This window comes from Pseudophryne corroboree, chromosome 9 (genome assembly GCF_028390025.1).
Source record: "Pseudophryne corroboree isolate aPseCor3 chromosome 9, aPseCor3.hap2, whole genome shotgun sequence".
Taxonomy (NCBI): Eukaryota; Metazoa; Chordata; class Amphibia; order Anura; family Myobatrachidae; genus Pseudophryne; species Pseudophryne corroboree.
Window position 1 is genome coordinate 437,059,849 of NC_086452.1, and position 72,089 is coordinate 437,131,937.

At 48.4% G+C, this 72,089-nt stretch overlaps 1 protein-coding gene across 1 annotated transcript; it reads right to left on the reverse strand.

Moving 5' to 3' along the window:
- Window positions 1-2,038: 2,038 nt before the first annotated feature.
- LOC134957118 (uncharacterized) lies at window positions 2,039-5,745 on the reverse strand. Its single transcript, XM_063938845.1, has 6 exons — window positions 5,569-5,745; window positions 4,881-5,400; window positions 4,265-4,804; window positions 4,040-4,168; window positions 2,880-3,964; window positions 2,039-2,129 (listed from the first exon to the last, which is right to left on the reverse strand). The coding sequence occupies exons 1-5, from the start codon at window positions 5,743-5,745 to the stop codon at window positions 3,333-3,335; spliced, it is 1,998 nt and encodes a 665-aa protein (XP_063794915.1). The 3' UTR covers window positions 2,039-2,129; window positions 2,880-3,332.
- Window positions 5,746-72,089: the final 66,344 nt, after the last annotated feature.

Consider the following 72,089-nt stretch of genomic DNA (forward strand, 5'->3'; position numbering starts at 1 on the left):
TTTCTGCAGAGATGTGACTTAGGGTAAAAACGGTGGATTTTCCAGCAGTTGCCGTGGCCACCAGGTCCGATGGACCGACCCCAAATAACTCCTCTTCCTTTATACGGCAATACACCTTTGTGCCGTTTGGAATCTGCATCACCTGACCACTGTCGTGTCCATAAACATCTTCTGGCAGATATGGACATCGCACTTACTCTTGATGCCAGAGTGCAAATATCCCTCTGTGCATCTCGCATATATAGAAATACATCCTTTAAATGCTCTATAGTCAATAAAATACTGTCCCTGTCAAGGGTATCAATATTTTTAGTCAGGGAATCCGACCAAGCCACCCCAGCTCTGCACATCCAGGCTGAGGCGATCGCTGGTCGCAGTATAACACCAGTATGTGTGTATATACTTTTTATGATATTTTTCCAGCCTCCTGTCAGCTGGCTCCTTGAGGACGGCCCTATCTATAGACGGTACCGCCCATTGTTCTGATAAGCGTGTGAGCGCCTTATCCACCCTAAGGGGTGTTTCCCAACGCGCCCTAACTTCTGGCGGGAAAGGGTATACCGCCCATATTTTCTATCGGGGGGAACCCACGCATCATCACACACTTCATTTAATTTATCTGATTCAGGAAAAACTACGGTAGTTTTTTCACATCCCACATAATACCCTCTTTTGTGGTACTTGTAGTATCAGAAATATGTAACACCTCCTTCATTGCCCTTAACGTGTGGCCCTAATAAGGAATACGTTTGTTTATTCACCGTCGACACTGGATTCAGTGTCCCTGTCTGTGTCTGTGTCGACCGACTAAAGTAAACGGGCGTTTTAAAACCCCTGACGGTGTTTTTGAGACGTCTGGACCGGTACTAATTGTTTGTCGGCCGTCTCATGTCGTCAACCGACCTTGGCGCGTGTTGACATTATCACGTAATTCCCTAAATAAGCCATCCATTCCGGTGTCGACTCCCTAGAGAGTGACATCACCATTACAGGCAATTGCTCCGCCTCCTCACCAACATCGTCCTCATACATGTCGACACACACGTACCGACACACAGCACACACACAGGGAATGCTCTGATAGAGGACAGGACCTACTAGCCCTTTGGAGAGACAGAGGGAGAGTTTGCCAGCACACACCAAAAACGCTATAATTATATAGGGACAACCTTATATAAGTGTTTTCCCTTATAGCATCTTTTTTATATATTTCTAATACCAAATTAGTGCCCCCCCTCTCTGTTTTAACCCTGTTTCTGTAGTGCAGTGCAGGGGAGAGCCTGGGAGCCTTCCCTCCAGCCTTTCTGTGAGGGAAAATGGCGCTGTGTGCTGAGGAGATAGGCCCCGCCCCTTTTTTGGCGGCCTCGTCTCCCGCTCTTAACGGATTCTGGCAGGGGTTAAATATCTCCATATAGCCCCCGGAGGCTATATGTGAGGTATTTTTAGCCAAAAAAGGTTTTCATTTGCCTCCCAGGGCGCCCCCCTCCCAGCGCCCTGCACCCTCAGTGACTGCCGTGTGAAGTGTGCTGAGAGGAAAATGGCGCACAGCTGCAGTGCTGTGCGCTACCTTAAGAAGACTGAGGAGTCTTCTGCCGCCGATTCTGGACCTCTTCTCGTTTCAGCATCTGCAAGGGGGCCGGCGGCGAGGCTCCGGTGACCATCCAGGCTGTACCTGTGATCGTCCCTCTGGAGCTAATGTCCAGTAGCCAAGAAGCCAATCCATCCTGCACGCAGGTGAGCTCACTTCTTCTCCCCTAAGTCCCTCGTTGCAGTGATCCTGTTGCCAGCAGGACTCACTGTAAAATAAAAAACCTAAGCTAAACTTTTCTAAGCAGCTCTTTAGGAGAGCCACCTAGATTGCACCCTTCTCGGCCGGGCACAAAAATCTAACTGAGGCTTGGAGGAGGGTCATAGGGGGAGGAGCCAGTGCACACCACCTGATCCTAAAGCTTTACTTTTTGTGCCCTGTCTCCTGCGGAGCCGCTATTCCCCATGGTCCTTTCAGGAACCCCAGCATCCACTAGGACGATAGAGAAATTGTATTTGATTATTGAAATAAAAATTGAAAGGTAATATAACAAAAAAGTAGTTTGTTATTCTTTATATTCTTTTCTTGTGTAGATAGATATCTGTGGGGAAAAGAAAAAAAGTATATTAAGTAAAGACACTAAAGTCATGTTCATTTCTTTCCCAAGAACATTTGTGGAACCACACAGCCCAGCATGACCCATTGCTGGGCTGTGTGGTTCCACAAAGGCAGGCGGTCCAAAGTGGAATAGTGGCGTGAGTGGTCAGCACTTTGACACGCTAACATTTGTGGAACCACACAGCCCAGCATGACCCATTGCTGGGCTGTGTGGTTCCACAAAGGCAGGCGGTCCAAAGTGGAATAGTGGCGTGAGTGGTCAGCACTTTGACACGCTAACATTTGTGGAACCACACAGCCCAGCATGACCCATTGCTGGGCTGTGTGGTTCCACAAAGGCAGGCGGTCCAAAGTGGAATAGTGGCGTGAGTGGTCAGCACTTTGACACGCTAACATTTGTGGAACCACACAGGCCAGCATGACCCACTGCTGGGCTGTGTGGTTCCACAAAGGCAGGCGGTCCAAAGTGGAATAGTGGCGTGAGTGGTCAGCACTTTGATACGCTAACATTTGTGGAACCACACAGCCCAGCATGACCCATTGCTGGGCTGTGTGGTTCCACAAAGGCAGGCGGTCCAAAGTGGAATAGTGGCGTGAGTGGTCAGCACTTTGACACGCTAACATTTGTGGAACCACACAGCCCAGCATGACCCATTGCTGGGATGTGTGGTTTCACAAAGGTAGGCGGTCCAAAGTTTCTAGAATATATACATTGAAACATTGCTCTACTCACCTTGGTACGCACAACACGAACTTATGCCGTCCACTTCAATTTTCCACCCAATCCTATGAATAAGCCAAAAACACACTAGTGAATAGTAAATTCACACAATAGTGAAAGCCTATTGTACAACATTACAAAAAGGATTTTTTGGGTAAAAGAGTGGTATCAGAATTGCTCTTTGGCCCATCATACATGTAGCCACAAGGAGCTTTCATCCGTTACCACACGCGCCCGCATACATGCCCGCGCATGTATGCCTACACAAAGCTCCTTGGTAGTACCCGGTCACGGGAGGGGAAGCCCAACAAAGAAAAAACAATAGTAAGAAAAAAAAAAAACTAATTAGAGGGGAAGAAAGGGATACATGAAAAACATATGAAATAAATAAAACAATACGACCGGGCTTATGGTGGAAGTCTGTCCGGATCCTGGTGTTCCTCCTGAGTGTGGGGTGTCGATGTCCTATGAGGCATGGTAGTACGTTGACTGGGCCTCTGTGGGCCATGCGGCTGTAGATGTGGCGGCCGGTGGTGGAGGCATCTGGTGGGTGGGGTACATCCCTGTATATCCCTGGTACATCTGTGACTGTCTGTACTGGGATGGTACTTGCGGAAGGGTACGAGGCGTCCTTGTGGCTTGTGACGGCGGAAATGGTGGATCACCAGCGTGTTGATGATCTGGTTCTGGGAGCTTGTCATAGATCATCTGCAGTGTGGTTGCGATGAGCTGTTGGCTGGATGAGGATTGTCGATGGCTCTCCGACATGTTGGTATTGCTGTGTGCCAGACATGTTGTGTTCTCCACGAGCCGGCTCATGGATTCGGCCAGAATGTGAAGGACGTCCATAGTCTTCCTATGATCGTTCATTCTGACCTGTAGCATTGTGGCCGTGCTGTCGGCAAGAGCCTTCTGCATTTCAAGCAGACTGTTTGACATCTTCTCCATTGTCCTCTCAATGTTGTCCAGTCTGCTTCCAACAACATTTGTGTAGGTATCCTGGCGGGAAGTAATCTCCGATGCCAGGGTGTTCACCCTCTGAACAGTTGAGGGATTCTGCCCTTCCTGGGCGTCTGCCACCACTTGCATTTGGGCAGCTGAAAATAAAATTAGAAAATTTAATACACATTCATCATACATTTGTTTGAAGGCTCACAATTCTATTTACTCACACAGGGATGTAGCAACTGCAGCCTGCTGCACTTCCACCTCGTCATCCTCTGACGACTCCTGTAGGAGGAGATCCGGCCTGTAGTAGGAACCAATTCCCGAAGCTAGTCCGCTGCTGGTCCGTGGCACCACTGTTTGCAAAAAATTTTTTTGTTTAAGTTAATAAACTATACAAAACTGCTGCAACCCCCCCCCCCCCCCCCCCCAAAAAAAATTTAAATACAAACCTTCTCCATCCTGTGGTGCCGCTGCTCCAGGAGCTTCACTTGTCCTCGTATCTGAAGACTTTTCAAGGGTCTGGCTGGATACGTCTGCACGGCTGTCCTCAAACCCAAGAAAAGTCTCATCTGTTAACCCTGTAGACTCAAACAGATCGGGTGATGGGTCCACAAGGGTTGTGTCTTGAGGCTCTTCAGTCACAGTCCCTGAGCTCCTGGAGATACGACGATCTGGTGATGACCTGCGCGCAGGAGCTGTAGTTTGGCGCCCATCTTGTGGTGTGGTCGCCGACGGTGTATGGCGCACAGGTGAAGTTCTGTGCGCTGATGTCTGGCGCACAGGTGATAGTCTGCGCGCCGACTTCGTCTGGTGCACAGGTGACAAACTGTGCGATGACGATCTGTGGCGCACAGGTGAAGATCTGCGCGCTCCTGATGCTTGCTGCGCAGGTGTCGGTCCGCGCGCTGCTGTCGATGCCTGCTGCGCAGGTGTCGGTCCGCGCGCTGGCGATGTCCTGCGCGCAGGTGATGTCCTCTGGGCAGGCCTGTCTGAAAAAAAAAAAATCACATTAGCAAGTACAAAACAATTATTTCGTTAATACAGCTCATCTGAATTTATTCTTACCATCAGGCCTCCTTTTGGACAGCTTATCTCCCGCCTTCTTCCGTCTTCTGGGCGGTTCTTCCTCCTCGGGAAAGCCAGCAGGACGGCTAGAGTCCACACCTCCGCGAACTCCTTCGACCATGGCAGGGTTCATGCGCCTTCTAATAACATTCTCCCAGGGTAGCCACTTCAGGTTGAGAGCCGGTCCACCTCCCGTAGCGGTCTCATGTCGGCGCTGAATCCCCATCTTCTTTTTGGTCTGTCTGCGGCAATCACTGTACCGCTTCATGCAGTTTCTGGTGCTCCGGCGGTTTCCAGATACTGCAGTGACTTGGCTCGCGATGGCATCCCAGATGCTTTGCTTTGTCCTAGCTGCTGTGGTCTGTGCCCTTGGTCCATACAGAACGTCGTAGTACCTATCGACGCCATCCACTAGAGCACAGTTTTCCGCCTCAGTGTATCTGGGGCCACGCGGCTTTTTCGGTCCTGCATCTTCACCAGAGGCTTCCTCCTCCGACTGCTCCTCTGGCTGGCTTCTTGCCTTTAGGGATTGAAAAAACAAAAAACATGCATTTAATAAGATCGGTATGTACCTGTGAGTGTCAGTATCCCTGGCATTGCGCACATATACATGTAGGTGTGCATGGCAGTGCGCAAACTAGGGTGGGTCAAGTTGGATGCTATTTGTGTCTGCAGGTGTTGTCAGTACCTTTCTACTAGGCTTTTTCTTAGTCTTCTCATGGGTCCTTGACGACCGCGGCTGGTCACTGCATGCCTGGTCGGTCGTATCCCCCTCCTGGGTCGGCTCCCACTCCTCGTTGCTATGCAGGGATAGATCCGAGTGGGTGGGGGAAAGGGGGGATCGGGGCTGCTTGTCCCTTGACATCTCTGTTTTAAAAAGACATAAAAAAATTTTTTATATATATTTAAAAATTTAACACATTACATAATTAAATGCAATCACATCATGCTGCTGGGACCCCAGTTCTCAAGCAGGACCAAAGCACAAAAGCAAAAAATAAAAAATAAAAAAAAACCCTGTACAAGCATCCCTGCACATACTGGAAATCAACCATGGCTGACACACCCAAAATGGCTGACACACCCAAAATGGCTGACACCCCCAAAATGGCTGACACCCCCAAAATGGCTGACACCCCCTAGCCAAAAAGCATCCCTGCACACTCAGGAGGTACACCAGAGCTAAAAGGGGAGGTAGAAAACATGTTTGGCATACAACCGACACCACATGTCGGCCGCATGGCCGCCCAAACTTGCTCAAAATCACCCCAAACTAACCGAAAAGCATCCCTGCACACTCAGGAGGTACACCAGAGCTAAAAGGGGAGGTAGAAAACATGTTTGGCATACAACCGACACCACATGTCGGCCGCATGGCCGACCAAACTTGCTCAAAATCACCCCAAACTAACCGAAAAGCATCCCTGCACACTCAGGAGGTACACCAGAGCTAAAAGAGGAGGTAGAAAACATGTTTGGCATACAACCGACACCACATGTCGGCCGCATGGCCGACCAAACTTGCTCAAAATCACCCCAAACTAACCGAAAAGCATCCCTGCACACTCAGGAGGTACACCAGAGCTAAAAGAGGAGGTAGAAAACATGTTTGGCATACATCCGACACCACATGTCGGCCGCATGGCCGACCAAACTTGCTCAAAATCACTCCAAACTAACCGAAAACCATCCCTGCACACAAAAGGAGGTACACCAGAGCTAAAATAGGAGGGAAGAAACATGTTTGACAAACAAACACCACAACATATCGACCGCATTGCTACCGACACACACTAAAATCAGCCCAAACTAGCCAAAAATCAATCCTGCACATGCTGGAGGTACACCAATGTAAAAGCAAGACCCAAAAAGTCGTTTTAAGAAGAAAAGAAAAAAAAAAAAAAGAAAAACTACCCCAAAACACAAAAATCCACAAAAAATATGCAGCAAAACAAGCAGGAGCTATACACATACCCAAACACCCCATGTACACCTCATGGCAACCCCCACTACACAAACACATACATGCAACACCAGACCCACATGTGGTACTTACCTACAAATGCTGTAAAAGCTCCGAAAAAGGCTCTCCTCCGGGGTAACAAGTATCCTCCTGTCTGTCCTGGAATAAAGCCTGCTGGGGTGTCCAAACAATACCACAGCAAACAACCAATTTGTTAGCTCTGCACCTCCTCACACCTCTCTGCAGGTTCACAAAATGGCTGCAGAGCACGCAGCAAACAAGCCCTAATAAAGGGCTGCTTTCGGCGGAAAGTCGAATTCGGGACGCCCACTAATCGCCGATTGGGCCGTTATCCGCCAAGGGGTGTGTCGAATCCATTATGCATTGCATATGGTGAATTCATGGTCCCGGCGGCAGGCTGCGGCTGTCGAGTGCTGCCGAATTTTTAAACGGGCGGAAATAAGGCGCGATTCGCCCGGGATTGCATATACCCCTATACCTCTTAAATTCCCTGTTTGTGCTGATAAACTGCACAGGGGGTTCTTGTCAGGTATTGTGCTGCTGATATTGTACTAGGTTGCCTTGCATTGAGCTTTCGGATATGTCAGCTACAAAGGGCAATGGTGCTGGGGCTGATCCCACATTGTGTGGTTGTGACGCTGCAGACACATTTGATGAAAACATAGCAGCTGACGGTTCAGGTTCTGGGGGATCCTTACCCCCATGTGGGACTGTAGCAATGGGGGTTCAAAATGACCCACCTTGGGCTACCTACTCCACGCTTTTGAATACGCTGGTAACTAGACTAACGCCCCCTATGGGACCTCCTGTGCCGGTACAACCGCTTATGGTTCCTGTGGTTAACCCGCCATGGGCAGATCAACTGTCCGCTCAGTTACAGCAATTGAACCAATCTCTGACTACTCAGAAGTCTAACACTCGCCCGCCTAAGACCAAGGGATCCTCTAAGCGGGCCATTACTTACTCACAATCCACCAACGTCCCGGACACCTCGTCTGATGAGGATGGCGTTTATACTGACCCCACAGATTCTGATTCCGACTCTTCTGATGGGGAAGCTGTTTCACAGGTGGATGTCCCTGACTTGTTGGAGGCTATCAGGCTCATTCTTCAGGTTTAAACATCAGAAAGTGGTTAAACAAGTTTTACCTCATTCTGACCATTTAGTTGACATACGTCAGGAGTCCTGGGAAAATCCCGAAAAGAAATTCACGCCTCACAAGAAGATGCTGGCTCGCTACCCCCATGCAGCGGAGCTAAGTAAAAATTGGGAAACACCCCCGCCAGTGGATTCGCAGGTGGCGCGGCTGGTGGTATCCTCGGCTCTGCCTGTAACTACCGTCACGTCTCTGAAAGAACCGATGGATAAGCGTGTGGAGGGTTGTTTAAAGGCAATTTACACCCTAACTGGTGCTGCACATAGACCCACCATTGCAGCGACATGGGCTGCAGAGGCTGTTGAAGCGTGGGCTCAGGAGCTGGAGGAGGAGTTGCCTTCCAACGCTTCTGATCATGCTAGACAATGTCTTTCATATATTCTCACAGCGTCTCATTGATATTAAGGAGGCGGCGTATGATGCTGTATTCTGGCGGCCAAGGCTTCTACTACGTCCATTTTGTCTCGCTGGATTCTCTGGTTATGGTCCTGGTCTGTGGATCTGGACTCTTAGAAAACCCGGGAGGTACTCCCTTTTAAAGGAGACATTCTTTTCGGAGAAGACCTCAACAAGATAGTAGCTGACTTAGCATGTCTACCTAGTACTGCTCCTTCGGTGCCGAAGGCTAGGAGTACTCCCTTTCGCCCTTCAGGGAAAGCAAAAGGTCAGGCGTACCCGAAACAGGGTGTTTCAACTCCTCGTGGACAGGTGGGGCCTTCCAGATGTGGACCTGATGGAGTCTCGACACAGTCACAAGGTTCCGGTCTTCGGAGCAAGGACAAGGGATCCTCAAGCAGCGTTCGTGGATGCACTGGCAATTCCATGGAAATTTCGGCTGCAATACGTGTTCCCTCTGGTGTCACTCCTGCCCAGAGTAATAAGGAAGTTCAAGCAAGAAGGAGGAATCTTACTTCTGATCGCTCCCACGTGGCCCAGACGACATTGGTTCTCAGACCTTCAGGGTCTCTCGATAGAGCGTCCTCTTCTACTTCCACAGCGCCCAGATCTCCTCGTTCAGGGCCCCTGTGTATATCAGGATTTAGCCCAGTTGGCTTTGACGGCGTGGCTCTTGAAGCTTCCGTCTTGAGGGCCAAAGGATTTTCTGAGGCGGTCATTCAAACCCTGTTGAAGGCCCAGAAACTGGCTTCTGCTCGGATTTACCATAGGGGCTGGTATTCTTACTTTGCTTGGTGCGCATCTAACAATCATGACGCTTACAAGTTTATTACGGCCAAACTTTTGGCCTTTCTACAACAGGGTCTGGCCTTCGTCTGGCCTCCATCAAGGTTCATATTTCTGCTTTGTCGGTTTGGTTCAAGAGAAAAATTGCAACTTTACCTGATGTACATACATTCACTCAGGGTGTGTTGCGGAGTCAACCTCCCTATATCCCGCCTGTGGCCCCTTGGGACTTGTTGGTGGTTTTGGAGGCGTTGCAAGGGTCTCCGTTTGAGCCTCTTGAATCTGCAGACCTTAAGTGGCTTTCTCTTAAGGTATTGTTGCTGCTGGCTATTGCCTCTGCTAGAAGGGTGTCTGATCTGGGTGCCTTGTCTTGTAGGTCACCATATATGATTTTTTACCGAGATCGGGCGGTTCTTAGAACACTTTCCGGGTATTTACCTAAGGTGGTGTCTTCTTTCCACCTTAATCAGGAGATTGTGAATTGTCTTCCAAAGAGCGGTCTTTGGATGTGGTACGGGCTCTCCGTATCTACGTGAAGAGAACTGCCTCCATCAGGAAGTCGGATTCTCTCTTTGTTCTGTTTGGTTTTCACAAACGTGGCTGGCCTGCTCATAAGCAGACCCTGGCCAGATGGATTAGAATGGTGATTGCACATGCTTATGTACAGGCTGGCCTTCCAGCTCCTGCTACCACAAAGGCCCATACTACTTGGTCGGTTGGACCTTTTTGGGCGGGCTGCCGTGGTGCGACCCTTGAACAATTGTGCAAGGCGGCTACGTGGTCCTTAGTGAACATGTTCATAAGGTTCTATGCCTTCGATACTTCTGCCTCCCAGGATGCTTCCTTTGGATGCCGGGTTCTTGTGCCCGCTACAGTGCGTCCCCTCCCATAAGGAACTGCTTTAGGACATCCCCAATGTCATTCCCTGTGGAGCCCAGTGTACCCCACAGCAGAAAACGAGATTTATGGTAAGAACTTACCGTTGTTAAATCTCTTTCTGCGAGGTACACTGGGCTCCACAGGGCGCCCACCCTGACGCACTTAGCTTCCTTGGGTTGGTATGGCATTAGGCGCTGACACTTTCTCCTGTCGTGAGAATGTTGTGTATGTGGCTACTGACAGTTGTTGTCTCTTTTGCCTGCTGCTGCATTGGACTGATTAACAAAAACTGAGCTCCTGTGCACGGAGGCGGGGTTATAGAGGAGGCGGTGCTAGGCATTCTGGGAACAGTCAAAGCTTTGAGCCTGTTGGTGCCTCGGATCTGTGGAGCCCAGTGTACCTCGCAGAAAGAGATTTAACAACAGTAAGTTCTTACCATAAATCTCTTTTTCTGCTGTGGGGTACACTGGGCTCCACAGGGAATGACATTTTCAGCACTTTTTTAGTACCTTATCATGTTTTTTTTTTACTAATATAACACTTTTTAGCATTCGAATTAACACCTGTCACCTATGAAACACTCCTCAACACATAGAATATGCATCTTTCTTATTTAACACTTACTAACACCTAATCTCTAAGTAGTGTGGTGCCTTGCGGCAGCTGGGCTTTGTTATCTCGGTGGGGTCCCACCTCTTGGACATGTACCATAGTGTTAGTGTTAGGGATCCACTAGATGGGGTCACCTGGATACTGGCTGGTGGGCTCATATTTTTTGGCCAAAAAGTATGCCAAGCAGCTTGATTTTGCACCATGTTAGATTCATTATAATTATTATGATTAGCAGTGCTTGGTACTCTAGATGGTGCTTCTGCATTATTTTTTCTTCTGTGTGGAACTACAAGTCTCAACATGATAGCACCTTTCATTATGTTTGTAATTAGGGTGTGCAGTCCAAGATCCTGCTCCCCCCTTCCCATATACAAAATCATCTTTGTCAGACTGTGCCGGCAATGTTATAATCGTGATTCTGTAGTGATATGATCTTGTATCTGGTGATATCCCCAGTCTTCTCAAATTTCAACAATATTCACTCTGGAGATGTTTCGCTCAAATCTCCACTCTCGGAGGATTGAGTTGAATAAGTCTAACAATAAAGGTGAGAGAGCCAGAGCACATTTCCTACGGGTGTGGATCATCAAATTGACAGTGTCTAGGTCGACAATGTTTAGGTCGACCACTATAGGTTGACAGTCACTAGGTTGACAGGGTTGGAAGGTCGTCAGGGTTTCTAGGTCGACATGTGCTAGGTCGACAGGTCAAAAGGTCGACATGAGGTTTTGTGGGAGGGGGGGGAGGGGGTTGTTGTGTTTTCTGCGTACAGGGACCGGGAAGCCGAATTAGTGCACCGTGTCCCCTCGCTTTGCTCACCATGCTTCGGGCAAGGTTATCATTCCAATCGTAGTCCACTATGAAAAAGTAAAAAAAAGTAAAAAAATTTGAAAACCTCATGTCGACCTAGACAGTGTTGATCTTCAGACCGGATCCCTTTCCTACAGTATGATGCTGTAAAGCCAATACAGGGCCTGGTGTGGACGTATTCTTTATTGTTTTAGCTCTTCAATTAAAAAAAGCCACTTCTCAGTTAGATGAGTGCAGGAAGGTGGCAAGTTTTAAGGAAGTCCTTCATTCAGTTCTTGTGGTTGACCTTGAGGATCACCAGACTGCAAATCATAACGTTTAGAGTAGTAATCACGGCAGTGGTCTGCAATTTTTTGTGAATCATAGAGGAGATGATCTGAGCCAAACTATAAGTATATCATCCTGTTCCGCGTTTCTTGATACTCAGGTCCAGGGCTAGGGTAGAGTGCACCTTGTCACCCCTTTCATAGCACTTTATTACAAATCCATTGCTAGCTGCTTTGTTAGAGTACATTTTATTAAACTGGAACCTGAGCGCATGTAGTTTTAGTAGATATTCTGCTTGGTGCTTCTCTGTCACTGCTGCTATGGATGTCTCCAGTTTGGGCGTTAGTTCTCTATTGAGGCCTTGCTTATGAAAAGTGCCAACACAGTTGCCGTCTGGGCTTACCATTTTATAGAGTTCCTTGGACCCTCCTGAGTTAATTATGAGCTCTGTTTATTAAAAAGGAGAGTTATGGTAGGCTTACCATTGTTAACTCTCTTTCTGCGAAGTACATTGGGTTCCACAAGGAAACATTGTGGGGGGAGAGTGTAGAGTGGATCTTGATCCAGAGGCACCAACAGGCTAAAACTAGGCTGTCCCAGGATGTATTGGGGCCTCCTCTATAACCCCGCCTCCAGAGACTGTGAGCTCAGTTTCGTTAACCAGTCCAATGCAGGAGCAGGTAAATGAGAAGGTAGATGTTAGTCACATAGAACCACATTCTCACAGGAGAAAGGACCAGCGGCTAATGCCATACAAACCCACAGAAGCTAGGTGCGTCAGGGTGGGCACCCTGTGGAACCCACTGTACCTTGCAGAAAGAGAGCTAACAATGGTAAGTGCTACCATACTTTTCTGCAGCAGGTTACATTGGTTTCCACAGGGAAACATCAGGGATGTCCTAAAGCAGTTCCTCAAGGGAGGGGACGCGCCTTAGCGGGAATGAGAACCCGGCATCCAAAGGTAGCATACTGGGAGGCGGAAGTATCAAAGGCATAGAACCTAAAAAATGTGTTCAAAGAGGACCATGTAGCCGCCGTGCACAATCGTTCTGCGGACGCGCCACGGAAGTTCCAACAGACCGAGTAGAATGGGCATTAATAGCAGCAGGAGCTGGGTGACCAGCCTGCACATAAGCTTGTGCAATCACCATTTTAAACAAACTGGACAAGGTTTGCTTATTCGCAGGCCAGCCACGTTTGTGAAAACCAAACAGACAAAAAGGGAGTCTGACCTCCTGATAGAAGCAGTCCTCTCCACATATATTAGGAGAGCCCGTACCACATCCAAATACCGCTCTTTGGAGGACAAATCAGAAGAGATAAAGGCCGGAACCACAATCTCTTGGAGAAGGTGGAAAGATGACACCACCTTAGGTAAATAACCTGGGTGAGTTCTAAGAACTGCCCAGTCACGATGAAATATTAGAAAGGGTGGACGACAGGACAATGCGCATAAGTCCGACACCCTTCTAGCAGCCAATAAAAACAAGACCTTGGCCGTGAGCCATTTAAGGTCCACCGTCTCAAGAGGGTCAAATGGAAACTCTTGCAGGGCATTCAGGACAAGAGCAATGGAGTGACAGGAGCGACATAGGAAGGCTGAATCCGTAAGGCACCCTGAGTGAATGTATTAACGTCATGTATAGACACAATTTTTCTCTGAAACCATCCCGACAAGGCAGATATGTGAACCTTGAGGGAGGCCAGATGAAGGCCTAAGTCCAGGCCTCTTTTTAGAAAAGCCAGAATTCTGGAAGTTCTGAATCTGTATGCATCATAATTCTTATCAGCACACCAGGTGAAGTAAGAATTCCAGGCCCTGTAGTAAATTCGAGCTGAAGGAGGTTTACGGGTTTTTAACATAATTAGGATGACCACCTCAGAGAATCCTTTGGAGTGATGCTTCACGAGCCACGGCGTCAAAGCCAGCCTGGCCAGGTCCGGATAAAGACAAGGGCCTTGTACGAGGAAGTGTGGGCGCTGAGGAAGTAGAAGAGGACGCTCTGTCGATAGACCCTGCAGGTCTGAGAACCAATGCCCTCTGGGCCACGCTGGAGCGACTAAAAGTAGAAATCCTCCTTCTTGTTTGAACTTCCGCAGGACCCTGATACTGGAGGGAACACGTAGGGCTGCCGAAAGTTCCATGGAACTGCCAGTGCTTCCACGAACGCTGCTTGAGGATCCCTGGTCCTTGATCCAAAGACCAGAACCTTGTGATTGTGTCGAGACGCCATCAGGTCTACGTCTGGTAGGCCCCAATTGTCCACTAGGAGTTGAAAGACTTCTGGATGAAGACTCCACTCTTTTGGGATGCCTGGAATGAACACTGCCGATATTGCTGGCAGATGGCGCTCCGCCCAACGAAGGATTCTTAACACTTCCATCATAGCCATGTGGCTTCAAGTGCCACCTTGATGGTCTATGTATGCCACTGTAGTGGCATTGTCTGACCTTCATTGAACTGGCTTGTTCTGTACCAGAGGCAGGGTGAGAGTCAATGCATTGAACACTGCCCGCAACTCCAGAATGTTTATTGGAAGGAGTGACTCTTCCTTGGTCCAGCGACCCTGAAAAAAGTGTTGCTCCATAACCGCACCCTATCCCCTCAGACTGTCGTCCGTTATCAGCAGGACTCAGTCGGGAATCCAGAAGGGACGGCCCCTACTCAGTTGCTGGTCCTGTAGCCACCAGGTCAGTGACAGATGATCACATGATCAAAGTGATCATGTGAGATCTGATCCGATGATGTAGGCTGTCCCACTTGGAAAGGATTAACCTCTGCAAAGGGCGAGAATGAAATTGAGCGCACTCTACCATGTCGAATGCCGACACCATCAGGCCAAGTACTTGCATCGTCAAGTGTATCGATACTCTGGGGAGACAAAGGAAACATCTTATCCTGTCTTGAAGTCTCAGGACTTTTTCTGGAGACAGAAACAGTCATTGACTCTGTGTGTCCAGGAGTGCCCCCAGGTTCACCAAGCTCTGAACTGGGACCAGCAAGGATTTCTTCCAATTGATGAGCCACCCATGGGCTTGTAGGAAGCTTACCATCAGTTGCAGATGACTGAGGAGGACATCGTGGGAATTTGCCAGAATCAGCAACTTGTCCAGATATGGCAGGATCCTGACTCCCTGGTGACAGAGATGGGCCGTCATTACGGCCATGACCTTGGTGAAGATCCGAGGAGCCGTAACCAGCCCAAATAGTAGAGCCTGGAACTGATAGTGGAGGTTGCCAATAGCAAACTGCAGATACTGCTGATGCGACATGGCAATAGGTATATGCAGGTACGCATCCTGTGTATCCAGGGATACCATATAGTCTCCTGGTTCCATAGCCAGTACAATTGAGCGCAGTGTTTCCATACAGAACTTGGACACTCTCACAAACTTGTTCAGTGATTTGAGGTTGAGTATAGGCCAGAAAGACCCATTGGGTTTCAGAACTAGAAACAGGGTCGAGTAGTAACCTCTGCCTCTCTGGGCCAGAGGAACCAGCACTACCACTCCTGTATTCAGGAGGGAACCCACAACCTTTTGTAGAGCTTGCTCCTTTAACGGATCCGAAGGGATAACCATGGTGCAAAACTGGCGAGGGGGACTTCTCTTGAAGGAGACTGCGTACCCGTGAGAGACAACTTTCCGCACCCATGCATCTGGGTGAACAGACCTGGGTGAACTGCAGAAGTCGGCCTCCCACCCTGGGGTCCCCCAGGGGAAGGCCCATCCCGTCATGCGGCAGGCTTGTCTTGTTTAAAAGCACCCCTCCCATTCACCCTCAGATGTTTTAATTAGCTGGGTTCCTGCATTTCAGATCACACATTGATAAGGCCCTATTTAGAGGTAAGTCCTGAATAAATTTATAGAATGTGATAGTATTAGGAATGTTAGGGACCCATGTGATGAAATCACCTGGCCGCGGTACATGGGCCCGCATATTTGCGCAAATGTGTGCTAAGAACTTGAACTATACTCCATGTTAATCGTGAGGATTTATGTAAATTATTTTTACTATCAGTGTTGTTAGTGCTAGGAGTGTGCATCTGCATCTCTCTTCCTCCAGCATAGTATTAAAAGCCTCAGCATGATAGCACCTCTTGATATCTTTAGTAATAGGATGTGCAGTCCAGGTTCCCCCCTTTTTCTTGTTTAGAAGCAGGCTGACGGGCCGCCCAGGACTGCTTTGCCTTGGGTTTAGTGGTTTGGGGAGCATGAGATTGTCTCGGGTATGCCTGACCTTTTGCTTTCCCTTGAGGCCGAAAGGAACTAAAAGTGGTACCTTTAGCCTTCTGTGCAGAAGGATTAGTATTTGGGAAAAAGGCAGTCTTAGCAGCCGCCAATTCAGACACAATTTTATGGTCTTCCCCAAACAAAATGTCCCCCTTAAAGGGGAGTACCTCCAAGGTTTTCACCAGGGGAAAGCGACGGACCTTCAGCTCTTTTTCATGGTCGTCACCCATCCAGGACTTCCACGGTGTCTTCGGTCTTCAGGTTGTCTTCTCTACTCCTACTCCGCCGTCGGACTGACAGCCGCTGCCTCGCACTGACTTATAAGTCAGCCAGAGGGCGCGGGGCGATGACGCGGTGAGCCGTGATTGGCTCACGGAGGCCATCTTGACCAATGCCAAACACAAAATTCTGATTGGCAGGCAAGGACTGGATCCTCTCGGATCCAGACCTGCCGCTAACGCCCGCACCTCCATGCATGTCCTACGCCACCAACGCCCGCACCGCCGTCGCTATGCCCTCACCGCCGCCGCATATGCACGCACCCACCCAGTGATGGATCTGCTGGCCAATCACATCCTCCTCACTGACAGGGGAGTGCTTTCATGGATGAAAGCACGTACCTGTGTCACAGAGGCACTTTAGTAGGAGCCTCCCCTGACTGCATGTCCCTGGAGTACACAGTAGAATACATGTAATGGGCAAATACTGTGACGCACTATATATATGACCCTGACACACCTAAGGTCTAATTCAGACCTGATCGCTAGCAGGCGATTTTTGCACTGCTGCGATCAGATAGTCGCCGCCCATAGGGGAGTGTATTTTAGCTGTGCAAGTGTGCGATCGCATGTGTAGCAGAGCTGTACAAACAGATCTTGTGCAGTCTCTGCGCAGCCCAGGACTTACTCAGCCGCTGCGATCACATCAGCCTGTCCGGGACCAAAATTGACGCCAGGAACCCGACTGCGTTTTTTAAAACACTCCCAGAAAACGGTCAATTGCCACCTGCAAACGCCCACTTCCTGTCAATCTCCTTGCAAACGCCCGTGCGAATGGATCCTTCGCACAAACCCATCGCTGAGCGGTGATCCGCTTTGTACCCATGCGACGCACCTGTGCATTGCGGTGCATGCGCATGCACAGTTTAGACCTGATCGGCTGCTGTACGAAAATGCAGCCTAGCAATCAGGTCTGAATTAGCCCCCTAGTCCGCTAGGGTACAGAATATAGTGATACACAGCACGATCCTAGACCGGAGGTATATATCAGAATACTCATACAATATATCCTGTAATAGGTACACTTTTTCTTAACTAACGCTGTCTGTATAAAGACATGTAGAATACTCAAGTGTTTGTAAAGTCACAGCGCTGTATACAGGTGGCTTTACAAGGGAGACCTTGCCCTGAAGTCCCAGAGACTATGCCCAGAAGATGGCGCCCAACGTCTCTGTCAGGGAGTGAGGGAGAGCGTGAGGCAGCTCCAGGGCGGGAAAATCTGCAGTAGATGGCGCCCTGGGCCGGGGAGAGGCTACAGGTCAAGCACCGGCTCCCTTATGCTGGACTTCCACCCCAGGTACTAGCGAGCCTTATTAAATGGGGTGTTAGTACACCCGACCTGTGCTCTATTGCCCTGGTGGTCTAGTGGGGTCCCTGCTCGGTGACAGTGTCCACCCCAGCGCAGCGACCTGTCTCCCTAGGTCGCAGACAGAACGTGATTTAATGCCGGGTCCCGTCTGGAGCCCCTCTTACCTCCTCCCCGTAGCAGCCACGCAAACCAGGAGAGCGCCTATGACCGTGTGCCTAAAGCCGGAGCGTCTCTGCCGCAAGTCCCGGGAACAGGTCGCGGGAGTATGCAACATTACTTGGGAGGTGATGGAGCTGCAGCGCTGAAGTGTCACCATGACATACTGTGCTGACAGCCCAGTTCTGAAGAAATTTTCTGTCAGAAAAAGCTTTTTCAGGTGTTATGGTGACCTGCTGCTGCAGACACCAACTGAAACTGAGCTCACAGTGCCTGGTGGTGGGGTTATAGGGGAGGCTCCAATGCATTCTGGGACAGCTGAGCCTACTGCTTCAGCCTTTTGGTGCCTCTGGATCAAGGTCCACTCTACAACTCCCCCCCCCCCCCCCTCCCAGTACCTTTTTAGCAGGTACAGTATCTTTTTTTATGGTCTGTACCGATTTTTGGCTCTCCAAACTTCCATTGAAATTATAGGAAAAGGGGCGTGAACACACCCCTCTACCCGTGGCCATGCCCCCTTTTCTAATTTGTACCGATTTTTATGTGTAAAATGTTGGAGGATATGATGTTTCCCTGTGGAACCAATGTAACCTGCTGCAGAAATTTGCACTAATGCCGCGAAGATTCCTTATTCCTGCATATTGGGGCAGTTAATTTTGGTGTTTTTGTTCAGAGTAATTAATCAAGGGACAGACCATAAAGAGCTTGTCAAAAGTGATAACACTTTAGTTCTGGGGTCAGTTGATGCACGTGCAATTGTGGGAACACTGCAGTGGGCATCAGTTACAGCTTCAGGCCACCGAACATTGGCCCTCATTCCGAGTTGTTCGCTCTGTAATTTTCTTCGCATCGCAGCGATTTTCCGCTATTTGCGCATGCGCAATGTTCGCACTGCGACTGCGCCAAGTAAATTTGCTAAGAAGTTTGGTATTTTACTCACGGCATTACAAGGTTTTTTCCTCGTTCTGGTGATCGTAATGTGATTGACAGGAAGTGGGTGTTTCTGGGCGGAAACTGGCCGTTTTATGGGAGTGTGTGAAAAAACGCTGCCGTTTCTGGGAAAAACGCGGGAGTGGCTGGAGAAACGGGGGAGTGTCTGGGCGAACGCTGGGTGTGTTTGTGACGTCAAACCAGGAACGAAACTGACTGAACTGATCGCAGTGGCAGAGTAAGTCTCGAGCTGCTCAGAAACTGCTAAGAAATTTTTAATCGCAATTTTGAGAATTTTTCGTACGCAATTTTGCTAAGCTAAGATTCACTCCCAGTAGGCGGCGGCTTAGCGTGTGCAATGCTGCTAAAAGCAGCTTGCGAGCGAACAACTCGGAATGAGGGCCATTGATCAGAATATCCGTCTTCAAGAGGTTAAGGGGGTCATTCCGAGTTGATTGCTAGCAGAAAATGTTCGCTGTGCAGCGATGATGCCAAAAAACTGCACTTCTGTGCATGCGTATGCGGCGCAATGCGCACGTGCGACGTACTTTCACAAAGGCCGATGTAGTTTAACACAAGGTCTAGCGAAGCTTTTTAGTCGCACTGCTGGCCGCAGAGTGATTGACATGAAGTGGACGTTTCTGGGTGTCAACTGACCATTTTCAGGGAGTGTTCGAAAAAACACAGGCGTGCCAGGAAAAATGCAGGCGTGGCTGGGCGAACGCAGGGCGTGTTCGTGATGTCAAAACAGGAACTGAACAGTCTGAGGTGATCGCAAGCACTGAGTAGGTCTGAATCTACTCTGAAACTGAACAAAATTATTTTGTAGCCGCTGTGCGATCCTTTCGTTCGCACTTCTGCTAAGCTAACATACATTCCCAGTGGGCGGCGGCATAGCGTTTGCACGGCTGCTAAAAACAGCTAGCGAGCAATCAACTCGGAATTACCCCCTTAGTCCATTCACATTATGGGTAAGTGGCAGAATGCATCAACTAACATCCTGCCACTTACCGCATGCTGTATGTATTTAGATTTGCAATTGACAGTAAACGTAAAGGACAGGTCTTCCGATAACAACTGTCCCATGTGATATGAAGAAAGAAGGCAATAGGCAATTCCAGTGTTCTTCAAACGCTGTGCAGCGGCACAATAGTGTGCTGCAGAGTCAGAGCCACCTTCAGTTCAACTGCAAACCCAGGTAGCGCTGGGCTCTTCTGGGAGGCTCAAACGCGCCTGGGCCGTGACCTATAGCCAGTGCCAGATTAATGTGCACATGGGCCTGGAGCTGAATTATAGGAAAGGCCTATTGTGTAGCGCTGCAGCAGATTGGATTAAGGAGAGGGGAGCAGGGGATATGCCTCAGCGTCCGTTAGTTACATTACACCGCACAGCAGTGTCCGATAGTTAGATTACACCGCACAGTAGTGTCTGAGTCACATGACACCGCACGGCAGCATCTGATAGTTACATTACACCGCACGGTATCATCTGTAGTTACATTACACAGCACGGTAGTGTCCGAGACACGTTACACCGCACAGCAACGTCCGATAGTTACATTACACCGCACAGTAGTGTCCGAATCACATTACACGGCATAGTAGTGTCCGAGTTACAATACACCGCACAGCACCGTCCGATAGTTACATTACACCGCACAGCACCGTACGATAGTTACAATACACCGCACGGCAGTGTCCGATAGTTACAATACACCGCACAGTAGTGTCTGAGTCACATTACACCGCACGGCAGCGTCCGATAATTACATTACACCGAACTGCAGCGTCCGACAGTTACTGTACATTACACTGCTCAGTAGTGACCTAGTCACATTACACCGCATGGCAGCGTCCGATATTTACATTACACCGTACACTAGTGTCCGGGTCACATTACACTGCACGGCAGCGTCTGCTAGTCACATTACACTGCACAGTAGTGTCCGAGTCACATTACACCGCAAGGCAGCGCTGATAGTTACATTACACTGCACAGAAGCGTCCTATAGTTACATTACACCGCACTGCAGCCTCCAATAGTTACATTACACCACACGGCAGCGTCCGATAGTTACATTACACCACACGGCAGCGTCCTATAGTCACATTACACCGCACAGGAGCATCCGATAGTCACATTACACCGCATGGCAGCATCTGATAGATACATTACACCGCAAGGTAGTGTCCGTATACACACTGGCCGGAATGCAATTGATTATCATGCATGATAAATTAAAATGGCAGCGTCCGATAGTTACATTACACCACACGGCAGCGTCCTATAGTCACATTACACTGCATGGTAGCTTCCGATAGTCACATTACACCGCATGGCAGCGTCCGATAGTTACATTACACCGCACGGCAGCGTTCGATAGTTACATTACATCGCACGGCAGCGTCCGATAGTTACATTACACCGCACGGCAGCGTCCGATAGTCACATACCACCGCACGGCAGAGTCCGATAGTCACATTACACCGCACGGCAGTGTATGATAGTCACATTACACCGCACGGCAGCGTCCGATAGTTACATTACACTGCATGGCAGCGTCCGATAGTTACATTACACCACACGGCAGCATCCGATAGTTACATTACACCGCACGGCAGCGTACAATAGTTGCATTACACCGCACGGTAGCATCCGATAGTCACATTACACCATACATCAGCGTCCGACAGTTACATTACACCACTCAATAGTGTCTGTCCGAGTCACATTACACTACAAGGCAGTGTCCGATAGTTACATTACACCGCATGGCAGCGTCTGATAGTCACATTACACCGCAAGGTAGTGTCCGTATACACACTGGCCGGAATTCAATTGATTATCATGCATGATAAATTAAAACAGTATGCCATTAAGGTCACAGAACATGCACACATAACTTTAAGTGTGAGAAAGTCCTGGGCATAGGGCTACACAGCATATACTCCTTTGTACCTCAAACCTCAGCTGCAGAACACCTCACAGATCACACAGGCGGGGAGCACTGCACTGCAGCAGTGTACTGTACAGTGGGCGGGGCTTAGAACGGCCCAGGGGTGTGGCTTCAGGCAACAGGGGCCAGGGCTCAGCAGTGGAAGAACGGTTGGCTCCTCCCCCTGACGGAAAAGGTCCCTTAGGCCACTTGGATCTAGCCTCAACCGTGGAAGAACCAGGGGGCAGAGTAAGTTTATAAAGGTCCCACAGAGACACAGCTTGGGATGGCAAGTGAGAAGAACTTTGAGCAATCGTGGGCACAGCTATAGATGCACCAGGAGGCGGAGCTTAACGCGATCTGGGGGAGGAGCTTATTTCGATCCTGGGTATGTGCTTCATTGGGCAGTGACAGCTGCTGGCAGCTTCAGAGGGGATAGGCAGAGTTCTGTCTCTCCGTGACAGGAGTCGAGTGAGGGAATGCTATTGGTGATGACAGGAGAAAAGTTTTTTTTTCCTGTCAACACTATCTGAACTGCAGGGGATCTGTGGGCCTATTTCCAGTGGGGGGCCTGGAGCTGCAGCTCCATCCACCCCATTGTTAATCCGGCCCTGCCTATAGCAATACCGTGGTGTGACATAGGTCACGTATGCAACATAGCCATCCTGTCAGCCTACAAGAATGCCCGCCCTCTCACCCGTCTGCCTGTTTTCCAACTCATCGGCCAGCCAGCTAGCCAGCCTGCATGCATGCCTGTCTACGGGTGTGGTATGAGTTGCCGGGCGGACGGGTCCCCGTCGGCCAGCATACCGACGCCGGGATCCTGACCGCCGGCTTGCGCTCACCACGCTGCGGGCATGGTGGCGCTCTATGCGTGCCATGCTATCTATACTCCCTCCGGGGGGGTCGTGGACCCCCAAGAGGGAGAAAAGGTATCGGTATGCCAGTTGTCGGAATTCCGGCGCCAGTATACTGTGCGCCAGGATCCCAATAACCGGTATACTGAATACCACCCCTGTCTACTGCTCACAGCTTTGCACTGAGTGTGACTCAAGCCAATGAGGGACCTGGAAGACTGAGCTCCTTTCTCTGCTACCAGCAGGGAGCGACCAATGTGTTTTATTTATTTTCTCTTTCGTCCTAGAGGATGCTGGGGTCCACATTAGTACCATGGGGTATAGACGGGTCCACTAGGAGCCATTGGCACTTGAAGAGTTTGATAGTGTGGGCTGGCTCCTCCCTTTATGCCCCTCCTACCAGACTCAGTTTAGAAAATGTGCCCGGAGGAGCCGGTCACAGCTAGGGGGAGCTCTCCGGAGTTTCTCTAGTAAAAGTTTTTTTCAGAGTTTATTATTTTACAGGGAGGCTGCTGGCAACAGCCTCCCTGCTTCGAGGGACTAAGGGGGAGAGTAGTGTCCGCCCTACGGGGTCTGAGCCACTATCACCGCTGACAGGACACTGAGCTCCTGAGGGGATCGAACGTTCGCCGCCACAGGGGATCGCTCACCCCAGCAGCATGCCGCCACCCCTTTACAGAGCCAGAATATCAGTGGCGAGTTAGTCACCGCCCCCCCCCCCCCCCCCGGCAAGCGGGGAGCCGGTGTGAAGATGGCGGCAACAGGGTAGGGAGCGCAGTATTAGCTGCGCTCCGGGCCTCAGCCGTACATGGTGCAGCGCCTACACCCTACACTGTCCAGCAAGCCTTGTCAGGGTCCGAGGATCGCTGCCAGCACAATTCCTCAGGCCAGTATAATCTTCAGAAGAGCGGGAAGACAGCGCCATGAAAGGAGGCAGAGCTTCTCCTCAGCGCGGACCCAGCAGCGTTCAGCGCCATTTTCCTGCCTGCAGAAGCGCTGACAGAGAGAGCTGTCCCTCCAGATCAGCTCCAGCTAGGGCCGGTGTTAGGGTGTTCGGCGCCCCCCTGCAAACTATAAATTTGTGCCCTCCCATATTCAACAAAGGGTCAGCGCGCGCCAAAGAGTGTGGTCTCACAAGTAAGGGGCATGGCCACACAATAGTACCCCCATTTAAAATTACACCACACAGTAGCACAATCTTATTAATCTTATATGTAATGGGGGTAATTCCAAGTTGATCGCAGCAGGAAATTTTTTAGCAGTTGGGCAAAACCATGTGCAGTGCAGGGGGGGCAGATATAACATGTGCAGAAAGAGTTAGATTTGGGTGGGTTATTTTGTTTCTGTGCAGGGTAAATACTGGCTGCTTTATTTTTACACTGCAAATTAGATTGCAGATTGAACACACCACACCCAAATCTAACTCTTTCTGCACATGTTATATCTGCCTCCCCTGCAGTGCACATGGTTTTGCCCAATTGCTATCAAAAATCCTGCTGCGATCAACTTGGAATTATCCCCAATGTCCCATCCGTAGTAGTAGCGTCCTTATACGTAATGCACCCCAGTAGTAGTAACATCCTTATACATAATGCACCCACAGTAGTAGTAGCGTCCTTATACGTAGTGCACCCCCAGTAGTAGAAGCGTCCTTATACGTAATGCCCCCCCCCCCAGTAGTAGTAGCATCCTTATACGTAGTGCACCCCCAGTAGCAGAAGCGTCCTTATACGTAATTCCTCCCTAGTAGTAGTAACGTCCTTATACGTAATGCCCCCAAGTAGTAGTAGCTTCCTTATACGTAATGCGCCCCCCAGTAGTAGTAGCATCATAAGTAATGCCCCCCCAGTAATAGTAGCGTCCTTATACGTAATGCCCCCCAGTAGTAGTGTCCTTATATGTAATGCCCCCTACCCCAGTAGTAGCGTCCTTATACGTAATGCCCCCCAGTAGTAGTGTCCTTATATGTAATGCCCCCTACCCTAGTAGTAGCGTCCTTATACGTAATGCCCCCCAGTAGTAGTGTCCTTATATGTAATGCCCCCCAGTAGTAGCGTCCTTATACGTAATGCCCCCCCAGTAGTAGTAGCGTACTTACATGTAATGCCCCCCCAGTAGTAGCGTCGTTATATGTAATGCCCCCCCCCCCCGTAGTAGTAGCGTCCGTACATGTAATGCCCCCCAGTAGTAGCGTCGTTATACGTAATTCCCCCCCCCCCCAGTAGTAGTAGCATGCTTACATGTAATGGGCCCCCCAGTAGTAGCGTCCATAATGCATGCGCACACAGACGTACCTCACACACACAATTCACACATATATACACATACACACCCACCATACACACATACACCCCCACCATACACACACACATACATTTCTTTCTCACCCTGCACTTACCTAAGTCTGGCTGGCCACCACTGTAATTACTGTCCCTCTCTCTACAGCAGCCTGGCCCGTTTAGCTCCGCCCCCTTCTGGCCCATTTAGCTCCGCCCCTTCTATCATCCGTACACAGCTGCTGTCACACAGGTGGGGGGAGGGGAGTGGGCTTTTCATACTGCCAGCGTTGCTGCCTGTCATACAGTGACAGGCACAGCACCTGGCAGAGCAGCAGGGGGGACAGGATGGCGCAGCAGCAGGGAAGGGATGCAGAGCAGGGGGAGCGCCTCTCCATCCCAGCGCCTGCCTGCACTGCATCCCTTCGCTGAGCGGGTAGCGCCGGGCCTGACTCCAGCTGCCTTGTACAGTACCAGGGGGTTGTAGAAGGGGGGGGGGGGGGGGAGGCTGTGTAAAGCCTGTGTAGCCTGGAATAGAAAATTTACCATACAGGTCAAGGCGCTTTGATATTAAATAGACCAAGATCTTATGCAGATTTCATTGATCCAGGGTTTGCTTAAAACAATAAAAAAACACCATCATAGTGTAAAATGTTACATATATAACATAAAGCTAAAACTGAAGGTTTGGACTCGTACCCCAACTTGTGGTCTACTTGGTAGTAGACATATATCGCTTTACTCAGGGGATAGGTCAACAGGATGGTAATTCCCAATCTCTTTTCCAACCTTCCTTGAAGATGACAATCTCCCCCAAGCAGAGTGTTCACAATATATAAAATTGGAAAGAAACTCCAAATAGTGTAACACCATTTATTAAAACATCCAATAAAAACACTGTGGGTAGATAGTGGACTCTCACCAGATGTACAGAGTAAACAAGCATGTAATGATCCAGGCGTCCCCAGGAACCAGCATGCGAGCAGATGAGTGATCCACGTATCCTCCCGTCTCCTCCACCAACGCGTTTCGATAACACTAGGTTATCTTTTTCAAGGTATGGGAGACATTGATGTAGGGGAGGTATTTATACCCCTCTTAATGCACTCAAATCACAGTTTAAGAGTATTGCCTAATACCAGACACAGATCAACTAACATCTAACATTCCCTATATTTAATACTAAACTCCAGTCCAGCAGTAATCCATCTCCTAGTGCTTTATTATGTCTTGCCATTCAAATGTCCCGTTTTCCCGGGTAAAGTAATGTCCGCGTCTGCCGTGTAGTTCATTTCCGGCGGAAGAAGGTCATCGGCCAGTTCGTCATAGAGTTCCGTCCTATGCGTGCCCCACTTCCGGCGGAAGGAGGTTGTCACTGGATTTCCTGCCTTCGGCGGATAGCAACCGTCTCCAAGGCATCCCCCATATCAGCGGAAGTCTCCTATTTTATGGCGGAAGTGGCTTGCGTTTCAAAGTCGGCATTTGCGTGTCATATTGTCCGTCAATCAGGATGTAATAAGTTTTGTTTCATGTGAATGGAGACAAAAATAAAGCAATAAGTAAAACAATAAATAAACAGGAAAAGTTGTAATTAGTGCTGATAACGCATGCATCTACCTCTTATAAAAACCATTTCATTTCAAAGTCTTTATTTAGGCCGGTAGGTTCTAGAGCAGGCTTGTCCAACCCGCGGCCCGCGGGCCGCATGCGGCCCAAGTCAGCTAGTAATGCGGCCCAGGAGCAGCGCTGCAGCAGAGGTTTTTTTTTTTTTTTTTCGAGTATGGACACCACATGTGAGGCTGAGCCGGCCCCAGCAGGCTGTCAGCACATCCTGATTGGATTGCTGCTGCTGGGACCAGCACCAGCTCACGCCCTCTCCGCTGTCAGTCACAGTGTAGCCCTCCTCCGCTGCATAGCGGCACACGTGACTGAGCAGCGCGAGAGTAGAGGAGCCCAGCGGAGAAGTTGGTTGTACAAGAACACGTAAGTGAGCCGGGGGTGGGTGTCTGTCCGTGGCCGCGCCGCTGTACAGTGTCCCGGGGGGGGGGGAATCAAGATCTGAAGTCCGTGGCCGCGGCCTGCGCCGCTGTACAGTGTCCCGGGGGGGGGGGGGAAATCAAGATCTGAAGTCCTGCGCCGCTGTACAGTGTCCCGGGGGGGGAATCAAGATCTGAAGTCCTGCGCCGCTGTACAGTGTCCGGGGAAGGGGGGGGGGGGGAATCAAGATCTGAAGCCCTGCGCCGCTGTACAGTGTCCGGGGAAGGGGGGGGGGGGGGGGATCAAGATCTGAAGTCCGTGGCCGCGGCCTGCGCCGCTGTACAGTGTCCTGTACAGACGTCCCTCCCGTAGTACAGCAGAGGGGAGCGGCGGACGGAGACGGAGGCAGCGCTGCAGGAGCGGTAAGTATGTGTCTGTGTGTGTGTGTTTTTTTTTTACAGCCATAAGGGGCACAGTACAAGGGCGCAGCTACAAGGGGCACAGTACAAGGGGGCAGCTACAGGGCCACAACTACAAGGGGCACAGTACAAGGGGGCAGCTACAAGCGGCACAGTACAAGGGGGCAGCTACAGGGCCACAACTACAAGAGGCACAGTACAAGGGGGCAGCTACAGGGCCACAACTACAAGGGGCACAGTACAAGGGGGCAGCTACAGGGCCACAACTACAAGGGGCACAGTACAAGGGGGCAGCTAGTGCTACAGGGCCACAACTACAAGGGGCACAGTACAAGGGGGCAGCTACAGGGGCACAACTACAAGGGGCGCAGCTACAGGGGCACAACTACAAGGGACGCAGCTACAGGGGCACAGCTACAGGGGCACAACTACAAGGGGCGCAGCTACAGGGGCGCAGCTACAGGGGCACAACTACAAGGGGCGCAGCTACAGGGGCACAACTACAAGGGGCACAACTACAAGGGGCACAACTACAAGGGCACAACTACAAGGGGCACAGTACCAGGGGGAGCAGCTACAGGGGCACAACTACAAGGGGCGAACGTCTTCCAGCGTCAGTGAGGGCATAATATTCATTCATTCGTTTGTAAGTATAATTTTCATTTTTATAGGTACCGACCCTTTTGGATTCTACTGGACAAGTGGACGTGACCGGCGTGGGATGTAGGTAAGTAATCTGTCTCTCATTCAGGTATCGTTACTGTTATTTTATTTTATGTGCGGCCCAAACCAAATTTTCATCTTCTAATGTGGCCCAGGGAAGGTGAAAGGTTGGACACCCCTGTTCTAGAGTTTTACACATATGTATCAGCTGCATTTCATTCTTTGCCAGTTTCTTCTGTATATTACCACCCCTCACATCTGGAATAATTTTTCTTAAACCAAAAAATTTCTTTATGTGATTTGGGTCGCAATTATGTACTTTTTTGAAATGCAATGATAATGCATGTGTATCCAGGCAACTCTAATTTTCAGAGCCCGACCAGTTCTGCCTATATAGAATTTGTCACAACTGCACTCAATACAGTAGATAATGTTAACCGAGTGACAGGTGATAAAATCCCTTATAGAACACTTTTTCCCATTTATCAGTACCTCCAATTTCTTATTACCAAAGGAATTGGGAATATTCCTACATGGTAAGCAGGATCCACAACGAAAAAAACCTTGTGATAATACTTGTCCTGGTGTGGGTTTATTTAGGAAACTATGAACTAATTTAGACTGAAGATTCTGAGCTCTCCTGTATATACAAATAGGCTCATCTGGCAATTCCATTCCGATGACCGGATCCCTTTTTAATAATGGCCAATGTTTTTTTAGAATACTCTTTACTTTATTATGTTGAGTCGAATAATTTGTTACGAAGGCCCATTTAAACTTATCGTTTCCTTCTCTAGCAGTTTTATCTTTTTTTGTCATGAGGTCTGATCTCTCAATTTTAGTGACCTTATCTAGAGACTCCCTTATCTCCCTCTCATCATATCCACATTTGAGGAAACATTCTTCCATAGCCACTGCTTGAGTATTAAACACTTGGGGGTCTGTACAATTTCTTCTAAGTCTTTTAAATTGACTAGTAGGAATAGTTTTAAGCCAATTATCGTGATGACAGCTAAGTCTGTCAATATATGATCGAGAGTCCGTTGGCTTTACAAAAGTCTTAGTCTTGACTGTACTATTTTCAATATATATAGTTAGGTCTAGAAAGTTTACTTCCCTACCCCTGATATCAAATGTTAATTTGACATTATATTCGTTTTCATTCAGGTAGGCACAGAATGCTTCCAATAGTTCTCTCTCCCCCTTCCAGATGAACAATATGTCGTCGATAAACCTATGCCAGGTCACCAGGTTCGCCCCATAGGGACAATCAGTCCACACGAACTGATCCTCCCATGCGCCCATGAAAATGTTCGCATAACTAGGGGCGAACCTGGTGCCCCATAGCAGTGCCACATCTTTGGATGTAGAACTCTTCCTGAAAAATGAAATAATTGTTTTGTAAAATAAAATTAATCCCCTCTACAATGAAATCCTGATATCCGCTAGACAACTCAGATCCTGATATTGCTCGTCTCACTGCTTTGATACCCTGTTGATGATTTATAATTGTATATAAGGAATTGACGTCTGCCGTCACTAGTAGGTAATCATCTTCCCACTGAAAGTCCCGTAATATATTTAAGACATCACATGTGTCCCTCAAATGTGACCGGTTGTGCAACACAAACGGTTGGAGGCTATAATCTATCATTTGGGACAGGCTGGCCGTCAAGGAATCTATCCCAGAGACTATAGGCCGCCCCGGGGGACATGTTGGATTCTTATGTATTTTGGGTAATACACATATTGTGGGGATCACTGGATATTCCACAAACAAAAATTTACTTTCTTCCTCTGTTAAGACCCCTTTTTTATTGTACTTTTTAATAAATTCTTTGAGTTGTAGTTGGATCTTTTTTTGTGGGATCTCCCCGCATTTTTCTGTAGGTAGCCTTATCTTCCAGTTGACGGTATATTTCTGCTTCATATTCTTTTTTATTAAGGAGGACAATCCCTCCCCCCTTATCTGCAGGTTTGATAATGAGTTCCTTGTCAGAGGTGAGGGTTTTTATAGCCTTTCTTTCTTTCATAGTTAAATTATGCTTTATTTTCTGTGTATCTAATTTTTCAAGAGGATCTATGAAAGAAAAAAAAGGCTATAAAAACCCTCACCTCTGACAAGGAACTCATTATCAAACCTGCAGATAAGGGGGGAGGGATTGTCCTCCTTAATAAAAAAGAATATGAAGCAGAAATATACCGTCAACTGGAAGATAAGGCTACCTACAGAAAAATGCGGGGAGATCCCACAAAAAAGATCCAACTACAACTCAAAGAATTTATTGAAAAGTACAATAAAAAAAGGGGTCTTAACAGAGGAAGAAAGTACATTTTTGTTTGTGGAATATCCAGTGATCCCCACAATATGTGTATTACCCAAAATACATAAGAATCCAACATGTCCCCCCAGGGCGGCCTATAGTCTCTGGGATAGATTCCTTGACGGCCAACCTGTCCCAAATGATAGATTATAGCCTCCAACCGTTTGTGTTGCACAACCGGTCACATTTGAGGGACACATGTGATGTCTTAAATATATTACGGGACTTTCAGTGGGAAGATGATTACCTACTAGTGACGGCAGACGTCAATTCCTTATATACAATTATAAATCATCAACAGGGTATCAAAGCAGTGAGACGAGCAATATCAGGATCTGAGTTGTCTAGCGGATATCAGGATTTCATTGTAGAGGGGATTAATTTTATTTTACAAAACAATAATTTCATTTTTCAGGAAGAGTTCTACATCCAAAGATGTGGCACTGCTATGGGCACCAGGTTCGCCCCTAGTTATGCGAACATTTTCATGGGCGCATGGGAGGATCAGTTCGTGTGGACTGATTGTCCCTATGGGGCGAACCTGGTGACCTGGCATAGGTTTATCGACGACATATTGTTCATCTGGAAGGGGGAGAGAGAACTATTGGAAGCATTCTGTGCCTACCTGAATGAAAACGAATATAATGTCAAATTAACATTTGATATCAGTGGTAGGGAAGTAAACTTTCTAGACCTAACTATATATATTGAAAATAGTACAGTCAAGACTAAGACTTTTGTAAAGCCAACGGACTCTCGATCATATATTGACAGACTTAGCTGTCATCACGATAATTGGCTTAAAACTATTCCTACTAGTCAATTTAAAAGACTTAGAAGAAATTGTACAGACCCCCAAGTGTTTAATACTCAAGCAGTGGCTATGGAAGAATGTTTCCTCAAATGTGGATATGATGAGAGGGAGATAAGGGAGTCTCTAGATAAGGTCACTAAAATTGAGAGATCAGACCTCATGACAAAAAAAGATAAAACTGCTAGAGAAGGAAACGATAAGTTTAAATGGGCCTTCGTAACAAATTATTCGACTCAACATAATAAAGTAAAGAGTATTCTAAAAAAACATTGGCCATTATTAAAAAGGGATCCGGTCATCGGAATGGAATTGCCAGATGAGCCTATTTGTATATACAGGAGAGCTCAGAATCTTCAGTCTAAATTAATTCATAGTTTCCTAAATAAACCCACACCAGGACAAGTATTATCACAAGGTTTTTTTCGTTGTGGATCCTGCTTACCATGTAGGAATATTCCCAATTCCTTTGGTAATAAGAAATTGGAGGTACTGATACATGGGAAAAAGTGTTCTATAAGGGATTTTATCACCTGTCACTCGGTTAACATTATCTACTGTATTGAGTGCAGTTGTGACAAATTCTATATAGGCAGAACTGGTCGGGCTCTGAAAATTAGAGTTGTCGAGCATCTACGCAATATTAAAAAAGGCCTGGATACACATGCATTATCATTGCATTTCAAAAAAGTACATAATTGCGACCCAAAACTAGAGATGAGCGCCTGACATTTTTCGGGTTTTGTGTTTTGGTTTTGGGTTCGGTTCCGCGGCCGTGTTTTGGGTTCGAACGCGTTTTGGCAAAACCTCACCGAATTTTTTTTGTCGGATTCGGGTGTGTTTTGGATTCGGGTGTTTTTTTCAAAAAACACTAAAAAACAGCTTAAATCATAGAATTTGGGGGTCATTTTGATCCCAAAGTATTATTAACCTCAAAAACCATAATTTACACTCATTTTCAGTCTATTCTGAATACCTCACACCTCACAATATTATTTTTAGTCCTAAAATTTGCACCGAGGTCGCTGTGTGAGTAAGATAAGCGACCCTAGTGGCCGACACAAACACCGGGCCCATCTAGGAGTGGCACTGCAGTGTCACGCAGGATGTCCCTTCCAAAAAACCCTCCCCAAACAGCACATGACGCAAAGAAAAAAAGAGGCGCAATGAGGTAGCTGTGTGAGTAAGATTAGCGACCCTAGTGGCCGACACAAACACCGGGCCCATCTAGGAGTGGCACTGCAGTGTCACGCAGGATGGCCCTTCCAAAAAACCCTCCCCAAACAGCACATGACGCAAAGAAAAAAAGAGGCGCAATGAGGTAGCTGACTGTGTGAGTAAGATTAGCGACCCTAGTGGCCGACACAAACACCGGGCCCATCTAGGAGTGGCACTGCAGTGTCACGCAGGATGGCCCTTCCAAAAAACCCTCCCCAAACAGCACATGACGCAAAGAAAAAAAGAGGCGCAATGAGGTAGCTGACTGTGTGAGTAAGATTAGCGACCCTAGTGGCCGACACAAACACCGGGCCCATCTAGGAGTGGCACTGCAGTGTCACGCAGGATGTCCCTTCCAAAAAACCCTCCCCAAACAGCACATGACGCAAAGAAAAAAAGAGGCGCAATGAGGTAGCTGTGTGAGTAAGATTAGCGACCCTAGTGGCCGACACAAACACCGGGCCCATTTAGGAGTGGCACTGCAGTGTCACGCAGGATGTCCCTTCCAAAAAACCCTCCCCAATCAGCACATGATGCAAAGAAAAAGAAAAGAAAAAAGAGGTGCAAGATGGAATTATCCTTGGGCCCTCCCACCCACCCTTATGTTGTATAAACAAAACAGGACATGCACACTTTAACCAACCCATCATTTCAGTGACAGGGTCTGCCACACGACTGTGACTGATATGACGGGTTGGTTTGGACCCCCCCAAAAAAAGAAGCAATTAATCTCTCCTTGCACAAACTGGCTCTACAGAGGCAAGATGTCCACCTCATCTTCACCCTCCGATATATCACCGTGTACATCCCCCTCCTCACAGATTATCAATTCGTCCCCACTGGAATCCACCATCTCAGCTCCCTGTGTACTTTGTGGAGGCAATTGCTGCTGGTCAATGTCTCCGCGGAGGAATTGATTATAATTCATTTTAATGAACATCATCTTCTCCACATTTTCTGGATGTAACCTCGTACGCCGATTGCTGACAAGGTGAGCGGCGGCACTAAACACTCTTTCGGAGTACACACTTGTGGGAGGGCAACTTAGGTAGAATAAAGCCAGTTTGTGCAAGGGCCTCCAAATTGCCTCTTTTTCCTGCCAGTATAAGTACGGACTGTGTGACGTGCCTACTTGGATGCGGTCACTCATATAATCCTCCACCATTCTATCAATGTTGAGAGAATCATATGCAGTGACAGTAGACGACATGTCCGTAATCGTTGTCAGGTCCTTCAGTCCGGACCAGATGTCAGCATCAGCAGTCGCTCCAGACTGCCCTGCATCACCGCCAGCGGGTGGGCTCGGAATTCTGAGCCTTTTCCTCGCACCCCCAGTTGCGGGAGAATGTGAAGGAGGAGATGTTGACAGGTCGCGTTCCGCTTGACTTGACAATTTTGTCACCAGCAGGTCTTTCAACCCCAGCAGACCTGTGTCTGCCGGAAAGAGAGATCCAAGGTAGGCTTTAAATCTAGGATCGAGCACGGTGGCCAAAATGTAGTGCTCTGATTTCAACAGATTGACCACCCGTGAATCCTTGTTAAGCGAATTAAGGGCTGCATCCACAAGTCCCACATGCCTAGCGGAATCGCTCCCTTTTAGCTCCTTCTTCAATGCCTCCAGCTTCTTCTGCAAAAGCCTGATGAGGGGAATGACCTGACTCAGGCTGGCAGTGTCTGAACTGACTTCACGTGTGGCAAGTTCAAAGGGCATCAGAACCTTGCACAACGTTGAAATCATTCTCCACTGCACTTGAGACAGGTGCATTCCATCTCCTATATCGTGCTCAATTGTATAGGCTTGAATGGCCTTTTGCTGCTCCTCCAACCTCTGAAGCATATAGAGGGTTGAATTCCACCTCGTTACCACTTCTTGCTTCAGATGATGGCAGGGCAGGTTCAGTAGTTTTTGGTGGTGCTCCAGTCTTCTGTACGTGGTGCCTGTACGCCGAAAGTGTCCCGCAATTTTTCTGGCCACCGACAGCATCTCTTGCACGCCCCTGTCGTTTTTTAAAAAATTCTGCACCACCAAATTCAAGGTATGTGCAAAACATGGGACGTGCTGGAATTTGCCCATATTTAATGCACACACAATATTGCTGGCGTTGTCCGATGCCACAAATCCACAGGAGAGTCCAATTGGGGTAAGCCATTCCGCGATGATCTTCCTCAGTTGCCGTAAGAGGTTTTCAGCTGTGTGCGTATTCTGGAAAGCGGTGATACAAAGCGTAGCCTGCCTAGGAAAGAGTTGGCGTTTGCGAGATGCTGCTACTGGTGCCGCCGCTGCTGTTCTTGCGGCGGGAGTCCATACATCTACCCAGTGGGCTGTCACAGTCATATAGTCCTGACCCTGCCCTGCTCCACTTGTCCACATGTCCGTGGTTAAGTGGACATTGGGTACAACTGCATTTTTTAGGAGACTGGTGAGTCTTTTTCTGACGTCCGTGTACATTCTCGGTATCGCCTGCCTAGAGAAGTGGAACCTAGATGGTATTTGGTAACGGGGGCACACTGCCTCAATAAATTGTCTAGTTCCCTGTGAACTAACGGCGGATACCGGACGCACGTCTAACACCAACATAGTTGTCAAGGACTCAGTTATCCGCTTTGCAGTAGGATGACTGCTGTGATATTTCATCTTCCTCGCAAAGGACTGTTGAACAGTCAATTGCTTACTGGAAGTAGTACAAGTGGGCTTACGACTTCCCCTCTGGGATGACCATCGACTCCCAGCGGCAACAACAGCAGCGCCAGCAGCAGTAGGCGTTACACGCAAGGATGCATCGGAGGAATCCCAGGCAGGAGAGGACTCGTCAGACTTGCCAGTGACATGGCCTGCAGGACTATTGGCATTCCTGGGGAAGGAGGAAATTGACACTGAGGGAGTTGGTGGGGTGGTTTGCGTGAGCTTGGTTACAAGAGGAAGGGATTTACTGGTCAGTGGACTGCTTCCGCTGTCACCCAAAGTTTTTGAACTTGTCACTGACTTATTATGAATGCGCTGCAGGTGACGTATAAGGGAGGATGTTCCGAGGTGGTTAACGTCCTTACCCCTACTTATTACAGCTTGACAAAGGGAACACACGGCTTGACACCTGTTGTCCGCATTTCTGGTGAAATACCTCCACACCGAAGAGCTGATTTTTTTGGTATTTTCACCTGGCATGTCAACGGCCATATTCCTCCCACGGACAACAGGTGTCTCCCCGGGTGCCTGACTTAAACAAACCACCTCACCATCAGAATCCTCCTGGTCAATTTCCTCCCCAGCGCCAGCAACACCCATATCCTCCTCATCCTGGTGTACTTCAACACTGACATCTTCAATCTGACTATCAGGAACTGGACTGCGGGTGCTCCTTCCAGCACTTGCAGGGGGCGTGCAAATGGTGGAAGGCGCATGCTCTTCACGTCCAGTGTTGGGAAGGTCAGGCATCGCAACCGACACAATTGGACTCTCCTTGTGGATTTGGGATTTCAAAGAACGCACAGTTCTTTGCGGTGCTTTTGCCAGCTTGAGTCTTTTCAGTTTTCTAGCGAGAGGCTGAGTGCTTCCATCCTCATGTGAAGCTGAACCACTAGCCATGAACATAGGCCAGGGCCTCAGCCGTTCCTTGCCACTCCGTGTGGTAAATGGCATATTGGCAAGTTTACGCTTCTCCTCCGACAATTTTATTTTAGGTTTTGGAGTCCTTTTTTTACTGATATTTGGTGTTTTGGTTTTGACATGCTCTGTACTATGCCATTGGGCATCGGCCTTGGCAGACGACGTTGCTGGCATTTCATCGTCTCGGCCATGACTAGTGGCAGCAGCTTCAGCACGAGGTGGAAGTGGATCTTGATCTTTCCCTAATTTTGGAACCTCAACATTTTTGTTCTCCATATTTTAATAGGCACAACTAAAAGGCACCTCAGGTAAACAATGCAGATGGATGGATTGGATACTAGTATACAATTATGGACGGGCTGCCGAGTGCCGACACAGAGGTAGCCACAGCCGTGAACTACCGCACTGTACTGTGTCTGCTGCTAATATATAGACTGGTTGATAAAGAGATAGTATACTCGTAACTAGTATGTATGTATAAAGAAAGAAAAAAAAACCACGGTTAGGTCACTGGTATATACAATTATGGACGGGCTGCCGAGTGCCGACACAGAGGTAGCCACAGCCGTGAACTACCGCACTGTACTGTGTCTGCTGCTAATATATAGACTGGTTGATAAAGAGATAGTATACTCGTAACTAGTATGTATGTATAAAGAAAGAAAAAAAAACCACGGTTAGGTCACTGGTATATACAATTATGGACGGGCTGCCGAGTGCCGACACAGAGGTAGCCACAGCCGTGAACTACCGCACTGTACTGTGTCTGCTGCTAATATATAGACTGGTTGATAAAGAGATAGTATACTCGTAACTAGTATGTATGTATAAAGAAAGAAAAAAAAAACCACGGTTAGGTCACTGGTATATACAATTATGGACGGGCTGCGGAGTGCCGACACAGAGGTAGCCACAGCCGTGAACTACCGCACTGTACTGTGTCTGCTGCTAATATATAGACTGGTTGATAAAGAGATAGTATACTCGTAACTAGTATGTATGTATAAAGAAAGAAAAAAAAACCACGGTTAGGTGGTATATACAATTATGGACGGGCTGCCGAGTGCCGACACAGAGGTAGCCACAGCCGTGAACTACCGCACTGTACTGTGTCTGCTGCTAATATATAGACTGGTTGATAAAGAGATAGTATACTCGTAACTAGTATGTATGTATAAAGAAAGAAAAAAAAACCACGGTTAGGTCACTGGTATATACAATTATGGACGGGCTGCCGAGTGCCGACACAGAGGTAGCCACAGCCGTGAACTACCGCACTGTACACTGGTTGATAAAGAGATAGTAGTATACTCGTAACAACTAGTATGACGACGGTATAAAGAATGAAAAAAAAACCACGGTTAGGTGGTATATAATACAATTATGGTTGGACGGACTGCCTGCCGAGTGCCGACACAGAGGTAGCCACAGCCGTGAACTACCGCACTGTACACTGGTTGATAAAGAGATAGTAGTATACTCGTAACAACTAGTATGACGACGGTATAAAGAATGAAAAAAAAAACCACGGTTAGGTGGTATATAATACAATTATGGTTGGACGGACTGCCTGCCGAGTGCCGACACAGAGGTAGCCACAGCCGTGAACTACCGCACTGTACACTGGTTGATAAAGAGATAGTAGTATACTCGTAACAACTAGTATGACGACGGTATAAAGAACGAAAAAAAAACCACGGTTAGGTGGTATATATTATAATACAATTATGGATGGACGGACTGCCTGCCGAGTTCCGACACAGAGGTAGCCACAGCCGTGAACTACCGCACTGTACACTGGTTGATAAAGAGATAGTAGTATACTCGTAACAACTAGTATGACGACGGTATAAAGAACGAAAAAAAAACCACGGTTAGGTGGTATATATTATAATACAATTATGGATGGACGGACTGCCTGCCGAGTTCCGACACAGAGGTAGCCACAGCCGTGAACTACCGCACTGTACACTGGTTGATAAAGAGATAGTAGTATACTCGTAACAACTAGTATGACTATGACGACGGTATAAAGAAAGAAAAAAAAAACCACGGTTAGGTGGTATATAATACAATTATGGATGGACGGACTGCCTGCCGAGTGCCGACACAGAGGTAGCCACAGCCGTGAACTACCGCACTGTACTGTGTCTGCTGCTAATATAGACTGGTTGATAAAGAGATAGTATACAATACTACTAATATACTGGTGGTCAGGCACTGGTCACCACTAGTCACACTGGCAGTGGCACTCCTGCAGCAAAAGTGTGCACTGTTTAATTTTAATATAATATTATTTATCATGTACTCCTGGCTCCTGCTATAACAACCTGCAGTGCTCCCCAGTCTCCCCCACAATTATAAGCTTTATATACAATACATTGATGTGCAGCACACTGGGCTGAGCAGTGCACACAGACTGAGTCACTGTGTGACTGTGTATCGTTTTTTTCAGGCAGAGAACGGATATATTAAATAAAACAAACAACTGCACTGTCTCTGATGGTCACTGGTCACTGTGGTCGTCAGTCACTAAACTCTGTCTGCACTCTGCACTCTCTTCTAATCTACAGTATCACAGCAATCTCTCTCTCTCTCTCTCTTCTAAATCTAATCTAAATGGAGAGGACGCCAGCCACGTCCTCTCCCTATCAATCTCAATGCACGTGTGAAAATGGCGGCGACGCGCGGCTCCTTATATAGAATCCGAGTCTCGCGATAGAATCCGAGCCTCGCGAGAATCCGACAGCGTCATGATGACGTTCGGGCGCGCTCGGGTTAACCGAGCAAGGCGGGAAGATCCGAGTCGCTCGGACCCGTGAAAAAAAAAGTGAAGTTCGTGCGGGTTCGGATTCAAAGAAACCGAACCCGCTCATCTCTACCCAAAACACATAAAGAAATTTTTTGGTTTAAGAAAAATTATTCCAGATGTGAGGGGTGGTAATATACAGAAGAAACTGGCAAAGAATGAAATGCAGCTGATACATATGTGTAAAACTCTAGAACCTACCGGCCTAAATAAAGACTTTGAAATGAAATGGTTTTTATAAGAGGTAGATGCATGCGTTATCAGCACTAATTACAACTTTTCCTGTTTATTTATTGTTTTACTTATTGCTTTATTTTTGTCTCCATTCACATGAAACAAAACTTATTACATCCTGATTGACGGACAATATGACACGCAAATGCCGACTTTGAAACGCAAGGCACTTCCGCCATAAAATAGGAGACTTCCGCTGATATGGGGGATGCCTTGGAGACGGTTGCTATCCGCCGAATGCAGGAAATCCAGTGACGACCTCCTTCCGCCGGAAGTGGGGCACGCATAGGACGGAACTCTATGACGAACTGGCCGATGACCTTCTTCCGCCAGAAATTAACTACACGGCAGACGCGGACATTACTTTACCCGGGAAAACGGGACATTTGAATGGCAAGACATAATAAAGCACTAGGAGATGGATTACTGCTGGACTGGAGTTTAGTATTAAATATAGGGAATGTTAGATGTTAGTTGATCTGTGTCTGGTATTAGGCAATACTCTTAAACTGTGATTTGAGTGCATTAAGAGGGGTATAAATACCTCCCCTACATCAATGTCTCCCATACCTTGAAAAAGATAACCTAGTGTTATCGAAACGCGTTGGTGGAGGAGACGGAAGGATACGTGGATCACTCATCTGCTCGCATGCTGGTTCCTGGGGACGCCTGGATCATTACATGCTTGTTTACTCTGTACATCTGGTGAGAGTCCACTATCTACCCACAGTGTTTTTATTGGATGTTTTAATAAATGGTGTTACACTATTTGGAGTTTCTTTCCAATTTTATATATTGTGAACACCAGTGCTTAAAGTGGTCCTAGAGAGGTGGTGGAACTCACCCCCCTTCCCACGGTGGCAATTCAACAAAGGTATTCCGCGCGCCGTAGGCGCGCATCGCAAAAAGGGGCGTGGTCTCAAAAAAGGGGCGTGTTACACAATAGTAATAACGCCCACAGTAGTAGCACCCCATAATACACATAATGCCTACAGCAGTAGCGCCTCTTATACAATGCCCACAGTGGTAGCGCCCCTTATATAGAGCCCATAGTAGTGGTGCCCCTTATGCAATGCTCGCAATAGCAGTGCCCCTTATGACCCCAGGAGTGATGCCCCTTATGAAGTGCCCCCTTTACAATGCCCTCATTAGTAGTGCCCCCAGTAGTAATGCCCTTAATGGTAATGCCCCCAGTCGTTTAGCCCCCTTGTAGTTTAGCCCCCAGTAGTAATGCCTCCAAGTAGTAATGCCCCCAGTAGTTTAACCCCTGTAGTTACGCCCCCAGTAGTAATTCCACTGTAGTTATGCCCCCAGTAGTAATGCCCTCCTGTAGTTTGCCCCCTGTAGTCTGCACCCAGTAGTAATGTCTCCCAGTAGTAATGCCCCCAGTAGATGCCCCTCTGTAGTTTGCCCCCCAGTAGTAATGCCCTCCCAGTAGTAATGCCCTCCTGTAGTAATGTCCCCCAGTAGTAATGCTCCTCAGTAGTTTGCCCCCCAGTAGTAATGTCCCCCAGTAAATGCCCCTCAGTAGCTTGCCCCCCAGTAGTAATGCCCTCCTGTAGTTTGCCCCCTTGTAGTAATGTCCCCCAGTAGTACTGCCCCTCGGTAGTCTGTCCCCCAGTAGTAATGCCCTTCTGTAGTTTGCCCCCTTGTAGTTTGCCCCCAGTAGTAATGTCCCCCAGTAAATGCCCCCCAGTAAATGCCCCCCAGTAGTAATGACCCCAGTTGATGCCCCTCAGTAGTTTGCCCCCCAGTAGTAATTCCCCCGTAGTAATGACCTCTCAGTAGTTTGCCCCCCAGCTGCTACACAAATAAAAAAAATAAAAAAACACAGCACACACCATACTTACCAAGCCCCGCTCCTTGTCCGGCCGCTGCAGTCCTCTCGCCGCCCGCTCCTCTGCACTATGAGAGAGACGTCATGACGTCTCTCCCATAGCGCGCACTGACTGAGCCGGAAGGCGGAGCTCAGTACTGAGCTCCTGCCTCCGGCTGCCGCTGTGCAGGAAGACGGGCGCCCGCTGGTAACACACTCTCAGCGGGCGCCCGTCATCTCCCTGCAGCGACGGGGACACATCGCCGGGTTAGGTGAGCCAGAGGAGACGGAACTGCGTTCCGTCTCCAAGTGGAACTGACGGAACGCAGTTCCGCCCCGTTCCGGCTCACTTTAACCCCTGGTGAACACTCTGCTTGGGGAAGATTGTCATCTTCAAGGAAGGTTGGAAAAGAGATTGGGAATTACCATCCTGTTGACCTATCCCCTGAGTAAAGCGATATATGTCTACTACCAAGTAGACCACAAGTTGGGGTACGAGTCCAAACCTTTAGTTTTAGCTTTATGTTATATATGTAACATTTTACACTATGATGGTGTTTTTTTATTGTTTTAAGCAAACCCTGGATCAATGAAATCTGCATAAGATCTTGGTCTATTTAATATCAAAGCGCCTTGACCTGTATGGTAAATTTTCTATTCCATTGTATTGTTTTCTGTAAGTGTTGGTGACACTGCTTTACCATTTGGGACACGGGCTGCTATTAGCGCAAAGTTTGTGACCACAAATATCTGTTTGTAGCTTTACCTGTGTAGCCTATTAAGGTACACAGACAGCGCTGGTAGTGTTATTAGTTCTTCCTTAAAAAGTGCTGATCCATTCCATGTACACAGGATTGTAATGCTTTGTCTCAGATCCCCATTGTTGAAGCTAATACTGACACTGAAACTCAGGTGTTGAAGAAGTCTATGGCAATTTGGTCAGGCTCTGTCCCTATTCCTGCAAAATCTCCTAGCATGTTCCCACAGAGAAGTGCACTTGCCCAAATCATGCAAGATGACACGGATACCGATTCTGATACTGCAGACGGTGATGGGGAGGTGCTGTGGGGGGCGGCATACCTTGCTAAGGGGTTCAGCTCATGATTGAGGCCATTGGAGATGTGTTAAATATTAATGACACCACACCTGAGCGGGTTGAGGAGGCTTACTTCATTGACAATAAGAAAGCCTCGCTAACCTTCCCTGCGTCTAAAGAATTAAACGCTATATTTGAAAATTCCTAGAAAAACCGGAGAAAAAATTCCAGATCCCAAAAAGGGTTCTGGTTGCATTTCCCTTCCCTGAGGAACATAGGAAAAAATGGGTTAACCCACCCATTGTGGATGCATCGGTCTCCAGACTGTCTAAAAAGGTGGTTTTACCTGTCCCTGGATCTACCGCGTTAAAAGAACCGGCTGATCGTAAAATTGACACTACGCTCAAATCCATATACACTGCTTCAGGAGTGGCGTTAAGACCCACTATTGCCTGTGCATGGATTTCTAAAGCCATAGTAAAGTGGTCAGGCACATTACTAGAGGATTTGAATACAATGGATAGAAGTGACATTGAATTGTTTTTACGTAACATACAGGATTCTGCGGGGTTCATGGTGGAATCTATGAAGGACCTGGGGACGCTGACTGCACGGATATCTTCCATGTCGGTCTCAGCCCGCAGAGGACTCTGGCTACGCCAATGGTCTGCGGACGCAGAATCCAGGAGAAGTGTGGAGAACCTACCCTACACAGGTCAGGCTCTATTTAGGGAAGCGTTGGATGCGTGGATTTCCACGGCAACCACGGGTAAGTCACCTTTCCTTCCCTCTGCTACACCTTCTACGAAGAATACATTTTCTTCGGCTGTGCCGCAGTCCTTTCGGACCGCTAAGGTAAACATGTCCAAGCCTCCTACCACTTTCTTTAGAGGTGGTCAGGCAAAATCCAGAAAGCCTGCAACCGCAGGCTGCCAGGACCAGAGCCCGGCTTCTGGTTTCTCAAAATCCTCAGCATGACGGTGGACCTCAAAGCCTGGAGGACGGGCTGGTGGGTGCGAGTCTCAGACGTTCAGACACGTCTGGGTGTCATCCGGCCTGGATCCCTGGTTACAGGGTATTGTGTCCCAGGGGTACAGGCAGGAGTTTCAAGAACTCCCGCCTCACGATTCTTCAAATCAGGCTTGCCAGCTTTGCTGACAGACAGGGCTATCCTACAGGAAGCCATCCTAAAATTCAAAAAGTCACAGGTCATTGTCCCAGTTCCACCTCATATGTGAAACAAGGGTTATTATTCAAACCCTTTAGTGGTACTGAAACCGGATGGTTCAGTCAGACCAATTTTGAATTTTAAATCGTTGAACCTGAGGGTGTTCAAATTCAAAATGGAGTCTCTCAGAGCAGTGATTTCAGGTCTGGAGGAGGGAGAATTTCTGGTATGCCTGGATATCAAGGATGCGTACCTCCACATTCCGATTTGGCTGCCGCACCAGGCTTATCTCAGATTTGCACTGTTGGACAGTCACCATCAATTCGGCCTCTCCACAGCACCGAGGGTGTCCACCAAGGTGATGGCGGAGATGATGGATCTCCTCCGCAGACAAGGGGTGAACATAATCCCATATCTGGACGATCTTCTGATAAAGGCATCGTCCAGGGAGAAGTTGTTGCAGTCCATTGTTCTCACGACTCATCTCAGGGAACACGGTTGGATCCTGAACCTTCCAAAATCACATTTGGAGCTGACCAGGAGGTTGTCTTTTCTGGGAATGAACCTCGACATTGAAGTGCAGAGGGTGTTTCTCCCAGAGGAGAGAGCATTGGTGATACAAACAATGGTACGGGATGTCCTGAAGCCAGCCCGGGTTTCGGTTCATCAGTGCATTCGCCTTCTGGGGAAGTTGTTGGCCTCTTTAGAGGCTCTACAGTACGGAAGGTTTCATGTTCGGCCCTTCCAACTGGATCTCCTGGACGAGTGGTCGGGATCTCATCTACACATGTGCCAGAGAATATGTCTGTCGCCGAAAGCCAAGATTTCACTCCTCTGGTGGCTACAACTACCTCACCTTCTGGAGGGCCGTAGGTTCGGGATTCAGGACTGGATCCTTCTAACCACGGATGCAAGCCTCCGGGGCTGGGGCGCAGTCACTCAGGAGGTAATCTTCCAAGGAAGTTGGCAAGCCTGGAATCCAGCCATCTGGAACTAAGAGCCGTCTACAACGGTCTTCTCCAAGCGGCCCATCTTCTGCGAGATCGAGCCATTTAGGTGCAGTCGGACAATGTAACGAGGGTAGCTTACATAAACTGACAGGGCGGAACGAAGAGCAGAGCTGCAATTTCAGAGGTAACAAGAATCATCCTCTGAGCAGAAAAACACGCGTTGGCGGTGTCAGCAATCTTCATTCCGGGAGTAGACAACTGGGAAGCGGACTTCCTCAGCAGACATGATCTCCATCCAGGAGAGTGGGGACTCCATCCGGAGGTGTTCACGGAGGGAACAGATCTTTGGGGTGTACCTCAAATAGACATAATGGCCTCTCGTCTCAACAAGAAGCTTCGGCGGTATTGTTCCAGGTCGAGGGACCCGCAAGCCGTAGCATTGGATGCCCTAGTGACTCGGTGGGTGTTCCAGTCGGTGTACGTGTTTCCTCCACTTCCACTCATTCCAAGAGTTCTAAAACCCATAAAGAGAACAAGAGTTCAGGCAATCCTCAATGCTCCAGACTGGCCAAGAAGGGCTTGGTACGCGGTTCTTCTGGATCTACTGCTGGAAAAGCCGAGGCCTCTTCCTCTTTGGGAGGACCTACTGCAGCAGGGACCGTTTGCTTATCAAGACTTACCACGGCTACGTTTGATGGCATGGAGGTTGAACGCCAGATATTAGCTCGGAAGGGCATTCCGAACAAGGTTATTCTACCCTGATACAGGATAGGAATGGGGTAACGTCTAAACATTACCATCGTATTTGAAAAAAAATATGTATCTTGGTGTGAGTCCAAGAAATTTCCTACGGTGGAGTTTCAACTGGGACAGTTTCTCCTCTTCCTGCAAGCAGCTGTGGATAGGGGCCTGAGATTGGGATCCGTAAAGGTCCAGATTTCGTCCCTGTCCATTTTCTTCCTGAAACAGTTGGCTTCCCTCCCTGAGGTTCAGACTTTTCTGTAAGGGGTTCTGCACATCCAGCCTCCCTTTGTGCCGCCTACGGCGCCCTGGGATCTTAACATGGTGTTACAGTTCCTCCGATCGGATTGGTTCGAGCCTCTACCGGAGGTTGAGTTCAAATTTCTCACGTGGAAGGCTGTCACTTTGTTGGCCTTAGCTTCTGCTAGACGTGTGTCGGAGCTGGGGGCTTTGTCTTGTAAGAGCCCCTACTTGATCTTCCAAGAAGATAGAGCTGAGCTCCAGACACGTCAGCAGTTCCTTCTGAAGGTTGTGTCGGCATTTCATATCAACCAACCTATTGTGGTGCCAGATGCTACTGACTCCTCAATTTCATCAAAGTCCTTGGATGTTGTAAGGGCTCTGAAAATCTATGTGAGTAGGACTGCTCGTCACAGAAAATCGGACTCTCAGTTTGTCCTGTATGATCCCAAGAAACTTGGGTGTCCTGCTTCTAAGCAGACGATCTCTTGCTGGATCAGGTTCACTATTCAGCATGCGTATTCTATGGCAGGATTGCTGTGTCCTACGTCTGTTAAAGCCCACTCTACTCGTAAGGTGGGTTCTTCCTGGGTGGCTGCCCGGGATGTCTCGGCTTTACAGCTTTGCCGAGCGGTTACTTGGTCTGGGTCGAGTTCTACAAGTTCGATACTTTGGCCTCTGAGGACCTGAAGTTTGATCAATCAGTTCTGCAGTAGCCTCCGCGCTCTCCCTCCCTTTCTGGGAGCTTTGGTACATCCCCATGGTACTAATGTGGACCCCAGCATCCTCTAGGACGTAAGAGAAAATAGGATTTTAATTACCTACCGGTAAATCCTTTTCTCATAGTCCGTAGAGGATGCTGGGCGCCCGCCCAGCGCTTCGTGATCCTGTAGTGGTTACTTAGTTCAGTACTACTTAGTTCTTGGTTAAGTACTGTTTTGTTACTTGGTAAGTAATACTGTTCAGCCGTTGCTGATGTTTTAAGGTAGTTAACTTGGTTTGCCTTGCGTGGAGCTGGTGTGAATCTCGGAACTATCTGTGTAAAATCCTTCTCTCGAAGTTGTCCGTCTCCTCGGGCACAGTTTCTAAACTGAGTCTGGTAGGAGGGGCATAGAGGGAGGAGCCAGCCAACACTCTCAAACTCTTAAAGTGCCAGTGGCTCCTAGTGGACCCATCTATACCCCATGGTACTAATGTGGACCCTAGCATCTTCTACGGACTACGAGAAAAGGATTTACCGGTAAGTAGTTAAAATCCTATTTTGTCTTCAGGGACAAATGTGTGTTTTATTACTGTGGGGCCAAATGTGTGCCTTTTTTTCTAAAGGGGCAAATGTTTGTTTTATTACTGTGGGGGCCAAATATGTGTTTTCTTTCTATGGGGGCAAATATATTTGTATATTACTGTGAGTGCGCATATGTTTATTTTATTACTGTGGGGGCGAATGTGTATGTTTTTTTCACATGGGTGGAAAATGTGTGTGTTTTTCCTCGCGGGGGACTGGTGGTGTGCCTTGGCAATTTTAAAATTGTGTTCGATGTGCTGCAAATTGAAAAAGGTTGAAAATCACTGGGTTATTCTATAGATGGTGTTTGCTTATCATGTACACACTCCAGAAAGCTTTGCTTTCCAGAGTTTAGTACATATGGCATACCTCCCAACTTCTGCGACCAGGGGATCGAGACAACCCGGAAAAGGGGTGTGGCCTTATGTTAAGAGGGCGTAACCTCATCCCGAGTGGACGTGGCTTCACGGCACTGACCCGTGGTCCGGCATTTCGGGGGCGTGCCCAGAGCTCCCGGAGCAGCTGGGCAGCCCCCTGTTCCCCACTATTTAGAGATCCCTGAGGACTGTCCTGCTGGATTCGGGATAGTTGGAGGTATGATATGGGGAATGCGGATAGTACATCCTGCCCGAATATTTTACAGCTAATAATAGGGTGTGAAGAGAAATCGCTTTTCTCGAATCTATAATTTCAGGAGCACCCCAGGTCTGTCCTAAAGATGCATGCACGGCTCTTTATGTCTATAGCACACAGATTCACTACGGTACATTGCTATTCACTGCTCTCATCCACTGAGGGTCATCAATGTAAATGACCCACAGTAACATCGGTTGCTATCTTTTTGCAATTTGCTTGTAAGTAACGCCCATTGTTTTCATTTTAAGCTTCATTTAATTTTATTCATATCCCTATTGTGTTTTTGTCTCTTATTTACAGCATTAGCTACTTAAGAAACATTCAGATACCAAGATCTACCGTCAGCGGCCCTGACTCATTGTGAATGCGGAGCTGGAGAAAGTAGATCACGCCGCAGATCAAAAGGCTGGTCACATCTGCCAACAATCCTGACAAGAATCTTATAAATTATGAAGTGAATATTGTCCTGAGGTACGCTAACTCCCCTTGCAGAAATATACATATAAAATGCACTAAAGCCTAAACCAGGAACACTACAGTTTTCCTTTGGGAATATCGGGAATCAAATATATACATACAACAATGGACATGTGCATAAACCACCTGACCACAACTCATGCATTAAGGGAGCATCACTGGATGGCTGAGTTGCTGTACTGCAGAGATGGAATAACAGAATTAATGCGGTGGGCTGCCTGTCATGTGGTGGGTGGAGTCACATGACAACACATAAAACAGGCCCCACAGACACTCTGGCCTACCAGGAATCTTCCTGGTAAACCCTATGGCCAATCCGCCCCTGGTCCGGGGCTTCAGTAACTGTGACGTAAAACAACGGAGGGAAGCTGGAGAACTGGACCAATGTTGCAATTCGTATGTTAGGCAATTCTCCTGTGGGAGTTTGGGGATTTAGGAGTATATTCATGAAGCAGAGAAAAGTGTGGAGAAGTGAGCCAGTGGAGAAGTTGCCCATGGCAACCAATCCGCATTGAAGTAACATTTATAATTTGCATACTATACAATTGTACGGAGCAGCTGATTGGTTGCCATGGGCAACTTCTCCACAGGCTCACTTCTCCACTCTTTTCACTGCTTCATGAATAGACCCCTTAAAGAGTGCTATTCGTGGGATGCCCATTGTGTAGGAGCCAGTCAGCCTTGGGTCCCACCTAAGTAGAAATAGTTCAGTTGGTGAGTATATGTATTTAGCTATGGCCATGCCCCTTTCACCTGCCAAAATATGGGCCTGTTTTAGTAAAAGGATTAATGGCCCTCATTCCGAGTTGTTCGCTCGTTCTTTTTCCTTCGCATCGGTGCGATTTTCCGCTAACTGCGCATGCGCAATGTTCGCACTGCGGCTGCGTCAAGTAAATTTGCTAAGAAGTTTGGTATTTTACTCACGGCATTACGAGGTTTTTTCTTCGTTCTGGTGATCGGAGTGTGATTGACAGGAAGTGGGTGTTTCTGGGCGGAAACTGGCCGTTTTATGGGTGTGTGTGAAAAAATGCTGCCGTTTCTGGGAAAAACGCGGGAGTGGCTGGAGAAACGGAGGAGTGTCTGGGCGAACGCTGGGTGTGTTTGTGACGTCAAACCAGGAATGACAAGCACTGAACTGATCGCACTGGAAGAGTAAGTCTCGAGCTACTCAGAAACTGCAAAGAAAAATCTTTTCGCAATATTGCGATTCTTTCGTTCGCAATTCTGCTAAGCTAAGATTCACTCCCAGAGGGCGGCGGCTTAGCGTGTGCACTGCTGCGAAAAGCGGCTAAAGAGCGAACAACTCGGAATGAGGGCCATTGTTCCATCAGAACATAGCAGCTGGTGGAGTCAAGGCACTAGTGTCAGGGGTGCCAAAATGGGGGTTTTGGCACAGATTAACCCTTGCACTGTAGGGGACTAGGAGTGCAGCAGAAATGTAGCCAAGACCCCCGTGACGTAGCTATCATGCCCCCTGATGCATGTGCCTCTGCTTTGCACCCCAGTAATGTATAGATAAGGGGAATTAGCCATGCATCCTTCAGTTGCCACGCCTCTCTGCTGCATCAACGGGTGGTGCAGCATAGCTCGGTCACAGGAGAAGGCACATCAGGATACTTTTCACACACATATTAACATAAAGCACAGTCCTCTATGCTATGTACAGCCCAAACTGTTTTTAAATGTGAATCATGTCTATGTTATTCAGATGCGGGACTCACCCCAACTATTTGTTGCAGACTATCCTTCCTTGTTAAAGCATCAACAACATACTTGCCAACTCTACTGTAATGTCTGGGAGTAGGGATGAACTGGGGTTGTAATTTGGCCCCGGCATTCCTCTATTAGCATAGTCTATATGCATTGGGCGTTCCTGGGCGGTGACTGGGAGGTATCTAGCTTTTGGGCATGTTATGAGATTGTCGCAGGTGTGTCCCTGAAGTAGAAGCAAACTCAGGCGTATAATCGCTCATATTGGAGGCCTTACTCTGACGGAGAACCTGAGGCAAGGATGAGGCTGGCGCAATGTTCCACGGTGCGAACGATGGTTGCGTCTACAGATGCACCAAGCGATATTTGAGCATCTGATTTTTCAGACCCTATAACTATTATAAATCTTAGTGTATGTCTCTTATGTTGTATAAAAAATTTAAACAAAATAAAACCATAGCATCATCTCAGGACAACGTTATGCTAATAGGCCCAGCGTATGGGAACCTTTTTGGCGTGCATATGTGAAGTACAGTGGAAAGCATGGGCAATTCTAGGGGGTGCAGGTGGGGCACGTGTCCTGGGTAATGGAGAGGAGATTTGACAGTGGGGAGTGCGAGCTGCAACCACACTCCCGGCTAAGCTGGAATCCAATGGATGAAAAAACTCTGCTCTACAGTCAGTGTGTGTGGGGGGGTGGGGGGGGAGGGAACGGAGGGAAATTGGTTATTCCCTCTTAGCCTGGGACTGTGAGTGCAGCAATAGGCTGCATGGCCTGGGTCTCCCCCCTGTTGGCTCCTCCTCCTCACAGCCACGTTGGGACCTGCCTGACTGCTGTTTCGCTCAATGCTGCTGCTGTTACTCAACAAGAGGAACACATGAGATTTACACCAGGTAAGTTGTTAGGTTATAGAGGGGTTATAGCTTATGGTAATAATCAGGGCCAATGCTAGGGATGTGTGTGAGCTGACCCTCGAGATGGCAGTATCGCTGACTCACGGAACCTGCATTTGGCTTGCAGGATGCCTGGAACGGCACACTGTAGCCGGTAGCACTGCTGCATCATGTAGAGCTGTCCAGAGTGTCCTAAGGATGATCCAGGCAGTTCTCTACTTCCTAGTGCTGGTAGCCCCATACGCGTGTCGTCATGACATCCAGGTTTGGGGCCCGGGAGGCTAGAGTCCTGCTACGGCCTTGGTAGTAATATTGAGAATAAGGGGTTAAAGCGTTAATTAAGATGAAGCTTTCTTTTTTTTAAATGAGACTGGGGGGGGGGGGGGGGGGGGTAATGTACCTAAATGGAATTATATATATTCCTGATAATTAATAATGGGGATTATGCAGGTAATGCTTATAAAGAGTTTAATTAATATTAAATGTAGTGATGCTGAAGTAGTTAATGTTTTTTGAGGAAGGCTTAAGTCTCAGTGAAGTAATGATATTGTAAGGAGATCAAAGTTACTCTATTATATGGTGGTCACTGATTCTCCCTGTGTTATATGAGCAGTACAGGTGACTAAGAGGCACACATGTATGAGAGGCACATATGGATGAGAGGCACATATGGATGAGAGGTACACATGGATGAGAGGCACAGATGGATGAGAGGCACAGATGGATGAGAGGCACAGATGGATGAGAAGTATAGATGGATAAGAGGCACAGATGGATGAGAGGCACAGATGGATGAGAGGTACAGATGAATGAGAGGCACAGATGGATGAGAGGCACAGATGGATGAGAGGCACAGATGGATCATGAGAGGTACACATGGATGAGAGGTACACATGGATGAGAGGCACAGATGGATGAGGTACATATGGATGATAGGCACAGATGGATGAGAGGCACAAATGGATGTGAGGTACACATGGATGAGAGGTACAGATAGATGAGAGGCACTGATGATGAGGTACATATGGATGAGGGGCACAAATGGATGAGAGGTAAACATGGATGAGTAGTACAGATGAAGAGTAAAAAGATGATTGGAGGATTTTGCAGTCAGCATTACATTGATTGCAGAAGGTAAAACTACATCACCAGAGAGATGGATTGTTGCCTAACCTCTCTGACAGGTGTCAGACGTGTGTATCTAGGCATACACAGAAAAATTGAACTCGGCGCTTTAGGCTCGGCAAAGCTATTTATATATTTAAAACAACAATAAAATGTAAAGAAAAAATTATATATAAATAACACGCAGGCCCTCATTCCGAGTTGTTCGCTCGGTATAAATCTTCGCATCGCAGCGATTTTCCGCTTAATGCGCATGCGCAATGTCCGCACTGCGACTGCGCCAAGTAAATTTGCTATGCAGTTAGGAATTTTACTCACGGCTTTTTCATCGTTCTGGCGATCGTAATGTGATTGACAGGAAATGGGTGTTACTGGGCGGAAACAGGCCGTTTTATGGGCGTGTGGGAAAAAACGCTACCGTTTCCGGAAAAAACGCAGGAGTGGCTGGAGAAACGGGGGAGTGGCTGGGCGAACGCTGGGTGTGTTTGTGACGTCAAACCAGGAACGACAAGCACTGAAATGATCGCAGATGCCGAGTAAGTCTGAAGCTACTCAGAAACTGCTACGAGGTGTGTAATCGCAATATTGCGAATACATCGTTCGCAATTTTAAGATGCTAAGATTCACTCCCAGTAGGCGGCGGCTTAGCATGAGCAAATCTGCTAAAATTCACTTGCGAGCGAACAACTCGGAATGAGGGCCGCAAATCTTCCAGCTGCTGCTAAAAATGGGATACTCAGCCCTTAGAAATACAGACACTACAAACACAAAAAAAGCAGCGCTTCAAAAGATGAGTGTATTCTTTATTTTTTACACAATTAAAAAATAAAATCATATCATTTACTAAAATTACATCACAAATTCCGAACAGTATTTAAAATTCATAATATATGTGCATATGTATAGATATAGGCCCTCATTCCGAGTTGTTCGCTCGCTAGCTGCTTTTAGCAGCATTGCACACGCTAGGCCGCCGCCCGGGAGTGTATTTTAGCTTAGCAGAATAGCGAACGAAAGATTAGCAGAATTGCTCCAAAATAATTCTTTGCAGTTTCTGAGTAGCTGCAGACCTACTCCTAGATTGCGATCAGCTCAGTCCATTTAGTTCCTGGTTTGACGTCACAAACACGCCCTGCGTTCGGCCAGCCACTCCCCCGTTTCTCCAGACACTCCTGCGTTTTTCCCTGACACGCCTGCGTTTTTTAGCACACTCCCGGAAAACGCTCAGTTACCACCCAGAAACGCCCCTTTCCTGTCAATCATTCACCGATCAGCAGTGCGACTGAAAATCGTTGTTAGAACACCAGCAAATCTACTAAGTTTTGTGTAAAATAACTTAGCGCATGCGCTCTGTGTACCATGCGCATGCGTAGTTAGCAACAAATCGCAGCATAGCGAAAATCGTCAACGAGCGAACAACTCGGAATGACCACCATAAACATATACATGCATAAGCAACCAGAAAAAAACACATTCAATTCAGACCAATAGCATTAGCAGCATCTGATAAACAAATTATCTAGGTACGGGGGCGTGGCTAGGCCGGCATCAGGGAAAGCTGGGAGTACGTGGAGCTCCAGCTTGGACGTCCTTATTAAAGTGCCTGGGCCCACGATTTTAAGTGCCAACCGGCTGTATTGTGCCTACCTGGGCCTGCTGATCGACCTGGTGCTGGGGGGTGAGTGCTGCGGAGTCGGGGGGGCCCTGTGTTGCCCCCTGCGGATTGCGGCCTACCCCTGGTGCTGAGGCCGGGACCTCGATTTTGAGTGCGAGCCGCCGGAGGGAACATCTTGCCGGATCCGGAACGCCCAGCCCCGCTCAGCGGAATTACTCCCCCGTTCTGAAAGCACGCTCCACCGCTAGACGCTCTGCCAGGCGCACGGAGACTTCAGCTGGGGACTGCGGACCGCCGAGGACGCCCGAGGTAAGGGCCGCGGTGGCGGCGGCCATCTTGCGGTTGGCGCCGCTGAACACTCGGCCGTAGCGGCTGCTGAAGGGGCTTTCCTGTGGGGCTGATAACCCAGGATCCAACTCCCAATACCCTCACTGACCTGGCCTCTGCAATCGGGGGACAGAGGAAGAGACCGTGGGCTGCTGCAGCTTTAGAGACCAGCCGGCGGCCATCTTGGGACTGGCACCACCACTGCAACCCATAGCAGAGACAGCACATAGTGATTCTCAGGCTCCTGTCACCCCTGTTCTAGCCAGCTCATTGCTCACACTCCACACACATGCTCCCTGTCCCCTCGGGTCCCTGTGATTAGTCACCTGAAACGTGGAGGGCATACTTGCAGTCATCCGTGCCATTTCTGCGCCCGGTCCCCACTGTGTCACTCAGCTGCCATCGCTTTGCCGTAGAGGACCCGGAATTATCTCTCAACCCATGGCCCTGTGGCCGGTCTATTTCTTTTTTGCAAGTTTACTCCTATACTGATGGCCGGCTAGCCACCTAGACTCTGGGGTGGCGTGCTGGTGATGACCCCGACGGGAGGATGCTCTAATCACACAACGTTACTTCAGATGTTCTACTGACGTACCCAAGGTGCCCCATGGTGAGAGGAAAGAAAGGATCGCAAGGGAGAGGAAGGAAGTCACATACACTCACCTCGACGCGTGCAATGGATACCCCGACCTCGGTGGACATGCGGCAATTTTTTCTCCCCCAGGGCTCCGCCCCTACGGTGGATGCCTCCCTACCCTCGACCCCACGTTTCTCGCCTGTCTCGGACTCGGCTTCCCAAGTGGGATCACAGACGGCAGCCCCACACGCCACGACGGACCCGGGAAGTCTCGCCCAGATTCTGACCCTGCTGCAGGCCCTGCCAACTAAGCAGGACTTTGAGCACTTGGAAGGGAGAGTCCGGGAAACGGTACGCTCAGAGATCGCTGCGGTTCAGGTAGAAATAACGCACATCGGCTCCCGCCTGTCTACGCTGGAAGGCTTCTCCTCAGACACAGCAGCTGCACATAACGCCCTCAGGGCCACCGTTATCAAACAGGCGTCCTGCCTTCAACAGCTCCAAGACCGTGTAGAAGATTTGGATAACCGCGGAAGGAGAAATAACCTGAGGGTCAGGGGAGTTTCGGAGGATATTGCCCCTGCCTGCCTCACTGACTTCCTCACGACGGTTTTCAATGAAATTTTGGGCCGTGATCCCGCTTCCATAATCGAATTCGACAGGGCCCACTGAGCTTTGAGACCCAGGGGCGCACCGTCTGATCGCCCTCGCGACATTATCTGTCGTCTTCATTACTACACGGAAAAAGAGGAGATCCTTCGCAAAACCCGCCGCATGGATGTGATAGAGACTGCCTCTCATAAACTCCAGATTTTCCAGGACCTATCGTGGACGACCCTTCAGAAGCGCAGAGCCTTACACCCGCTCACTGCAGAACTTCGGAAGCTGGGCATTAAATATAGATGGAGCTTCCCTTTTGGCCTTCAGACCTCGCACAATGGGACTCTATATACCTTTAAAGACCCCTCCGATTTGCCCCTTTTCTGCCAAGCGCTGGGAATACCACAGGTCTCTCTCCCAGAATGGCAGGAGCCCCTGACCGACGGCGCCCCACCTGAACTCACCCACCCTGACAACGACTGACACCTTGTCCACCGCAATCCGAGACCCCCTAGAGAGCTGCGTTCCTCCACGCAAACGGCGAAGAGATGAAGATCGCAACCTGGTTCGGGACTTTCACTGGAACAATTTCGGGTGGTCCTTCCTTAGCTTAAAAGAATTATTGCCGACTCGGGGGATCTCCATGCCGTGCGGCACACTCTCCCAGTTGGGAGGTGGTCGGGGCATCGAGATCGTACTCGACTTAACGAATGCCCACCAGACCTGTACGGGTCGGAGATACCTGTTCCTGGTTAAATTCCATCTATTTTCTATGGTTGTTCTTCTTAGTTGTGTGATCAAACTGTTCAGATATATTATTGATTGTGATGTTATATTCCCTGTTGGGGTTGGGGCTGGCACTGACCCCCCAGTTCGCCCCTGCACCGCCCGAGTATTCTTGGTCTCCGACGCGAATAGCGCATCCGAGCTCCCAGGAGGCGGTATAGTTGCCATTTATTCAGTTTATTTTTTCAGCTGATATCTGCATATGTTAGGTCTATCGACCTACCTTCTTTATATTCTCTTTGTTTCTCTAACGTCCTAGTGGATGCTGGGGACTCCGAAAGGACCATGGGGGGGTAGCGGCTCCGCAGGAGACTGGGCACAAAGTAAAAGCTTTAGGACTAGCTGGTGTGCACTGGCTCCTCCCCCTATGACCCTCCTCCAAGCCTCAGTTAAGATTTTGTGCCCGAACGAGAAGGGTGCAATCTAGGTGGCTCTCCTGAGCTGCTTAGAGTAAAAGTTTAAATAGGTTTTTTTATTTTCAGTGAGACCTGCTGGCAACAGGCTCACTGCATCGAGGGACTAAGGGGAGAAGAAGCGAACTCACCTGCGTGCAGAGTGGATTGGGCTTCTTAGGCTACTGGACATTAGCTCCAGAGGGACGATCACAGGCCCAGCCATGGATGGGTCCCGGAGCCGCGCCGCCGGCCCCCTTACAGAGCCAGAAGAGTGAAGAGGTCCGGAAAATCGGCGGCAGAAGACGTCCTGTCTTCAATAAGGTAGCGCACAGCACCGCAGCTGTGCGCCATTGCTCTCAGCACACTTCACACTCCGGTCACTGAGGGTGCAGGGCGCTGGGGGGGGGCGCCCTGGGACGCAATGAAAATACCTTAAATGGCTAAAAATACATCACATATAGCTCCTGGGCTATATGGATGTATTTAACCCCTGCCAGTTTTCCACAAAAAAGCGGGAGAAAGGCCGCCGAAAAAGGGGCGGAGCCTATCTCCTCAGCACACAAGCGCCATTTTTTCCTCACAGCTCCGTTGGAGGAAGGCTCCCTGACTCTCCCCTGCAGTCCTGCACAACAGAAACAGGGTAAAACAAGAGAGGGGGGGCACTAAATTGGCATATTAATATATACAGCAGCTATATTAGGGAAAAACACTTATATAAGGTTATCCCTGTATATATATAGCGCTCTGGTGTGTGCTGGCAAACTCTCCCTCTGTCTCCCCAAAGGGCTAGTGGGGTCCTGTCCTCTATCAGAGCATTCCCTGTGTGTGTGCTGTGTGTCGGTACGCTGTGTCGACATGTATGAGGAGGAAAATGGTGTGGAGGCGGAGCAGTTGCCTGTGTTAGTGATGTCACCCCCTAGGGAGTCGACACCTGACTGGATGGTCTTATGGAAAGAATTACGTGATAGTGTCGGCACTTTACAAAAGACTGTTGACGACATGAGACAGCCGGCAAATCAGTTAATACCTGTACAGGCGTCTCAAACACCGTCAGGGGCTATAAAACGCCCGTTACCTCAGGTCGATACAGACACTGACACGGACACTGACTCCAGTGTCGACGGTGAGGAAACAAACGTATTTTCCAGTAGGGCCACACGTTACATGATCACGGCAATGAAGGAGGTTTTGAACATTTCTGATACTACAAGTACCACAAAAAAGGGTATTATGTGGGGTGTGAAAAAACTACCCGTAGTTTTTCCTGAATCAGATGAATTAAATGAGGTGTGTGATGAAGCGTGGGTTTCCCCCGATAAAAAACTGCTAATTTCTAAAAAATTATTGGCATTATACCCTTTCCCGCCAGAGGTTAGGGCGCGTTGGGAAACACCCCCTAGCGTAGATAAGGCGCTCACACGCTTATCAAAACAAGTGGCGTTACCGTCCCCTGATACGGCCGCCCTCAAGGAACCAGCTGATAGGAAGCTGGAAAATATCCTTAAAAGTATATACACACATACTGGTATTATACTGCGACCAGCAATCGCCTCAGCCTGGATGTGCAGTGCTGGGGTGGCTTGGTCGGATTCCCTGACTGAAAATATTGATACCCTGGACAGGGACAATATATTATTGACTATAGAGCATTTAAAGGGTGCATTTCTATATATGCGAGATGCACAGAGGGATATTTGCACTCTGGCATCAAGAGTAAGTGCGATGTCCATTTCTGCCAGAAGAGGATTATGGACGCGACAGTGGTCAGGGGATGCGGATTCCAAACGGCATATGGAAGTATTGCCGTATAAAGGGGAGGAGTTATTTGGGGTCGGTCTATCGGACCTGGTGGCCACGGCAACGGCTGGAAAATCCACCTTTTTACCCCAAGTCACCTCGCAGCAGAAAAAGATACCGTCTTTTCAGGCTCAGTCCTTTCGTCCCCATAAGGGCAAGCGGGCAAAAGGCCACTCATATCTGCCCCGGGGCAGAGGAAGGGGAAAAAGACTGCAGCAAACAGCCTCTTCCCACGAACAGAAGCCCTCCCCCGCTTCTGCCAAGTCCTCAGCATGACGCTGGGGCCTTACAAGCGGACTCAGGCACGGTGGGGGCCCGTCTCAAGAATTTCAGCGCGCAGTGGGCACACTCGCAAGTGGACCCCTGGATCCTGCAGGTAGTATCTCAGGGGTACAAATTGGAATTCGAGACGTCTCCCCCTCGCCGGTTCCTGAAGTCTGCTTTACCAACGTCTCCCCCCGACAGGGAGGCGGTATTGGAAGCCATTCACAAGCTGTATTCCCAGCAGGTGATAATCAAGGTACCCCTCCTACAACAGGGAAAGGGGTATTATTCCACGCTGTTTGTGGTACCGAAGCCGGACGGCTCGGTGAGACACATTTTAAATCTGAAATCCTTGAACACTTACATAAAAAGGTTCAAGTTCAAGATGGAGTCACTCAGAGCAGTGATAGCGAACCTGGAAGAAGGGGACTATATGGTGTCTCTGGACATCAAGGATGCTTACCTCCATGTCCCAATTTGCCCTTCTCACCAAGGGTACCTCAGGTTTGTGGTACAGAACTGTCACTATCAGTTTCAGACGCTGCCGTTTGGATTGTCCACGGCACCCCGGGTCTTTACCAAGGTAATGGCCGAAATTATGATTCTTCTTCGAAGAAAAGGCGTCTTAATTATCCCTTACTTGGACGATCTCCTGATAAGGGCAAGGTCCAGAGAACAGTTAGAGGTCGGAGTAGCACTATCTCAAGTAGTACTACGACAGCACGGATGGATTCTAAATATTCCAAAATCACAGCTGATTCCGACGACACGTCTGCTGTTCCTAGGGATGATTCTGGACACAGTACAGAAAAAGGTGTTTCTCCCGGAGGAGAAAGCCAAGGAGTTATCCGACCTAGTCAGGAACCTCCTAAGACCAGGCCAAGTGTCAGTACATCAATGCACAAGGGTCCTGGGAAAGATGGTGGCTTCTTACGAAGCAATTCCATTCGGCAGATTCCACGCAAGAACTTTTCAGTGGGATCTGCTGGACAAATGGTCCGGATCGCATCTTCAAATGCATCAGCGGATAACCCTGTCTCCAAGGACAAGGGTGTCTCTCCTGTGGTGGTTACAGAGTGCTCATCTCCTAGAGGGCCGCAGATTCGGCATTCAGGATTGGGTCCTGGTGACCACAGATGCCAGCCTGAGAGGCTGGGGAGCAGTCACACAGGGAAGAAATTTCCAGGGCTTGTGGTCAAGCATGGAAACGTCACTTCACATAAATATCCTGGAACTAAGGGCCATTTACAATGCCCTAAGTCAGGCAAGACCTCTGCTTCAGGGTCAGCCGGTGTTGATCCAGTCGGACAACATCACGGCAGTCGCCCACGTAAACAGACAGGGCGGCACAAGAAGCAGGAGGGCAATGATGGAAGTGGCAAGGATTCTTCGCTGGGCGGAGAATCATATGATAGCACTGTCAGCAGTGTTCATTCCGGGAGTGGACAACTGGGAAGCAGACTTCCTCAGCAGACACGATCTTCACCCGGGGGAGTGGGGACTTCACCCAGAAGTCTTCCACATGATTGTGAACCGTTGGGAAAAACCAAAGGTGGACATGATGGCGTCCCGCCTCAACAAAAAACTGGACAAATATTGCGCCAGGTCAAGGGACCCTCAGGCAATAGCTGTGGACGCTCTGGTAACACCATGGGTGTACCAGTCAGTGTATGTGTTCCCTCCTCTTCCTCTCATACCAAAAGTACTGAGAATCATAAGAAGGAGAGGAGTAAAGACTATACTCGTGGCTCCGGATTGGCCAAGAAGGACTTGGTACCCGGAAATTCAAGAGATGCTCACGGAAGACCCGTGGCCTCTACCTCTAAGAAAGGACCTGCTCCAGCAGGGACCATGTCTGTTCCAAGACTTACCGCGGCTGCGTTTGACGGCATGGCGGTTGAACGCCGGATCCTGAAGGAAAAAGGCATTCCGGATGAAGTCATCCCTACCCTGATCAAAGCCAGGAAGGAGGTAACCATACAACATTATCACCGTATTTGGCGTAAATATGTTGCGTGGTGCGAGGCCAGGAAGGCCCCTACAGAGGAATTTCAACTGGGTCGTTTCCTGCATTTCCTGCAAACAGGACTGTCTATGGGCCTCAAATTAGGGTCCATTAAGGTTCAAATTTCTGCCCTGTCAATATTCTTCCAAAAAGAACTGGCTTCTGTTCCTGAAGTTCAGACGTTTGTCAAGGGAGTACTGCATATACAGCCTCCTTTTGTGCCTCCAGTGGCACCTTGGGATCTCAATGTAGTTTTGGGATTCCTAAAATCACATTGGTTTGAACCACTCACCACTGTGGACTTAAAATATCTCACATGGAAAGTGGTAATGCTGTTAGCCCTGGCTTCAGCCAGGCGTGTCTCAGAATTGGCGGCTTTATCCTATAAAAGCCCTTACCTAATTTTTCATACGGACAGGGCAGAATTGAGGACTCGTCCTCAATTTCTTCCTAAGGTGGTTTCAGCATTTCACTTAAACCAGCCTATTGTGGTGCCTGCGGCTACTAGGGACTTGGAGGATTCCAAGTTGCTGGACGTAGTCAGGGCCCTGAAAATATATGTTTCCAGGACGGCTGGAGTCAGAAAATCTGATTCGCTGTTTATCCTGTATGCACCCAGCAAGCTGGGTGCTCCTGCTTCTAAGCAGACGATTGCTCGTTGGATTTGTAGTACAATTCAGCTTGCACATTCTGTGGCAGGCCTGCCACAGCCAAAATCTGTAAAAGCCCATTCCACACGGAAAGTGGGCTCATCTTGGGCGGCTGCCCGAGGGGTCTCGGCTTTACAACTTTGCCGAGCAGCTACTTAGTCAGGGGCAAACACGTTTGCTAAATTCTACAAATTTGATACCCTGGCTGAGGAGGACCTGGAGTTCTCTCATTCGGTGCTGCAGAGTCATCCGCACTCTCCCGCCCGTTTGGGAGCTTTGGTATAATCCCCATGGTCCTTTCGGAGTCCCCAGCATCCACTAGGACGTTAGAGAAAATAAGAATTTACTTACCGATAATTCTATTTCTCATAGTCCGTAGTGGATGCTGGGCGCCCATCCCAAGTGCGGATTGTCTGCATTACTTGTACATAGTTATTGTTACAAAAATCGGGTTATTGTTGTTGTGAGCCATCTTTTCAGAGGCTCCTTCTGTTATCATGCTGTTAACTGGGTTCAGATCACAAGTTGTACGGTGTGATTGGTGTGGCTGGTATGAGTCTTACCCGGGATTCAAAATCCTTCCTTATTGTGTACGCTCGTCCGGGCACAGTATCCTAACTGAGGCTTGGAGGAGGGTCATAGGGGGAGGAGCCAGTGCACACCAGCTAGTCCTAAAGCTTTTACTTTGTGCCCAGTCTCCTGCGGAGCCGCTACCCCCCCATGGTCCTTTCGGAGTCCCCAGCATCCACTACGGACTATGAGAAATAGAATTATCGGTAAGTAAATTCTTATTTTCTGTTTCTTTTTCCCCCTCTCCTCCCCCCCTCCCCCTACAGAGTATCTCTCTGCTGTGCGAGATGTCGTGTCTTCTGGGTCGGACTAAGCATTCCATATATGTTTCCAGACGATGGCGGTAGACCCTAAACTGACACATATAAAACTGGTTTCCCTTAACGTGAAGGGCCTCAATGTCCCGGAGAAACGCTCGAGGCTGCTTAGGGACCTCTTTGCATTCAGAGCTGATGCGGCGTTTTTACAGGAAACCCACTTCAAAGTGGGAGTGGCCCCGGGTCTCAAAGACCGTAACTACCCACATTCTTTCTACAACAACAACAGCAAGGGTAAATCTCTAGGAGTAGCTATTTTGCTATCTAAACGTTTGCCTTTCCGAGATATAACGTCCGAATCCTTGGGGGAGGGCAGGATACTCCTAGTGAAATGTACACTGTTCGATCAGCCGTATACATTTATTAACCTATACGCTCCCAACCAATCACAACCCAGTTTCTTGGCGAAGGCTCTTAATCACGTAGCCCCCTTGATAGCGGGTATTCCAGTTATTGGAGGCGATCTTAATTGGACCCTCCAACCAGAGGTGGACATCTCTGGGGCGCCGGCAAGGCCCTCCCTAGCATCGCACCGTGGGGTGCGGCGGTCTCTCCACGACCACCAGCTGATCGACACCTGGCGGCTTCAACACCCCGGGGACAGGGACTATACGTTCTACTCCAGACCCCATGACATTTACTCCAGACTAGACTATTTCCTCCTACCTCACAGATTCCTACATTTAGTTAGGGAAACAGCTATTGGACTAATCACTTGGTCGGACCACGCTCCTGTCTACCTGACCCTGGAGACATCCCATCCACACTCCAAGCAATGTACCTGGCGGTTGAATGAACAACTTCTAATGGATACGAGGTTCCAACCCCAGCTGCTTGAGACTTTGGAGAACTATTTTCTAGATAATGAGACGCCAGATGTCTCCCGGGTCACGGTGTGGGAGGCCCACAAGTGTGTTCTACGAGGAAAGCTCATACAGCTAGGCTCCATGCTGAAAAAAGAGAGACTCGGGGAAAAGACTACCTTACTCCAGCGACTTAAGGACTTAGAGACATCACACAAAACGAACCCCTCCCCATCGGTACTGACCGCCCTGACTGAGACGAGATCTGCTCTCAACAGATTGTTGTTCGCAGACATTAAGAGGGACTACAGGCTCTGTAGAAACCGCTTCTATCAATGGGGCAACAGACCGGGGAAGCTATTGGCTAGGGCGCTCCGCGCGCAGAGGGCCACGCTATTTATACAGTCGGTACAGGATGCAGCGGGGACCCGCCGCACCCTTACAAAGGACATCGCCGAAACCTTCCATGCTTACTACTCCAAATTATATAATCTTCGGACACTAGGAACCCCGACATCCCTGTCGACAACTCGAGACCTGGTGGAGGGATACCTTAGCGACGCAGGACTCCCTAAAATATCAGCGGATGAGAGTGCATGGCTAGACTCCCCCTTTTCCCTCCCGGAATTGGAACAAGCCCTTAAGGAAGCTCCTTCCGGAAAGAGCCCAGGCCCAGATGGCTATACAGTTTCTTATTACAAGCTCTTTAAGAGCGCTCTCCTGCCCAAAATGCTACTGGCATTCAATGAGATCTCTGACGACCGGGGTTTCTCCCCTCAATCATTAGAGGCATTCATTACGGTTATACCAAAGGATGGGAAAGACCCGGCTCAATGCGCTAGTTACCGACCCATATCCCTCCTCAACACAGACGTCAAGCTGTTTGCTAAACTTATAGCAAACAGATTGAAGCTGCTACTCCCCAATATTGTGCATTCGGATCAGGTGGGTTTCATACCCGGAAGAGAGGCGCGCGATAACACCACCAAGATCATTGATTTGATACACTTGGCCTCGAGCAAACGTGAACCGATGGTGGTGCTTTCTACCGATGCCGAGAAGGCTTTTGACAGAGTAAATTGGATGTTCATGGAGGGGATCCTGCGTCACCTGGGGTTGGGACCGATCAGTTTGGGGCGCATTTTAGCACTTTATAACTCCCCCTCTGCAAGGATTAAAATTAATGGAGATTTGTCCCGCCCGGTTCCGATAAGAAATGGCACTAGACAAGGATGTCCCCTCTCGCCACTAATTTTTGTCCTCTGTATGGAGGCCTTGGCGGGAGCCATTAGATTAAATCCGAACATCTCGGGACTCACGGCTGGGGGTAGAGAATTCAAACTCGCACTGTTCGCAGATGACTTGTTAGCTATCCTGTCAAACCCGGTGGTGTCTGTCCCCAACCTGATGACCGAGCTTGATAGGTACGGTGCCATGTCAAACTTCAAGATTAACCTCTCCAAGTCAGTGGCAGTGAATGTGTCACTGGCATCCCAAGCTCTTGATAACCTTAAACAATCCTTCCCCTTCCACTGGCATCCCTCTAGCTTCAAATACTTGGGGATCACACTCCATAAAGACTTATCACGCCTTTTTGACGAAAATTTCAAAAAACGACTGACCTCACTCCGTTCTGAGTTCCGGGACTGGGGCAACAAAAGACTGTCCTGGTTGGGGAGGCTTAGTGTCATCAAAATGAATGTTCTTCCGAGGGTCCTTTATCTCCTCCAGGCGCTCCCGATATCCATTCCCAAAGCATGGTTCAGAGACTTACATAATTCGGTGAGGGACTTCGTCTGGGGGGATAAACGACCTCGTTTCCAGCACGACATCCTTTTTCGCCCTAAACACAAGGGGGGTCTTCAGCTACCGCACTTTACTCTGTACTATGAGGCCATTATTCTCCACCGAATTATGGAATGGTCGCGCCCACATGACATAAAACAGTGGGTTCATAACGAGGGAACGGTGATGCCTGCCCCCATTGCATACTACCCCTGGCACTCAAGGCTGCCACGTGTAGATCACCCTACTATTGGCCCTACACTTACACACTGGGGCAGACTTAGGGTACTACCACACATATCTTCTAAATACTCCCCTCTGACCCCACTGTTCAACAACCCAGATTTCCCACCGGCTGCCTCAGGCATGGGATTCGACTCTTGGAAAAGGGCGGGGGTGACACGTGTCGGCGGGCTGGTGGAGCGTGGAGAGATGGTCCCTTTCCCCTTACTGCAATCCAAGTGGAACCTATCGCCTTCAGAGATCTGGAAATATCTCCAATTAAAACATTTTGCCATGGGGAGCGCTATACGCCCGAGCCTGAGTAGATCATTAACAGCTTTTGAGAGCCTCTGCCTGGAGCCTTCTCGCCCACCACACTTCCTCTCAAGGTGCTATAGAATACTGATTGAGAATAAATTCCCAGATCTACCCAAATATGCTAGAGACTGGGGCCATGACGTGCAGATAGACTTGTCGGAGGAGGACTGGGGAAGGAGCTTTCAGGCCACCTTTGCCAGCTCCTCTAGTTATTCTGTCCTTGAGACGCATTTTAAAGTCCTGTCTCGCTGGTATAGGTGTCCCCAAACATTAGCTAAAATGTTTCCCAATGTAACAGATGCGTGTTGGAGATGTAACAATCATCCGGGCTCCCCGATGCATATCTGGTGGAGCTGCCCCGAGCTTCGTCCCTTTTGGGATAAGGTTATAGCAATTTCGAAATTGTTAGTGGATCCAGGGGTTCCTTCGGAGCCTACTTTCTGGCTTCTCAACTGTACTTCATGGCCCCTGTCAACATATAAAAAATCTCTATTAAAATTTCTCAATAGCGCAGCCAAAGCGGTCATTCCGGTTCACTGGCGATCGACTACTCCTCCTACCGTGAGGGAGTGGATCGCCAGAGTAGATTGGTATATGACTATGGAGGAATTGCGGGTGACACCGGAGACGAACCAAGGATTCACGACTACTTGGTCCCCTTGGCTCGAATTTAAGGCCTCACAAGCTTACTCAACATTGCTGTAGCGACCTAGACCATTTACCTTGATCCCCTACCCGGGCTCCCCTGCTGTCCTCCTGGGAACGACTGAAGCTAGAAACGTACACCTTAGACCCCCGACCAGACTAGACACGGAAGATTCGCTGTGTCCTCCCCTCCCCCCTTCCCCCCTCTTCTCAGACTCTCTAACCCCTCCCTTTTTCTTTTTTCCTTTTTCTCTTCTTCCTTTCCACTCTGTACTCTTCTGTAATGTTTTCTGGAACTGTTTTAAAAAAAATGGATATGCTTTATTGAGGCAGCTAGCATCTAGAATGGCCTGAAGCGACTTTGAATTTCAGATAAGGCCCTAGCTGGGGAGTCCCCCAACAGCAGGCCATGTTAAGTTCATAAACAGTCATTGTTTGTATCAATTGGATTTATTGACATTTGAATTGTATATGCTGTCTTCTATTACTCGCTGTAATATGTTCTTACCTTTAATCAATAAACATTTATTGAAAAAAAAAAAAATTATCTAGGTACCTTCCCTGAACTCATTTACAGTACATGATGCTCTCAGTAGCATGTCTTCAACATTGGTGGGTGACTAGCCTAATATGTGTGTGTGTGTGTGTGTGCGTGTGTGTTTGTGTGTGTGCGTGCGTGTGTGTAGATATCTCTCTTTCTCTCTCTCTCTCTCTCTCCCTATATATATATTTGTGCAGAAGATGGCTAGGTTTTAGCAAGCATTGTAGAAAGATGAATTTACAGCAGACACTGTAAATAGAAGTTATGTTTAGCACTATGCTGTCTATATCATCTGTAGCTGTGTGTGGTGACAAGTGCTCTACATAATACAGTCCCAATAAAATCACATTGTTAGAAGACTAGAGCGCCTGGAGTTACTGCACTGATGTGATGCCTATAAGTCACCTCTCCTGCACCGTTATGTGTTTCTATGTCATAACTTCTCTTTTTCTACATTTTTCTTTATAGTGTTGTTTTACTTCTGTAGTCTATGGGGGTAATTCCAAGTTGATCGCAGCAGGATTTTTGATAGCAATTGGGCAAAACCATGTGCACTGCAGGGGAGGCAGATATAACATGTGTAGAGAGAGTTAGATTTGGGTTGGTTATTTTGTTTCTGTGCAGGGTAAATACTGGCTGCTTTATTTTTACACTGCAATTTAGATTGCAGATTGAATACACCACTCCCAAATCTAACTCTCTCTGCACATGTTACATCTGCCTCCCCTGCAGTGCACATGGGCCCTCATTCCGAGTTGATCGGTCGCAAGGCGAATTTAGCAGAGTTACACACGCTAAGCCTACGCCTACTGGGAGTGTATCTTAGCTTCTTAAAATTGCGACCGATGTATTCGCAATATTGCGATTACTAACTACTTTGCAGTTTCTGAGTAACTTCAACCTTACTCTGCCTGTGCGATCAGTTCAGTGCTTGTCGTTCCTGGTTTGACGTCACAAACACACCCAGCGTTCGCTCAGACACTCCCCCGTTTCTCCAGCCACTCCTGCGTTTTTTCCGGAAACTGTAGCGTTTTCATCCACACGCCCATAAAACGCCGTGTTTCCGCCCAGTAACACCCATTTCCTGTCAATCACATTACGATCGCCGGAGCGATGAAAAAGCCGTGAGTAAAAATACTATCTTCATTGTTAAATTACTTGGCGCAGTCGCAGTGCGAATATTGCGCATGCGTACTAAGCGGATTTTCATTGCGATGCGATGAAAAATACCGAGCGAACGACTCGGAATGAGGGCCATGGTTTTGCCCAATTGCTAACAAAAATCCTGCTGCGATCAACTTGGAATTACCCCCTATATGTAATTATGAACTCTGGAACTTATTCTCCTCACATGCTGGGGGCCGCATCAGCAATTACATTGCGGACGCATCGAACTAAGCGTGACCTTCCTGGAGGCGGCCACACTATGTAAGGCAGCGCAGGCGCGATGCAGGCAAACTGCACTGCGGGCCGCATCAGTAGCCAGGTCTGAATAAGGCCCTCTGTCCATCACTGTCCTGCTTGGGCTCCCATGTACTACTGCATATAATTTTGCTGTATGTTCCATCCACTATGGGGGTCATTCAGACCCGATCCTATGCTGCATTTTTTTGCAGCTGTGTGATCAGGTCTGAACAGCGCATGCGTGCGGGCCGCAATGCGCCGGTGCGTCGCCGGACAGCGACAGTTTCTACGATGAAAGCGATCGCAGGGGCGATCGCAAGAAGATTGACAGACAGAAGGCGCTCCTGGGCGGCAACTCACCGTTTCCTGGGAGTGTCGGAGAAAACGCAGGCGTGTCCACCCGTTCCGGAGGAGGGTTCCTGCCGTCATCAGCGGCCCGGATCGTCGCAGCGGCTGAGTAAGTCCTGGGCTGTGCAGAAACTGCACAGACGTTAGCACCCCTGCGATGCGCTTACCCCCTCCGCTGTAGGCGGCGATTACCCAGTCGCAGCAGTGCAAAAAATAGCCTGCGTGCGACCAGGCCCTATGAATTAGGCCCTATGTACGGCGACACAGAGTCATTGTGGAATCTTATAAATAAAAGATAATTATTAATACAAATAATAAACATAATGAATGGCTCTCACCAACTTCTGTATACACGTATAGAGATGGGTTCACTACGATATGCCGGCGGTCGGGCTCCCGGCGACCAGCATACCGGCGCCGGGAGCCCGACCGCCGGCTTGCCGACAGTGTGGCGAGCGCAAATGAGCCCCTTGCGGGCTCGCTCCGCTCGCCACGCTACGCGCGCCACACTATTTTATTCTCCCTCCAGGGGGGTCGTGGACCCCCACGAGGGAGAATAAGTGTCGGTATGCCGGCTGTCGGGATCCCGGCGCCGGTATACTGCGCGCCGGAATCCCGTCAGTCGGCATACTGAAGACCACCCATAGAGATAATGTATTTATGTTACTGAAATCCAGAGCCTCTACATAGTCGACTTATAGGATGGCAACTGTAATATAATAAATGACGTATTATATACGCTTAGCTATCTTATTACTATAAATACTGATTCCGGCATCAATGTGGTTTAATGGATGACCCTGCAGCTCTTCTCCCACCCTCTGTTCCAGCCTGGATAATTCTCCATCACTCATGGTCAGTGTGTCTGCACTGAGCCTGTGGTTAGCGCAGTGGCATAATACATAGCTGCTTCTGTCTGCTGCATGGATAGCCAGTTGGGGATGAGAGTGGGATTCTCTCTTTGGGAGGGGAGCAGGGTGTGTCTACCAGTCCAGGGCATCCCCTGTGATGTGACATGCAGGCAGGGATTGTATTGCAGTCCCTGACTGAGACAGGAGCTGGTGTGACAGGCAGATCTATCCATGCAGCAGCTGAGAAGGGAGGAGAGAGGAGTGTGGCTTTGTGTAGTGGAGACAGACAGAGCAATTGAGGGAATAATACAGTGCTGGCTACAGAGGCGTGGTGGTGCAGTGAGTGTTTGCACCCTGGATGCACACAGGGACCCTACGGCTACACATGAGGCAGCAAACCAGGGGAGCCTTATCCTAGCCTGTGAATGCAAGGATCTCAGCTACTGAAAACCTCCAGAGGACCTGCTCCACAACAAAGACGTAAGGTCCCTTTTTTTTTTTTTTGCATTTGCAGCATGCAGTGTATCTTATTACCGTAGAGTACTCACATCCTTAGCAAGAGGATGTCCAGGCTGCATGAAATTGAATTGCAACATTAATACATGTATGCACTTATTTCTTTGCAAATATTTACGTGTTGCTTGTTAACTGCTAGTGAGGGATGTTGTCACATTACTTGCATTATTCATGATGGATGTGGTGCTTGGCACAATTAATTATTTATTTCCATGGGACTGCTATAGGGGTCAGAGGGGGCCCCACTAGGGATGGCCATTGTTCAGGAGCCTGGGGGCTATTCTCTGCACACTGCAGGTTCTGTAATATGACAAGGCAGCACTCTGTAAGGTATTGGAAGCTCTAGACAGCCTATACTGCCTCGTCACTAACTGTTATGAATGGGCTGGGTAGGGTCTTATCCCACAGTACTCGGGGACAAACAATATAACAAATACAGGATATCCCATTAGGGCATGACCCCTCTTTCCTGGCTAACATATACAATGTATCGGCCAATGCACATTCACAATTATAATAAAAGCATTTCCTAATAATACATATATGCATCTGAAATTGTGTTCTATTTTAATGTTTCAAATTTGCCAAATATATATTGGTATATTAATAATAATAATAACCTTATACGGTTTGTAGAAATAAGCACATAGAAATACATAACTGTGTAAGTCATAGTATGATCAACGGAAAGGAAAAAAGTTTATATTTATATCATGGCTGGATGTTTGCAAGCATATTCAGCCCAGCTCCTTCCTTTTGGCACAGATCTGCTCTCCATGGTATTTTTGTCTCTTTTTGTGGTGGTAGGATTGTAGTTTTGCAAATCTAGCTTAATTAGAGATTGCAAGTATGTTCTGACTGTGACTTATGATATGTACTTAGCTGATGTGCCTGCAGGAACAGACTTGTCTAGCTTTCAATCAATACATTTTGCAGCCCCGTTGAATGTCACGGTTGTGTACACCCTGGATTGCGGGATAACCAGGGCTGCAAAGATATAAAGCGTTTTATTAAGGTGCAGATTATTGCCAATGCAGCATAATGTGGTACATGCAGTTCTTGCTGAGCCCCAGAGAACACTCCGTCTGCCGCACTGTGGTCTGTTGTAATGCATGCTGGAGGAGAGGAATAAACTTTCTCTGGAGTGCACTGTCTGGCATATGAATGAATACATACAGTTTAATCATTTATTTCATCTACAGATGGGTCCTCAGCCTATCCTCAAATCTGGCCACATACCCCCATTTGGTGCATCATGAAAAATGTAAACAAGTTGCGCCATACGTTAAGGGGGTAATTTCAAGATGATCACAGCAGGAATTTTTTTAGCAGTTGGGCAAAACCATGTGCACTGCAGGGGGGCAGATATAACAAGTGCAGAGAGAGTTAGATTTGGGTGTGGTGAGTTCAATCTGCAATCTAAATTCCAGTGTAAAAATAAAGCAGCCAGTATTTACCCTGCACAGAAACAAAATAACCCACCCAAATCTAACTCTCTCTGTACATGTTATATCTGCCTCCCCTGCAGTGCACATGGTTTTGCCCAACTGCTAAAAAATTTCCTGCTGCGATCAACTTGGAATTACCCCCACGTCGCTTAATATATCTGTACTGGGTTTGCATCTGTTTTGCATTGCTAATGCGATAAAAGCACAACAAACTCGTAACCTGTATACCGCTAATGGGTAGGTGCGCTTCAGCAGTGTGACAAGGGCGCTAATCTGAGAAAAAGGCAAGAGACCAGGGACCAATATGACTGAGCCGCACCATGCGTCCCATCCACATATCATCATGAAAATGTATTCTGCACAATTGCGGGAAAAGTGCACATGCTAAGCCCTCGGTACACTACAATCCTGTGTGTGTGCCATGGCAATGTGAACAAGATGCTACGCCAGAGGTTCTCAAACTCGGTCCTCGGGGGCCCACACAGTGCATGTTTTGCAGGTAACCCAGCAGGTGCACAGGTGTATTAATTACTCACTGACACATTTTAAAAGGTCCACAGGTGGAGCTAATTATTTCACTTGCGATTCTGTGAGGAGACCTGCAAAACATGCACTGTGTGGGGTCCTGAGGACCGAGTTTGAGAACCTCTGTGCTACGCTGTGCTGAAAATGCTAAAGTAAAAAAGTACAAAACTTGCTTTCCATGCAGTGTCTCACGCCGTATAGCGCAGAAATGCTAGGTGAATAAAGGCACATCTGTATATTACTGTGTACGATTGCATAGGTTCTCAGGGCCTCAAACGGTGCATGTTTTCCAGGTCTCCTCACAAATTGCAAGTGATGTACTTAGCTCCACCTGTGGATCTTTTAAAACGTGTCAGTGAGTAAAGAGCACACCTGTGCGCCTGCTAGGTGACCTGGACAACAGGGCTTACCATACAGCATCTGTGTAATTCATGAGTGTCCCAGTTTAAAGGGATAGTATGGTAAGCCACTGCTGGGAATACCAACATTACTGATGTAATGCTGATGTATTACTTTTACTGATTTCCTATGTTGTTGACAAGCCTTTTGGATGTGGGGTGCTGAACTAGAGTAAAACCTGTGCCCACAAAGCAACTCTTGCATGAATATTATGAAATACCTGTTATCATACCTCCCAATATCACCCGCTTCAGGAGCAGGGACGGACTTGTGCCATATAGCAGCCCTGGCATGTACTTGTGTGCGCACTGGCGTTGCTGGGGGGGCGCGAATGCAGATGAAGGGGGCGTGCCATGAGTTAGGGGGGCCTGTCCTTGCTGCACACCCCCAACTGTCAGAAAACCGGGCCCCGGTTAGTGGACGGAGGGCTTGATTTACCTCACACACATGTTCAAGGTGGCCCACACAAGCCAGACTGGCCTGTCCAGCCATCGACCCTTCGGGCATTTACCAGAGGTGCAAGACGACCAGTCCGGCTCTGTCCAGGACGGACAAAATGTTCAGCTTCTGGGCTTTTCTCTTAATTTATGATTGCTGGCACTTGTTTTGAACAGGTTAATTCATAGGTTCTCAAACTCGGTCCTCAGAACCCCACACAGTGCATTTTTTACTTGTAACCCAGCAGGTGCACAGGTGTATTCATTACTCACTGACACATTTTAAAAAGTCCACAGGTGGAGCTAATTATTTCACTTGTGATTCTGTGAGGAGACCTGCAAAACATGCACTGTGTGGGGTCCTGAGGACCGAGTTTGAGAACCTGTGGGTTAATGGATAAGAAAGGTGTTTCAGCACAGGTGATGGCAATCATAAATTAAGAGAGAAGTCCAGGAGCAGAGCATTCTCCCCTCCTGAAGAAGGTCATGTTGGGAGTTATGCTGTTCTAAAACACAGCTAGTCCCAGTCACTAGATTTTGCAAGCTGAGTAAAATGTGCATTATTGACCCAGCATATTACTGTTGGTAAAGGCACAGAGTGGACTCGATGTGACTAGTTCCAGAATATTTGTAGCAGTCTGTATGTCGTTGTCTATGGCCATTTGGGAGGATAAATGCCTGGCTCTTATTCAACTAAATAAAATATGGTAGTATTTGTATTTATGTATATTTTATGGAAATTGATTTTAATAAACTATAATCTGACAGGGAACCAACATGATGCCAGGAGGTCACAAATCAATAAATGTTAATACACTTTTGATTTTACACAGTGGTATCTTTTTTTTTCTCTTCTTCTTATAAGTCCAGAGGCCCTCATTCCGAGTTGTTCGCTCGCAAGCTGCTTTTAGCAGCATTGCACACGCTAAGCCGCCGCCTACTGGGAGTGAATCTTAGCTTAGCAAAATTGCGAACGAAAGATTCTCTAAATTGCGATTAGAAATGTATTTGCAGTTTCTGAGTAGCTCCAGACTTACTCCTTCACTGCGATCAGTTCAGTCA

Excerpts from the sequence above, each read along its gene's own strand:
- LOC134957118 (XM_063938845.1), bottom strand. The coding sequence starts at position 5,745 with ATGTCAAGGGACAAGCAGCCCCGATCCCCCCTTTCCCCCACCCACTCG. Across the intron at positions 4,805-4,880 it reads GTCCAAAAGGAGGCCTGATG|ACAGGCCTGCCCAGAGGACA; the intron begins GTAAGAATAAAT and ends TTTTTTTTTCAG. Across the intron at positions 3,965-4,039 it reads TGCAGTTGCTACATCCCTGT|CTGCCCAAATGCAAGTGGTG; the intron begins GTGAGTAAATAG and ends TTTTATTTTCAG.